At 34.6% G+C, this 60,948-nt stretch overlaps 1 protein-coding gene across 1 annotated transcript; it reads right to left on the bottom strand.

Moving 5' to 3' along the window:
* Positions 1 to 421: 421 nt before the first annotated feature.
* On the bottom strand, positions 422 to 41,574 carry LOC138691838 (UDP-glucosyltransferase 2-like). The gene is made up of 5 exons (XM_069814345.1): positions 41,411 to 41,574; positions 36,699 to 37,508; positions 16,016 to 16,232; positions 9,863 to 10,082; positions 422 to 1,807 (listed from the first exon to the last, which is right to left on the bottom strand). Exons 1-5 carry the CDS (start codon positions 41,420 to 41,422, stop codon positions 1,519 to 1,521), a joined length of 1,548 nt encoding a protein of 515 aa, XP_069670446.1. The 5' UTR covers positions 41,423 to 41,574; the 3' UTR covers positions 422 to 1,518.
* Positions 41,575 to 60,948: the final 19,374 nt, after the last annotated feature.

Here is a 60,948-nt window from a genome sequence, read left to right as displayed (position 1 = left end):
TATATGTAGTATGAGAATGGTATCATATATTTGATTTACTAACAGGTTGGATATTATAAGTAACAATGATGTGTAGTATGAAAATGGTATCATATATTTGATTTACTAATAGGTTGGATATTATAAGTTACAATTATGTGTAGTATGAAAGTGGTATCATATATTTGATTTACTAACAGGTTGGATATTATAAGTTACAATGATGTGTAGTATGAAAATGGTATCACATATTTGATTTACTAACAGGTTGGATATTATAAGTTACAATTATGAAAATGGTGTCATATATTTGATTTACTAACAGGTTAGATATTATAAGTTACAATGATGTGTAGTATGAAAATGGTATCATATATTTGATTTACTAACAGGTTGGATATTATAAGTTACAATTATGAAAATGGTGTCATATATTTGATTTACTAACAGGTTGGATATTATAAGTTACAATGATGTGTAGTATGAAAATGGTATCATATATTTGATTTATTAACAGGTTAGATATTATAAGTTACAATTATGTGTAGTATGAAAATGATATCATGTATTTTTTATGGAGTTACACATTTTATTTCATATTATGTGTCCATGTTTAATACTTTCAACATCCGTATAGTATTGTTTCCGAGACACTGTAATTTATTTGAATATAATGTGAAGAATGTAATTATAGCTCCTTTCTGTCGGTAATTGGTATAGTAAAAATCGTCATATATTTAAAAAAAATGTGATTTATGTATATGTGCGTATATTGCTGTCCATATTTTATGATAATTTTGTAATAAAAATTACTTGTCCTTACATCTAAATAAAACTTCCTAAGATTTGTTCTAAAATGCTTTCGCAACTAAAACCATGATGGGATGGGATGGGATGGGATGGGAGGGTAGGAGAGGCCAGCGAGCTTGAAGGGGTAGATTTCAGCGAGCTGGATAGATCCGCTTCTTCAAAGCAGACTTCGGTTCTTGTCACGCTCGACAAGCTTGAACCGAACATAGAACTTGAAATGCACGACACTAGTTCAGAGATATATTTCGTTCCTTACTCAATGCAAGTTATTCCAATTTATATAAATTAATGTTCTGTTCTTAAAATTATATAATAATATAATATTTTCATTGCCTTACTGGATTCACTAAGTCCCTGAAGAAGTAAGTAGAAATTCACTGAAAGGAAAACAGTTCTGGCTGGTGAAGAAAATATGCGCAGATATGCATAATATTACGTCAGCTCGATGAATGTAAGCCGTGCCGATAGTAGTAGATTACAAAAACAAAAATTGGACTTAAATAAAAAACTAAAGATAATATACAATAAAAAAGTAAAAGCTGGCCTTTTTTCATTTGTTAACTCGTGTAATATTTAAAGCATTATTGTTTATGTGTGCTGGTATAGTAATTCATGTTTAAACATAGCCCTAATAGCGAACCAAAATTTCATCATGTTCTGATATTAGATGGTGTTGGTAAATCAATTAGAGCATTATTGGCAATTTTAAATGAAGGATGTCTAATTCGTTTACGAATTCTTCTTGACTGCAGCATGTGACACATTACCGGTCACCAGTTTGAGCATTACCTTAAAACTGTAAAATACAAGAAATCCCAAGGCAATTATAAGGGCGATAATCACAAGTATGACATCCAGTAGCAGATATTGGTACCAAGTCAGATCTAGTGCTGCAGATCGCAGATGTGGCGCTCCACGATGTCTGATGACGTACTCTGTCCAGTAGATGGCAGTGTCCAGCGCCGATTGCGGACGATCTCTGAACAGCTGTGACAGACGCTTGGCGTTTGTATGGTAACTGAAAGAAGAGGTTAATAGCTCATTCCTTGTTATTTGGAGAACATTGTACGTTGAGTTTTAATTAAACGTAATGGCTATAGCAGGATATGTAAATAGTAAACGTTTTGCCTGTTCACTCATTGTAACAAAGTGAGTAATCTTGTACATAGGCCTATATATGCGTGTATTTTATTGCAATAAGTTATGACTTTTAGCACAGTCTAAGACATACAGTCACGAAACTTCAACACTTTCTCTGCCAACATTCGCGACACTAGCGCCCAAGCGGCAGGCAAGGCACTGGTCATAGTCTCGTTCAGCCAGCACGTGCTTTAAAGGGATGAGAGATGTTATAATAACGTTTTAATCATGCATCGGAATGAAGGCAATGTGTGCAATGACGAAAATTGCAGTAACAAGTTTAAATCTCCGAATTTGTCGTTCTTCAGATTCCCTAAAGACCAAGAGAAAATCATAACTTAGGAATAACCAATAATCCACGTTGTAGGTAGCCTACGTATTGTGTTCTACAAAACATTTATTAGTTATCAGTTACCTATTTGTATGTCAGGAAGGAGAGTTTAAATAAAAACAAAGTAAATACCTGTTACAGTAGTATATATATTTTTTTTCCAGAAATCATATGTATAAATGTGTAACCATTCCGATTTTGGACAATGTATCAACAGTTTTTAATGCAAGTAATTCCATACTTTTTGTATTCGTGTTTTTTTTCTATATATTTTTCAAAAGTTGAACGTTGTATTGCATTCAAGTAGGGATCATGGTATTAATTTTTCAAGAATTCATGGAGTATTGTAATCCTTTCAAAATATTCACTTCTTGAATAAATCCAGACTGTGTCGATAGATTTCTGATGTGTTGGTGTAGATTCATGTGGCAGACGTATTAAGTTCTCAAGAGCCTTTTTAAATTTAATATAAAAAGCAATCTTTTCAGTAATAATTTGCCTGACTGTTATTGGTGTTGATTTTACATTCCAAGTGATTATTTGAGCCGTTCAGAGCAGAAGTGGTGTAAGTCAAAATTAGGTAATGAGATTTAAAGTAAATATTCTGTAAAATACAGCGCAAAGTAGCAATTAATATATCCTTCGTGCTATTCACTGACTATTAATAGTTTAAATAAATTCAATATTAACTGCTACTTTGCGCTGTATTTTAAAGAATGTTTACTTTAACCCTCATTACCCATTTTGACTTACACCACTTCTGCTCTGAAAATAAAATTAGGCCTACATTTTCTGAGTTAATTGAAGTCACAATTTTTTCAACAAAATTGTGTGTTCATTTATTTGTTCTCACCTACGTCATATTAACAGTAAGGGCATGTAAATTACGTATTATATAGGTAGGATAAGTTAAAATTAAGCTTATGTGTGAAAACTGGAAATGTAATGTAAAATGCGGTGAACTTGCCATAAACATTTAAACCATAATATCAGCACTATTTGTCACTCAAAATAATAAAGGAAATACCGGTTCTTAAGAAATGAAAAATAATGAACTTCATAAATGAATGTTTGTCATATTAAGGTTTAAATCTTCCCCTTTTTTATTTTCAAGTTTATCTCAGCGGCCGAGTTTACCCCAATTTGCGATATGGAAAATAGTTAATTTCTCAGGAAATAGGGAGAGGAGTTCACCACGCAATGTACCCTACAATTTTGAAGCTACTAATTTTGACTCTTCTCACAGGAAATATAGAGTTCTAATGATTCATAAATATATTGAGGAATGAATTTAATTAACCATCCACGTACGAACAATTACATTATTTCAAACCATGATACGTGAACTGTTCCATGATTCAGTTGTAAGGAGCAGAAAGAATTACGTTTATTCTCAGCTTCTGAAACTTGTAGATTAACAGCGTGTGAAATTCTTCTAGGATTCTAAAGTAAAATTAATAAGAATCATATACACTTACTGTATAGCATAAAAATATAAAACAAATTACGCAAAACCCGTTTTCTGATGTGTTATCATATGTCGTGTGCACACTTTTAACTTGCCTGCCGCTAGAGGGCTACTGTCGCGCCAGCTGTCAAATGTTGGCATATTTTATACGTATGAGTTGCGTGACTGTAAGTATTAGACTGTGCTTTTAGCTTACAGTACTTGTACAACGACGGTGGAATTATGAATGGTAAACTCAAATGTTTATGTGAAAGGTAAACAAAATGATTCTGAGTTCTGTGTTAATGTTTGCAGTACAGTATGTTAATGTTAAAATAAACAAAATAATTTGACTTCTGGGTTTACACTATGTTAGATATAAAGAAAGAATTCAAAGAAAGCAAAAATGGCCTTAACTCTGCAGTTAAAAGAAAACATTACTACTACTACTACTACTACTACTACTACTACTACTACTACTACTACTACTACTACTACTACTACTACTACAACCTACCACTAATACCACTAGGGTGTTAGTTGGGAGACCGGAGGGAAAAATACCTTTGGGGAGGCCGAGACGTAGATGGGAAGATAATATTAAAATTAATTTGAGGGAGGTGAGATATGATGGTAGAGACTGGATTAGTCTTGCTCAGGATAGGGACCAATGGCGGGCTTATGTGAGGACGGCAATGAATCTCCGGGTTCCTTAAAAGCCAGTAAGTAAGTAACTACTACTACTACTACTACTACTACTACTACTACTACTACTACTACTACTACAGCTGCTGCTGCTATAGGATATGTGAAGGGTTCACAACCAGAGTGGACCAAGTCCATTTGGAATAGTTCTGAGATATAGAGTCGTAAAGTTCCTGGCTCACGCTTAGCAACCTTCACCTTCCATAGGAAATGCTGTCCTCTGCGGAGTAACAAATGAGTTATGGAATTTGTTTGTTATGACAATGAATAAATCTAAGTTTTCTTCATCCCAGATTGTATTAATCCACAAACTGATCACTGGTGGACTTGGTCCACTCTGGTTGTGAGCCCCTCATATGTGCCGATGGAAGTTTCTGGAACTAACTGGACTTGAACGTCGTGCATGACAGCAAACAAACACACTTCTGACGCCCTCAGAAAACTGCACTCATATATCAAATTACTAATACATTCTTTCTGGGTATTACCGTTACCAGATTTTTCAGTTTTTTAAATTATTTTATAAAAGTAAGGCTATGATGAAAAAAGCTTTTTTAGACTAAAAAATTTGTTTGATATCATACGTCAATTCAGAATTGATGAAAAACGTTGCTTCGCTTTAAAAAGAAAGATAATCGTAAAATGGCTTTGATAATCTTCATAAAATACAGTGCGCCAGGAAAGTCTCTCCGCACTGGAGACAGCGGAGTGTATGCGCTAGTAACTGCAGTCATGTTGGCAGCATCAGCCGGGCCGGGTCATTGTCACATTCTTGAGTGGGTGTTGTTTAGCTAACGGTACCAGTTGAGGGCAGACGGGGTGTATTGCAATCTAATTATGAGTGAGTGGTGGCTAAAGACTACTGGTGACAATGCTTTCTACTGAAGAAAAAGCGTTTTTGGTGGAATACGTTTTTCGCGAAGGTGATATGTTTACGGAAAATGTGAAACAGAAATTCCGTATGCATTTTCCTAATTCCAGGTGTCCAAATCGCGATACTGTACGTGATTTGAATTCCGGGAACCGGGTCAGTTCTCGATGCACCAAGGAGTGGCAGGCCTACAATTTTAACGACAGAAAAACTTGATGAAATCTCGGATATAATGTTGCGAAGTCCCACAAAATTAACGCGTAAATTAGCACAAAAGGCCGAAATCTCTAAGTGGACAGCACATAAGACTGTAAGAAGTGAACTTCGATTGTACCCCTATAAAATTACAGTGGTTCATGAATTAAAAGAAAGTGATTACGAAAAGGTATTGTGAATGGTTCCAGAGATTTATAAATCGGCATGAACTTGACGTTTTAAATGAAACTTTCTTTATGGACGAAGCATGGTTTAAGTTATCCGGCATTGTAAATGCTCAAAATTCACGGGTTTGGTCTAAAATCCCTAGGCAGTAAAGGCTGGTTCACAATAAACCGGGAACGAGAACCAGAATGAAAACGAGAAGCAGAGGACGTGAATATGAAAAATTTTGATTCACAATAAATCGAGAGCGTAGACGACTATGCATATCGACATGCAGGTCAATAACGATGTGTAAAGTCGATATTACGCATTCTGATGTTATTTGTGTATAATTGACCAATGGCGTTCTCTCATGAGTACAAGGCAGCCAACATAAACAAAGGTTAACCAACTTCCAAAATTTCAACTGAAACATTTCATTAGGTACGGTACTATAAATATGCCCATGCATCTTTATTATCACAACACAACCTATTTTAAGTGTATCATAACGTAAAATAATTAGAGAAGAAACATTTGTAATAGAACAAAAATGAACACAACAGTAGTTATTGAATTGAAGCATGAATATGTAATGTGTAATACAACCAATACAGTAATAAAATATGATTCACTAACGATTGGTGTTCAAAGCTGCAGCTATTGAAAGCTTATCGTAAACGTGAGGTTTTTCCTCAACGCTCAATATTAGAATCTCATCAAATAAAACTTGCTCCATGATGCACAGCACAGAATAAAATAATGCATAGGTTATGTCACAGTCTTCTTGCTACAAACTATATGACGACAAAATAGCCTTTAGATGGCAATAGAATGAATCTAGTGGGCTGTGATCGGAAACGTGAACGCCAAAGTTGAAACTTGGCCAACTCTCCGTTCCCGATCCTGAGCTCCGGCAAGCTTTTCGTTAATTGTGAATGCTCACATTTAAATGTACACATTTTAACAATTTTACCGTTTTCGTTTTCGTTCCGATTCTCGTTTCCGGTTTATTGTGAACCAGCCTTAATAGAGACAACGTTGAACTTAAGATGAATATAATTAATTATGTGCAGTCTATTAAGAAAGAAATATTAATAAAAGTGATTGCAAATAAGTGTAAAAGAGTCGAACTGTGCCTTCAAGAGCGAGGAAATCACTTCCAGCACCTGTTATGATTGTGGGGAGTACACAGTTTACGTTTTGTTCTTAGCGTTAGTTCCAGCTACTGCCAACATAACTGCACTTGCTAGCGCATACACTCCGCTGTCTCCAGTGCGGAGAGACTTCCCTGGCGCACTGTAGTTATTAATTCTGTTGTTTTTCGACCTGAAACGAAACGTGTATTCTAAACTGTTCTTTTGCAAACTAGTTGTTTTCGACGTAAGCAGCTGGAAATTCTAAAAAGAGACAGCCCATATTTTACTTCATCGCGATAATTAAATATTCATTCTGGAAATGAACTGTTAGGCCCAATTGTATAAAACTCCCTGACTAAAGATCAACTTTGATCGAAGATCGAAAAGTGAACCGAGTACAGACACATCTTCTATTGTATAAAACTTTTCTGCGATGAAATTACCTTGGTTCAAATGCAATCTAAGTTCACGTGAAAAGGATTTGGCAACATCGCATAAACAGGTGAAATACGTGATGCGCGGACCATGTTATACAGGTTTGTTCAGTGTTGCCAATCTAGCGACTTTAACTCTTTTTCAACAATAATTTCTTTTAACTTTTATATTGCTTAAATAGGGATTTAGTGACCTTTTTAGCACCCCATAGTGACAAAATGTAAGCTTTCTTTGTTGATAATGAGAAATCTAGCGACTTTACAACTACTTTTTGGCGACTTTCCGTACACTCTGTTGGAGACACTGGTTTTTTTTTTGTGCAATGTAAATAATGGCGGACAATAAGAAGAAGGCTGACTATTATCCAAGTTGTTGTCATGTTATGGTGTTTGATACTGCTAAACATAATAAAGCTTTATAAAACGACAATTTTCGTTTAGTAATACAGTTAATTGAACATTTATGGATGTACCTATCATATCCATTAATAATTAATGGTTGTTATAAACATAATATAATTATAGGTTATGTTATTTGATACTGCTGAACACGATAGAGCCTTATAAAATATAAGAATGTTTGTGTATTAAGGCAAGAAATTGAAAGAAATATATAAAAATGTACCTGACATATCTATTAATATTAATAATAATGGATATTTTATTTGCACAATCTGTCACTCGTATATTTCAAATAGAAAAGAAATAACTGAACTTGGATCATCTAACTTAATCGGAGAAAGTTGACTTTAGTTTGAGACAAATTAATCTCAGATTAGACTTTATACAACACAAAATTCCAAGTTCAGCTGAAACAAGGATCAATTTAACCTCTGATCTAAGATTAAATGGTTTATACAATCGGGCCTTAGTCTACGAAATTAAAAACATTAAATTTTATGCTAAAAATTTACCTGGTAAGGTTTATCTTGTCTCAGTAGCAATAAAACCAAGTCCCTTCAAATGAGGGTGGAGATTATTGGAAGGTTGTATATTTTCAGGATTCCTTTCAAAACATTGTTATTGTTATTGTACAGGCTACCGGAACTCAGTTTCTTGAAAGACAAGCTCAGTGACGAAACTATACAGTACGAAGAGAGATATTTTGTTACTTTATTTTGCGCTACAGAATGTATCAACTAGTCCCTTCCACCACTGGCATCGCTTCACTCCCCCTCATCGCAATAACAACACAGACGAGGTAAGACATATCTCCTTTCTCTCTCTTTTCACAGTGAGACAAGATTCATCACACAGGCTTATCTGCCAGGCTGAAAGTACTCTACTACAAAATCAAAGAACATGGTTTTCTTGTAAGACATGATATTCTGTATAATCAATTTGTTCACGGGTAAAGCATGGAGGGCACTTCACTTTATTATGAGAATCTGGAGAAAGGCTAGCCCCAAATCGAGGGAAATAGCATATCTAACGTTAGTGCGACCATTAATGGAATACGGAACTACATGTTGGGATCCCTGTAGAATATATCAGATAAATTCCTTAGAAAGAATCCAGTATAGGGCAGCTAAATTTGTTAAAGGTAAAAGAGAAGATGGAAACGATACGATAAAAGAACTTAAATGTGAAACTTTGAAAAACAGACGAAGGAAAACTAGAATAACATCATTGTATAGAGCACATCTAGGTCAGAAAGCATGGGTAGACATAACGGCTCGGTTAGAAAAGCCAACGTACTATGGTAGGAACGTTCATGATTTTAAAATCAAATGTAGGAAACAGAAAACGGATATAGGTAAATTCTCATTTTTAAATATAACTATAAATGATTGGAATGACCTACCTGCAGCGGTCTTTGAGGGCTATCCTTCCTTAAGGAGTTTCAAGAATAATTTAAAAAGTTGTGTATCAAGTGCAAATTAAAATTAAGGTGACATTTAACATTTAATTTTTTTAAGGCGACATGTATTTATTTAGCCTGACGAGTTACTTCCTTGGTTTGAATTGTAAATTATTTAAAAATAGCGTGTAAGAGGGCCTTAGACTAGAAATGTTTAGTTTAAATGTAGTTCTGTTTATAAGTACAGTATGCATAAGGGTGTAATTATTTGACTTATTTGAACTGTTGTATCAGTGAAGCGAGGTCAGTCAGTGGAGTTACGGTTTTACAGTGCAGTGAATAGTTCCGATCAGTGATAATTTATAGCGTCAATGAAATGTGTTCTGTAGTGTCAGTGAAATGTGTTATAGTGCCACTACAGTGAGTGAGATGAGAATAAAGTGAAAGACCATTGAAACTTATGTAGGGCCTATACATAATTATGTAGGTTGTAATGTAAAATTAGGTATTTTATTTATGTTTTATTATTATTGTGTTAAATTATATTGTGTATTCTTATTGTATTGTGTATAAAATTGTATTGTGTATTGTAAATTTATTGTGTATTGCTTATCATTTTTTTGTGTATTGTTTATATTGTGTATACCACTATCACCGGGTGCTTGCCCACTTGCAGTGTAAATAAATACATACATACATACAAAGCGTACAGTTGAAATCTTTGCCCAACGCCTCACCTCTACTTGTTTCCTATCTCTACGCTCCCCAGCTTGAAGGGTTGCAAAGTTGTGTCCCGAACAGTCCACATAATTCATTACATATTTTTTTGTGGATGACCAACTCACCTGGGATCATGCAGCACATTGTTCAGAGCCTTGAGGACGTTTTCTGTTGTGATGGAGTCGTAATCCAGCTGAACAGCCACTCCTTTGGACACGCAGTTCTTGACGTTGAATGGCTGATCAGCCATGATGGGTATGCCTACCATGGGTACGCCGGCATAAATCGCTTCTTGAATTCCTAGATTCCCGCCATGAGTTATGAAGACTCTGACGTTGGGATGCTCTGAAAGCGAAGAACAATCTGTTGATGCATAGCAAAATCAAATGTTTAAATTCGTTCAGACATAAGGAACTTAATGAGAGTATGAACACTTGTTTTGACATTATGAACATAGTGGAAGAAAAAAAACTTTTTTATCTGCCTCCATAAGAATGTTTGCTTGTAAGTTCTAGTATCTGAAATAAGGTGGGTGCTCCTGTTATGGCCATGTTCCTGATATGGCCACGCCCCTATTGTGAGTTAGTTAACAAAAAAATCCGCTAAATTGCAGCAGCATCCAGTGAAAGGGCATCCTGGTATGTCACTTGATCGTTTTCCATCCAGTCAGGTTGAGCAATATGGCGTCAGTTGCCTGTTTTGCGGTTTTCATGTGATCTCTTCTTATTTTTCTCTGGTAAGTCTCCTTTGTTTTATGCATGTTTTTCAAAGACTTGTTTCATGAAAACCAACGTACACCATTCAGTTTTTAATGTTCTGTTGATTGGTGTTGTAGTTGATGGCATATCTTTTACGAGTTGTTCATAATCAAACGATTTTCGTGAAAGCTTACCTGCTCCTGATATGGCCATATCAAATGCACCATGGCCATATCAAATGCACAATGGCCATATCAATTTCATTTCACTTTTATTTTTTCACCTGACAAATTTACATGCCTTATAGCTGGGATTACGCAAAAAATTTTGTATTTTAAGAAAAACAACTTAATTTTTTTAATGGAAAAACCTGTTTTGACTACACTTTTGAATTATAAAAAAAGATTGTGTCATTTTTATTCATTTTACACCAAAATTATTTAATTTTAGCACAACTGCGCTATCAAACTGAAAACAATCACGATTTGTAGAACGTGGAACAAGGAGGCCATATCATGTGCACATGTTCCTGACATGGCCACTAGGTAGACTTTTGGAATTTGGGACTTTTTGGACAATTAAAGCTATTTTTATGGGGAAAGGAAATTGTTTTATGAAAGTCCATTAGACTGAAAACAAGTAAACAAAAAGTGGTTTACATTTTTTTTTAAATGGCGGCTAGAAAAATTCTCAAACCTTAGCATAGCCATATCAGGGACACCTACCTTATTATACTTATGTAGAAAAATTGTAATTATTCGTAGTTTAATTCCGTACTTTAATTTTAACGTCACAACTCTCCAAATAAATTTAAAATTAATTTATAGTTAATAAAAACGGAGGATACGGACTGCGTGCAAGATAAATTTATACCTGTCTTAAAGCGCTCGACTGCGCGCGGCTGTCAATTTTTTCAGACTTAGAACTCTCTATGAATGGTAGCCTATTTGCCATTCATAGCTATGGTCAAAATGTAGTGTAATATGCATGCCGAAATTAGTAAAGGGCATTTGACAAGAAGTTAAAATATGCACTTAAATTATGTGACTTTCTTGTAATAATAACAAACATTCTTTAGGAAATGCAATCGTGAGATAATTCCATGCCTGTATTTTAAAATTAATTCCTCTATGTACTACCTACGATTTTCGTAGGCAGATTTAGATTTGTAAGTATAATTCATTTTGAGGTAAGTGCTTGTCTGCGTTTGAATGATAGCGTCAAGAAAGTTGTATATCTGTACACGTGCACTGGTAAAGTTAAGTCCGAAACCCCTGTAGAATGCATCACAAGCATTGGTTGTTCTTTTGATGTGATGATGTCAGAAGCCCAAATTTCTGGAGTAAACACAGAATAAGAATTTATGAATGTTATTAAATAATCTGTAAAAGTTGTAACATTCGGATTGTTGGGTTTTATGCATATTTTATCTCCTACAAAGTCGTCTCTTACTTCCTCGGGAGAAAGCAAACAAATGACGAACATTATTAACTACTACTGCTGCCAAACTTCTGTTACTTATATGAGGAAGACTCGCTAGCATTGATGTATTTATGGTACATCCGCTCGGGAGCAGTTGGCCTGTTTACACTTCAGTAGCTCGCGCGCAGTTGACCTGTTTACACTTCAGTAGCTCGCGCGCAGTTGGCCTGTTTACAATTCAGTAGCTCGCGCGCAGTTGACCTGTTTACAATTCAGTAGCTCGCGCGCAGTTGGCCTGTTTACAATTCAGTAGCTCGCGCGCAGTTGACCTGTTTACAATTCAGTAGCTCGCGCGCAGTTGGCCTGTTTACAATTCAGTAGCTCGCGCGCAGTTGACCTGTTTACAATTCAGTAGCTCGCGCGCAGTTGGCCTGTTTACACTTCAGTAGCTCGCGCGCAGTTGGCCTGTTTACAATTCAGTAGCTCGCGCGCAGTTGACCTGTTTACAATTCAGTAGCTCGCGCGCAGTTGGCCTGTTTACGCTTCAGTAGCTCGCGCGCAGTTGGCCTGTTTACAATTCAGTAGCTCGCGCGCAGTTGACCTGTTTACAATTCAGTAGCTCGCGCGCAGTTGACCTGTTTACACTTCAGTAGCTCGCGCGCAGTTGGCCTGTTTACAATTCAGTAGCTCGCGCGCAGTTGACCTGTTTACAATTCAGTAGCTCGCGCGCAGTTGGCCTGTTTACAATTCAGTAGCTCGCGCGCAGTTGACCTGTTTACACTTCAGTAGCTCGCGCGCAGTTGGCCTGTTTACAATTCAGTCACTCGCACGCAGTTGGACAAAATTGATCCTTTTGTGCGCAGTCGGTACCCACCCAATAAGAATAAGATATTAGGCAGTATAACAACAGATAGACATACCTATTAATTAGGATTGTCATACAGATATTCACTTATAATTTCCTCAGCGATCTTGTACATTGTTCTTTCCATACCAAGGGACTGCATTTCATTTTCTCTCATGTGTCTGCATCGAGAAACTCAGTCTCCAGATTTTTCAATTTCTTCGAACTGGTCATATACTAATTTTATTTTGTCATATAGACAAAACGTTACATTATGAATAGCGACATTATTTCTTACCTTGGTCCAAATGAATAATTATATAGGATTTAGATCCATATGGTAAGGAAGAAAGCGTAGAGTTGTGTTGCCACATTTTGAAAGCAGGGCGTTGATTTTGTAAGTGATAAATTTAGGCCTATTTTAACTTGGTATCATATATATAATATTAACAAAGGTGTGTATTTTTTACCTTTTACTTCTGTCGACTATATTCATGTTTTTATTGAATATCACTGGCTTCTGTCTGATTGTCAATTTATATTAAAATGTGTTTTTTCTCTCTTTTTCTCTTTCTACTTTTTTTTTTTTGCTATTGTGTGTTATTTATTGGTTTGAATTAAGTTACTGTATTTAGTAAACTGTCATTGTAAATTACTATTTAATACGAGAAAAATTCGTACCGGCACCGGGAATTGAACCCAGGACCTCTCAACTCTGCGCGCTGAGCGCTCTTTCCAACTGAGCTATGCCGGGACACGATCCACGCCGGCCGAACCCCTCTCGTAATGCTTTTACGGCCTTACTACCTGCATTTGAGACGATACAAGTCATTTGCAGGAGCGCATATTTAAATGACTTTGTGGCCATATTCAACATCAGTTCGTGACAACTGCTACAGTATAGGCTACATCACATATTCATTTTGTATGAGGTCTCGCCCACCTCATTGAATACTACACGGCTATTATGAAATAGCCAATATGTATTATTACTATTATGCGCAAAGTTCGTACAGTTTCCATAGCAACAACTATAAGTTCCGATTTTGTGGCGCGTATCTTGATCATTTTTATACTATCATTGGTCCTTGGTAAGTTGTTCGAAGTAATGGAGTGAACGAAATAAAATACATTAGAATAAAATTAATGCACTGATGGAAAGGCCTTGTTTGTGGGATGTGTCTGCAAAAGAATACACGAGCAAAATTAAGAAGGCCGACTGTTTTAGAGAACTGGAATTATTATTTAATTGTTCTCGAGAATACAATAGACAGTTTTCGCACTCGCTAAACGTTAATGCTATGTTGACATCAGTAATGGTCGTATTTGGTGATATATGTTAACGTTCGTAAAACTTCGGAAAGAATAATTATACGATATTACCCACTCCTTTAACATATATCATGTCGTAGGTCCTATAATAGTCAATCAATCGCGCTGTAATTTTTTTTTTTGAGATGAAATGGCTTCTCTTAAATTGTCTTTCTTTGATGTAAGAGAAAGTATTTTTGCAGCACTATATTAAAATCGTGTTCTGACATTCTCAGCAAGTTTTTGAATCCAAATCGATACTGTATTCAACTTTTAGCTCATTTAGAATGTATCCTGCACAGTGTCTTTTACTAAGATATTGCCGCATCCACATTCTCATTTTCTTCCTTTTCAAAGCCTTGTATTTATTTTATTGGGTAATTTTACGACGCTGTATCAACATCTTAGGTTATTTAGCGTCTGAATGATATGAAGGTGATAATGCCGGCGAAATGAGTCCGGGGTCCAGCACCGAAAGTTACCCAGCATTTGCTCATATTGGATTGAGGGAAAACCCCGGAAAAAACCTCAACCAGGTAACTTGCCCCAACCGGGATTCGAATCCGGGCCACCTGGTTTCGCAGCCAGACGCGCTGACCGTTACTCCACAGGTGTGGACTCAAAGCCTTGTAACAAGCAAGCAACAGCGAATAGGGATTATAAAGAATGGACACTTCGCGTCGGTACCTTTGATGTAGCCGGACTGATTTCAATGAACTTCAAGCCAGCTAGAGCGTGAGATTCTGCTTTTTCCCTAGAGTTGGCGCTGACATCACACCAGCTAGCAGTCGACACAGCGGAAATATAACACATACAATTAATACATCTAGGTACATTATGTACTCAAATAAAATAAATTTGATCCATAAAATAATAAATCCTTCATTAACTGCAATGTCTAGACTCTAGAGTTCCTTTATAATGAGAGTTGAGACGTTGACCCCAACAACAATTAAAATATGTAATGATTTGATAGCGCTGAAAATGGAAAAACAAAACTCTTACGAGAAGTAAAACCATATACCTATATTATATTATTATACAAATATTAAAAGAATTCGATACTTAATTTTATAATGTATTATGTTATTTTATAATATAATGTATTATATCTGAAATATAAAATATTATTATTACAAATTGTTTGTCACTTAGAAATAAGGAAAAGCTGTTAACTTGAATTTATTTGAAGCAAAGCGTTACTGGATTATGCAATAAGGTAGGCGATGTTTGGATCCTGTGCCTCAACTCTATTCTCAATTATTATCTTAGCGTATGCTCGATTACACTACCTCTAGCGCTTGAAAGTGGAACTAACCGCTGGCGCACAGAGAAACAAAACACAGGAAAATTCGCTCAGTGTCCATTCTTTTTAATCCCTATTCGCTGCAAGCAATAGAGGCAATTACAAAAGTCAGATCTTCATCTGAGTCCATTCTCCAAGGTTTGAAAATAAAACACTATCTATATTAAAATCTCATAGACTATTTATGATGGACTACGCAAAGAAAGTAAAGTTTAACATGTTTAGCAGTGTGGACAAAGTGTTAAATGAAATTAGCATTAACATGTTCAATCAACATGTTGGGATGTTAACGGTATACAACTTAACATTTAACATGTTGTTGTTAAATGTTTAATAGTGGAGACGCGCCTTTAGAGTAGTCAACCGATGTGGGTGTGCGCCTAGCTTGAAGGTTAGCGCAATAAATCGTAACAGGTAGCAGTGCTGGGCCATAACGCCCCTTTCTGTAAATTCCATTCCATTCCAACCCACACACTGTGAGCTACGTCGCACATATACGGTTCATTTGGTTTCACGAGATACCATGTACAATGATTTATTATTATGCACGAACGCCTGACATATGCACATATATGTATAATTAACTTTGCATATTCGTTATCACAGACCTTAAAAATATGTACAGAAATGTTTTTGCTTGGCTTTCAACTCGCCAGTAAATTACGCATTTGCATAGGAATCCTGATACGATACTTACTGAGTATCTCAAGCTGTGGTAGCCAGGCTGCAGTCTTGACATTTGTGGGAAGCCCGGAAATGTTCCCACTCTTCCACAGAACACGCTGTGGTAACTGTGAGAAAGCGTCGATGAATGCCCTCAGCTTGGTTTCTGTGAAGGTCTCACTACGAATAATTGAGCCCATAGAAAAGTAAACGACTCCCTCTTTGGCTTCATCGAGATACGTCTGCAAGTCCTGTAGATAAAGAACAGCTGATTGAATGCAGTTCACAGGTAGCAAGTTAGTGTCACAGTCTGTAATGCTGGACTTAGCGATTTTTAACTAATGTGATGTTTGAAATATAATTTAGAACAAAGCTAGGTAGAAGAGGTATGTTGTATGTATGTATGTATGTATGTATGTATGTATGTATGTATGTATGTATGTATGTATGTATGTATGTATGTATGTATGTATGTATGTATGTATGTATGCATGTATGTACAGAGGTGTGAAAATAATTAGAATAATCTTAATTTTAAAGGTTTTTTAATAGTTCCTTCACAAATATTCATTGAATTGATGAATATTGGTATATAATATTACTATACTGATGTAGGATATATTTAGTACTAACAATGCCGGAAAGCATTGTTGTACATTGGTATTTTTCTTATTTTACAATTTTTATGGGAATTCAGAAATTATTATATTATGTTGGAGGAATTGTAAACATCAAAAATTAATTAAGAAATGCTTTAAACAAATTGTTGTTTGCGTTTACATTGTTGTGAAGGTTCAAATGAACGTATACATATCGTATACATTATGTTTCCAATTCCGCCAACATAATAATAATTTCTGAATTCCCATAACAATTGTAAAATAAGAAAAATACCAATGTACAACAATGCTTTCCGGCATTGTTAGTAGTAAATATATCCTACATCAGTATAGTAATGTATACCAATATTCATCAATTCAATTAATATTTGTGAAGGAACTATTAAAAAACCTTTAAAATTAAGATTATTCTAATAATTTTCACACCTGTATCTATGTATGTATGTATGTATGTATGTATGTATGTATGTATGTATGTATGTATGTATGTATGTATGTATGTATGTATGTATTTTTTTCTTTATTTGGACAACATGCTCCATTACATAAGCAATACTACCTGTCTGGTTTATGCTTGCAAGATTACAATGTTCTTACAATTATATATGCGACAGAATTTGTTACTTACAGGGTAATGTAATTTATGCTATTGTGACTAGAATGAATATATCATATTATAAACGTAGAAATAATTTTGAATAGTGTATATTTACAGTATATGTTTCATTATTATTAAGTATTCTGCTATTGTATTTGAGATTTGTATCCTACATTATTATTTATATTAACTTAATACAATCATATTTTATTTTACTCTGTTTTGACACATTTAGTATGTTTGAATATAACCCCTCAACTAATGTGTTATTGCTTTTTATTACTTATTCTTAATCTATTTTGTGTACTCTTTTTCTGCATAAGTTTAAATTCCAATTTTATAGTTTTATTACCTTAACCTGTTTAACATTTCTTTATCTTAATGCTATACGTTTCCTCTACTTTCTAAATCTACTTCTCTTATGAATCTGCAATATTCCTTCAGGTATTTGACCATGAGATCGGTCCTCCTTTGAAATTTATGATCATTTTCAGTTTGTTTCGGGCCTTGTTGTATTTCGTGCACTCAAGTAAAATGTGATCAACTGTTTCTTCACCGTTATTGCAGCTACATGTTGGGTCTTGTATGATGCGGAATCTGTGGTAGTATGCGTTGATTCTTCCATGAACAGTTAGCATGGTTATCAGTCCAGCTGAAACAGGTATGTGCAGTGCTAGTCTCTGCGAGACTTGTGGAAAATATCTTCTTGTTTATGTATGCATGTATGTATGTATGTATGTATGTATGTGTATGTATGTATGAATAATAATAATAATAATAATAATAATAATAATAATAATAATAATAATAATAATAATAATAATTTATTTATTTAATCTGGCAGAGCTAAGGCCAGTAGGCCTTCTCTTCCGCCCAGCCAGACTCTAGTAGGCCTTCTCTTCCGCCCAGCCAGACTCTAATTCTAATTAAATACATTTGGTTACATAGTTATTACATTAATATCTAGATCATAAAACAACATGAAAGTAAATAATGAAAATTGGATAACTAATGTTAGTGTGACAATAATAAACACTGTTAAGAAATAGTTATAATAATAATGATAATAATAATAATGGTAATAATAATAGTAATAATAATAATAATAATGGTAATAATAATAGTAATAATAATAATAATGAGATAATTTAGATATTTATCTGTGATATATATAACCATTAAACATTGAGAAACCTGAAACAGCTATTATTGTTGACAATAATTGTTAGAAAAATATCTCGTTAGCCTATTCTTAAATTGATTTGATGTCTGACAGTCCCTGACATTACTCGGTAGGGAATTCCAAAGTCGAGGAACAGCCACAGTGAAAGAAGATGAATGGATGTTCGGTGGGAGGGAATTGATAATATTGAGGAGTGTTGTGATCGTGTGTCTAGGTTATGATGGGTGGATAAATTTTGAAAACGAGACGCAAGATAAACAGGAGTGGAGAAATGCAATATGTGAAAGAGAAGGGAAAGACAGTGGATTTTCCTACGATCTTCTAGACGGAGCCAGGACAACATTTCGAGGGATGGTGTTACGTGATCAGCCCGGCAAATATTGCAGACGAAACGGACGCACATATTATGAACACGTTGTAGTCTCTGCGCCGAAGTAACGCTTAGGTCAGTAAGCAGAATATCACATTAATCGAAGTGGGGCATCACGAGTGTTTCCATTAACATTTTTTTCATGGAAAAGGGTAGAAAATTCTTCAATCGTCTAAACGAGTGGATTAATGAAAATATCTTTTTGCAGGTTTCTGCAACTTGAATGTTCCAATTTAAACTTTTATCAACAGTAATCTCACTAGACGTTTTGATTTTATCGATAAATCTGCGAGTGGAACACGAGCAGATTTATCTAGAGAAAATCAAAACTCGAGTGGGATTTAATTGACTATTACACGATTAGAAGAAAGTATATAAAAATTAGAAGTAACGAAGTACTCCAATACAATAAAATATTGACTTACGAAAATACAACTGTCTTCAAATGTATTATTGTACCATCTCAACATTACAAATATTACCCTAGATGCATGCTAGATGGCAGTAGTGTCTTTATACAGACACTGTAATGATTACTATTCAATAAATCTTAATATTTAACAATCTCTGATACGTGACTATCCATAATATCATATAGCAGAAGTTCTTTTTATCCTCTCAGAGCAGAAGCTATAACATAACCTAACTAATATACACAAGTGTTAGAAAAGGTTTAATTAACGACGATGACATAAAAAATAAACATGAATAATTTTAAAAGGAATAATATAATTATTGAATGTACAATTTTCAAATTTGAATGTGGTTGGTGGTTCAATTGATGTTATATTGGACGTGTGCGTAATAGAAGTGGAACTCGTTGATTTAGGCCTAAATGGTGTATTCAACTTATTCAGGATTTCAGAACGAATAATTTTAAAAGGAATAATTATTAAATGTACAATTTTCAAATTGGAATGTGGTTGGTGGTTCACTTTGATGCTATATTGGACGTGTGCGTAATACAAGTGGAACTCGTTGATTTAGGCCTACATGGTGTATTCAACTTATTCAGGATTTCCGAATGGTGCTCTTCATTTATTTGTAAATCGGATTTCAGAAGATGCATAAGTATGATCAGTGATTTTTATTTAATTCTTGTTCTTGAATGCCAGTGAGAGTCATATTTGAAACTTCTGTGCATCGACTGGAGTGGTTTGTAATTATTTATATATTTTTGACGTCCAGACCAGCGCAGTTTCAAATGTTGGCAAACAAAGAAACAAATGCTAGGGACGCGATAAAATTAAACAAATGCTAGGGACGCGATAAAATTGTGCGATAAGCAGCCATGATTGGTTGAAATACGTCCTTTCGTACCGTTTTATTGGTCAAAAGTAGTATGACGTAGTAAGAGTGTAATAGTCAATATAAATACCTAGATTCTTTACTGATTCACTGAACGGAATTTCGGTGCCGTATATTTTAATCGGGGACAAATTTGGTATGGTAATAGTGCTTAACAAACGTGAATGGCCCACAATGATGGACTGTGATTTTTCTGGATTTAGTTTAAGTCGGAATTTCCGTGTGCATGTCCAGATTGAGTCCAGATCGTCATTAATTTTAGTTATTGCATCATTTATTTCGTCAGTGTGGAATTTTATGTATATTTGAAGGTCGTCTGCATAGAGATTATGTATGTATGTATATATGTATGTATGTATGTATGTAGGTATGTATTTATTCACACTGCAATTGGTATATACCCGGTGGCAGTGGTAACTAATTACACTCAATAATGACAATAATAAACTTATTAATTAAAAATACAATTAATAATAATACTAATAATTAATGCTAACAATAATTTATAATAATAATAATAATAATAATAATAATAATAATAACAACAACAGGGAATATCCTAAATTAAATGAAACGATCACTTAAAATAACATTTGAAATAAATCTAATTTGTATCTTAAACCTAAGATCGAACTAAAACCCACGAGTATGATACGTTCATATCTGCACAAGTACCTTTCAACATTACACTCATTTCGCTGTCAACTCATTCACTGCACTGGAACTACGACACATTTCACTGATTCTATCCTGATTTCACTAACACTTCAAAAACATTTCACTGTTCAAATATTTTGCACTGCCACTATAAACTATAAAGCTTCACTGACAGGAACACTTTTCACTTACACTACACACTTCACTGACACAACATAATTCTTCACTGATACATCACTTCAATAACAAAATATCATTTACATCCTTTAAATACTGTGTATAATTGCCGTCTAATAGTAAAGTCCTTAAGCCAATTTTTAAATACATTGACCAAATTTTCACAACAAATCCTGCTTCAATAGATAGGAAACGTAATGTGCAGTAAGTAATAGAACGTTGTTCTGTAATAATTAAAAAAAGAAAGAAACAGGAAAGTCACTGTGACAATAATGGCAGAATGTAGTGCTCCAACAGGGTAGTTTGGAAACTTCTTACCAACTTAGTGTTTTAAAATTGTTGATTATCAACTGTTGAGACAAATATAAGGGATTATTTAATAGCAGGTATATTTCGTTGTAAATTAAATACAATTGTAACAACTTTAACATATATTTTTTTGCTAATGGCGGGTAGGCTACTTGACTTACGTCATTCACCCATAAGAAGCCAGTTATGTAGACGAATTTACAGACACCAGTGTGCACCAGAGTAGACTGGTCTATCCTACACCGCAATGAGATGAGATAATGATGATGATGATGATGATGATGATGATTTGTGGAATGTTACAGGGAAACCGGAGCCTCGGAGAAAACCGGGACCACAGGATTTCCCAATATAAGTTATAAATCGGGGGGTGCAACATAAAGAGAACTTCTCCGCATATATAGACACGGGATTTTAGACCGCTATTAATAATAGTAATAATAATAATAATAATAATAATAATAATAATAGTAATAATAGTGACAGTAATAATAATAATAATAATAATAATAATAATAATAATAATAGTAAATTTATTTATCTATACTGGCAGAATTAAGGCAATAGGGCCTTCTCTTACACTCTACCAGGTCACAAAGTATACAAGCAGTGAAAATTTAACAGAAAGTTAAAGAACAGAATACTAACATATTAAAAAAATAGTAATAGCATACAAAAATCGACACTAAACAACATGAAAATAATACCATAATAGAAAAAAGAATGTAAAATATAGATCTAAAGATTGGAATATAATAAAAGCAACTCAGTTAGTACAAATAGTTAATAGGAAAAACGTAAGGAAGAGTACAACAAAATGGCATCTAATAAAATAATAATAAATAGAAGAAAAAAACAACAAAATTAAATAAAATCCAAAATAAAAAGTGTATGCTAATAAATTCATCTGGTGATGTTAAAAAAATGTTATGTTTTATTTAACGACGCTCGCAACTGCAGAGGTTATATCAGCGTCGCCGGATGTGCCGGAATTTTGTCCCGCAGGAGTTCTTTTACATGCCAGTAAATCTACTGACATGAGCCTGTCGCATTTAAGCACACTTAAATGCCATCGATCTGGCCCGGGATCGAACCCACAACCTTGGGCATAGAAGGCCAGCGCTATACCAACTTGCCAACCAGGTCGACTTTCATCTGGTGATGAAGAGAACAAAAAAAAAAAAAAGGGGGGTGGAAGGAAGAAAAAGAAATATAACATATATTTTTTACAAAACTATCGAAGAGAAAAGGGCTTTAATTGATATAACGATGTATTATAATAAAATCTTTGTGTAGTAAGAGCAAAATCATTTTATACTGCTCTATTATCACAAGTGCTAGGATAACGGTAAGTTTCTAAAATAATTTCTGTGGGTAGCTCCGAGGCCCAAAAATGTTGTATGTATTTTTCATTTTGAGGCGTATCTTCAGTTGAAAAGTAATTTCTAGAGTAATTAACTTTTTAATTTTTTATTTCAAGAGAACTAATGTTACATCAACTTTACAAAATAGTGTACCGTATAATATGCGTTCATACACATTTTATGAAATTTTCTTTCATTGACTTCGCGAAACAGTGTGGATACATTTGAAGTGGCTACTTAAAAAAAGAGACCAACTGGCAATTTAAAAAGTATATATTTTAAATTTTGTTGTACTTCTTTAGAAGGTGCATCTGACCAGTAGAAAAAGGGTCCAGTCATAATAATTGAATCAGTGGTTTTGAAAAGAGCTTCAGTCACTATTCTGCGTAAATTGACTTGTGCGTGGATCTGCATTCTAGGAGTCCACTGCTATCGTTTTGTATCAAAAGAACATTAATTAGTATATATATATATATATATAGTAACACTGAATATAACATGTGACTTGAAAAGGACATCAGCAATAGCGGCTCGTGATAAAATATTATGTGTGTTCACAATTTTGTGGTTCCAAAATCGAAGAGAATTTGAAATCGTACGTTTAGTCTAATATGAAATGTCATGATTCCAATGTTTCACTATCGAAAAAAAACCGTATATAAATTCAAAACAACATATAATAATAATAATAATAATAATAATAATAATAATAATAATAATGAAACTTAGTCTTTTTATTTCCAATTTTTCTTGGTAAGCCAGTTTACCCAGTTCTTTACTGTTCAAAATTACTTGAACAGAGTTCATTGTTTACTGTGATCCCACTCGCATAGATTACTATAAATATATGCCAGTAAATATTATTCTTAAATATTATACACTACCATACAGATACTTAAATTCATACCACCACCACAGTCAGCCAGCACGTGTTTGAAAGCCAAACTATGCTATTATGCCGACACTGAAGTATAGTAATTCACAAACTACACTCTCGTAGCAGCACTGTACACACATCCACGTAAGTAAACGTTCCTACAGTCAGATGCTAACATCTACAGGCTATTAAATTTCCTCCTCGAGATATAGCACGTGAACGATAGGCATCAATGGACCTGACATCTGTAGGATAGTTACTCATCATGTTCACTTAAAGCTTTGTGCTCTTGACGAGTCATAAGCGGCCAGCTAAAGACAATTTTCTCCCGCGCATGCGTGAAATTCCTATAACCAACTCGAAAAGGGCACGGCTTGTACATACGTGAACGGATGTTGCCAAGTTTACATAAGAAGTTTATGCAAGATGCGGGAAGTTTAAAATACTCGATTCTGATATTATACATCCCCACTACGTCAATACGGTATCAAATAATAAAACTAGTCGTGCATTAATGGAAACAAGGTGTTCACGTGCTCTTGTGCTCTTATTGACGTACCGCCACTGGACATCAGTCAGGGACGGATCCTTTTCAAAACAAATGCTCCCGTCGTATCCTAGCAGAAGTTTTGTGACACTCATCAAGTTTTACATGATTATTGTTTTTGGTTGAGGTTATTATTATTGTCGACATGGAAAATATCATTAAAGAAAGTGAGTCTTAGGTATTATCCAATCTGTGGGCATTCATTTCTTCCTTGCGACCACAATTTTGACCGCTGGGGTGGGATGAATTTGTATCATCTCGGGAGGTGCGGGTTGCGGCGGGGAGCTTGCTTATCCCCCTCTGGAATTAATCCCATCCGACCATTACCAGTCTTATTACGTACACAGAAGATCCTTTCTTGGAAATAAAGAAACCACGTTTTTTGCAGGCTCCTATGATTTTCACGTAACTGTGCTTGGCATCGGAAAGAGTCATGATGTATTCCTCCCAAAAAAAACTCGATTTCCTTGGGCGTTACTAAACAGTCTAGTATATACAGTCACTAAGCTCAATACTTAGTCAATAGATAGTTGCTAACCACTAGGATCGCTACTATCGCCTCATTACAGACAATGCGAAATAATACCTGCACAGTCTATTGTTCCTAGCACACTCACAACTCAAGCTTCGTGACTGTATATATATATATATATATATATATATATATATATATATATACACCATGTATTGTGGATCCCTATCACCACGGCATGGCGCGTCCTCAGGTTGTGAATAGAGGAGACGGCCTCCAGATATGGAGAGTAGCTGCGAATATATTGAATAAGCAGTCATGGACAGCCGATAAGGGGTGGTCCTCCAGCTTTGGGGTTGGGCGAAGGACTAACAACCCATCACCGTAAAAAACAGCTTGTTACGAAACCTAACAGTAAAACGCAGAGCTGCACACAAAGTATTCTTCACCTGACATAATTAGGAACATAAAATCCAGACGTTTCAGATGGCCAGGACATGTAGCACGTATGGGCGAATCCAGAAATGCATATAGAGTGTTAGTTGGGAGGCCGGAGGGAAAAAGACCTTTGGGGAGGCCGAGACGTAGATGGGAGGATAATATTAAAATGGATTTGAGGGAGGTAGGACATGTTGATTACATACTGGATTAATCTTTCACAGGATAGGGACCGATGGCGGGCTTATGTAAGGGCGGCAATGAACCTCCGGGTTCCTTAAAAGCCAGTACGTAAGTATATATAAGTTATACTCAGGGTGTTTCAAAAATACGGAACATAATTTCAGGTATGTATTTCCCACATGTAGACAATCAAAATAGTTAATTACAACATGTGTCCGGAAATGCTTCATTTCCGAGTTATGGCCTTCATAACATTGAAATTCACCGGAACGTTTTTCTTTCCGAAGGTCGTTGTCATTACAGAAGATGTTCAAAATGTCCACTTCCTGCTTGAATACAGACCTCACATCGATGTCTCATTGACCTGCGAACACGATCCCAAACTCCAGGAGTATTGCGTCTGTCCTCAGAACATGTCACAATTCGATTCCGAAGGGATTCCAAATCAGGCACCGGAGACGAATAAACCAATGATTTTAAATGGCCCCACAAGTAGAAATCGAGAGGGTTCAGATCAGGTGAGCGTGGAGGCCAAGCAATTGGGCCACCTCTACCTATCCATCGATCAGGATATCTTCGATCCAAGTACCGGCGAGCCGTACGACTGAAGTGTGCAGGAGCGCCATCATGCAAGAAGTGAATGTGTTGACGATTGATCAGTGGAGTGTCTTCTAAAACATGAGGTATGGTGTTTTCCCTGAAGTTTGTCTACGCCTGCCCCGTAAGTTTGTTTACAAGTACATGGGGTCCAACTAATCGATCACCAATGATACCGGCCCACATGTTGAGGGAGAACCGCACCTGGTGATGAGATGGAACAGTTGCACGTGGGTTTTCATACACCCATACATGCTGATTGTGGAAATTTGTTATGCCATCTCGTGTGAACTGTGCTTCATCTGTAAACAATACTAAGGCAGGAAAGTTCGGATTTACACCACACTGCTGCAAGAACCACTAACAGAACCTAACTCGTGCAGGGTAATCTGCTGGTGACAGGGCCTGTACACGTTGCAAATGATAAGGATACAATTGATACTCTTTCAACAGTCTCCAGACAGTCGTATGAGGAACATTGACTTGCAACGCTACCCTTCGTGTGCTGATAGAAGGAGTCATGTTCACAGCCTCCAGAATCTCCTCCTATACTTCTGGAGTTGTAGATCTTGGTCGTCCCCTTCCCAAACCAGGAGAGTTAAATTTTCCATACTCGCACAGACGGTAATGGAGACGTACAAATGTCTTCCGATCTGGACATTGTCGCTGTGGGTACCTCTCCTGGTACAAACGACGAGGCAGCGCAGCATTGCCGTCCGCCTTACCGTACATGAAGTGTATCTCTGCCAGCTCTTGATTTGAATACATGTCGCACAGTCTAACGCCTACACAACACTGAATGTAACCTTCGCCTCGGAATGAACTGTCAAAGTGCCCTCTTAATGTCTCCTTTGACGGCAACGACCGGCGGAAAGAAAAACGTTCCGGTGAATTTCAATGTTGTGAAGGCCATAACTCGGAAATAAAGCATTTCCGGACACATGTTGTAATGAAGTATTTTGATTGCCTACATGTGGGAAATACATACCTGAAATTATGCCCCGTATTTTTAAACACTCTGTATATATACAGGGTGTTTCAAAAAAATATATATACTGTGGTTACTGCTATGACTGCTGTCACCGTACGGGCGTACAATCTCACTGTGAGATCACTGGTCTGTCACCTCTCACCACCGTTCAGCTGTCATGTGACTGCTGACGCACTTGACGTATTCAAAGTCCTTTCCAGAGATGGGAAGCAACCCTCTGTATTCTTTTAGATTCGACAGCAAAGAGAGCCGCTTGTTTACAAAACATAACTCCTCTCCAGGGTCATGACCAGAGGTAAGAAGATCGTACCAAAACTGTTAAGTTGTGTGAGCTTGGACTATACAGGGTGATTCACGAGGATTTACCGTCTGTTATGGAGCTTATTTCCGAAGAAATTCTGAGCAAAAAATGCGTACACGTGTAGTTCCAATCTCAATATTTCCGGATTTACACTAATTTGACTTTTTTTTTTTTTAAATACCATTATTATTATTATTTTTATTATTTTATTGGGTTATTTTACGACGCGTATCAACATCTAGGTTATTTAGCGTCTGAATGAAATGAAGGTGATAATGCCGGTGAAATGAGTCCGGGGTCCAGCACCGAAAGTTACCCAGCATTTGCTCGTATTGGGTTGAGGAAAAACCCCGGAAAAAACCTCCACCAAGTAACTTGTCCCGACCGGGAATCGAACCCGGGCCACCTGGTTTCGCGGCCAGACGCGCTGACCGTTACTCCACAGGTGTGGACTCCATTATTATTTAGCTTTAACGTTAAAAAATATTATAAATAAAAATTTAACTATTCAGGAGTATAATTTCTTTAATTAGCTAGCATTTTCAAGCTAAAAATTTGTTATGAATTCCATAGTTGCTTCGTACAGATTTTTTTTTTTTAATTTCTAACTACATAATTACATTTTTCTTACTGTTTATCACAACAATTGTTACAAATCACACCACTCTTGTAAATTCTTTAAGACTGTACATTATGATACATAATTAGACTGTAAAGAATCAAGTTCCTAAAGTCGTATGATTTGTAACAATTTTTGTGATAAGTGCGTTAGAATGATGTAATTTTTAGTTAAAAGTTGAAAAACAAAATCTGTACAAAGCATTAGCTTCAGAACACTAGCTAATTAAAGAAATGATGCTTCTGAATAGTTCTTACTCTATTTGTAATATTCTTTTACTCTTAGAATTAAAGAAAAAAGTACATTACAAACAACTTCAAATTAGTTTAACTCTGAAAATATTGAGATTAGGACGCATGTTTGTATGAGAGCTTTTGTTCAGAATGTCTTCGGAAATAAGTTTCGTAAGTGGCGGTAAATCCTCGTGAATCACGAGTGAGCCATTGTAGTGAGTGGACGCATTGTTTTGCTGCTGAATCTATTTGAATTACAAGTAAGTAAACTAACTTTAACGAAATGAGTAAAAGAAAAAACTCAAGTAAAAGCAATAATGATAAACAATGTGAATCTAGAAATGACAAAAATAGTGAGGAATCAGTAATAAACGTAGAAAGTGCTGCTTCCTTTAACAAACAATTAAGTATTGTGTTTGAAAAGTTTGCCTCCAATATTCATCAGGACATTAATGATATAAAGAAATCTATCGAGTTCATGTCAACGAAGTTTGACTCTTTATTAAGTGAAATAAATAATGTAAAAGATGAGTTAAAAGAAGTGCGAAAAGAAAACGACTTCTTGAAACGTGAAATCAACGAACTAGGTGTTCGACTTCAGGATTTGGAACAGTACAACCGCAGGGACAATATTGTGTTATATGGTGTTCCCTCTGCTAATAATGAATCGGTGAATGAAATCGTAAAGACAGTTTCTACAATTATTGATGCAGATGGTTGTTTTGAAGACGTTAGTGTTACACACAGACTGCCGACACGCCCTGGGAAACCAAGACCAATTGTGCGGTTTGCTAAACGTTCAAGTCGCGATCTATGGCTAAGTCCTTTCCGAGAAGAGGCTAAAAATAACAAAGAAGGGTTCGGCCTTCCAGGTCAAACAATTTGTCTGCAATTCCAGCCTGGTTTGGTCACAGCTTCGGATCATCTTACGCCGTTCATGAAAAATCTGTTCAACAAGACAAAACTTACTGCCAGAGAAAAAGGTTACAAATTCACTTGGGTTAAAGACTGCAAAATTTTTGTTAGGAAAAATTAAAATTCCCAAGTGAATAGAGTGTTTGATTACTATGATCTTGAAAAATTGTAATTGTTAGGCAATTACACCTCTTGATTATTTTCATTGTATTATTTATATTTAACTGACATCATTGATAACAACAAGCTATATAACAATGTAGATATTTATTATTTCAAGTGTAACCCAACAAAAATATTTAATGACGTACTTAACTTTGATAATTATATTGCTAACTGTAAACATCTTAATTTAAAACTGATTCACTTAAACATTCGTAGTATAAAAAATAATTTCTCTGAATTTTGTGCCTTCTTACAATTCTTTTCTTTCAATTTTGACATAATAGTACTTACTGAAACTTGGCTTCGTTATGATATAGGTTTTGACATACCAAATTATAATAAGTTTATTAAACCTTATAAATACAATAAATGTGATGGCATTGTAGTGTATTTTAGAAATGGTATTGAAGTGTCAGCTTCAGATATTGAAATTTTAAATTCAAATTGCATACATTTTAAATTTAATTTCAACAATACTATTATTGAGTTAACGGCAATATATAGATCCCCCAATTTAAACAAAACTGAATTTATAAATGATGTGGAAAGCTTTCTAATAAACAAGAAAAATGTTAATAACCACATTATAGTTGGAGATATTAACATTCAAATTCTAGATGACTCTATGGATGAATTAGGGCATAGTTATATGAATATCATGTATGAATTTGGTTTTTACCAGTTATTAAAATCCGTAACTAGACCACAATCGAAAAATTGTCTTGATCATATTTTCTTTAAAACCAAGTGTTTATCATAGCAATATTACTTACCATTACACTACCACTGCTTTAATTACATTTATTAATAAAGTAGATTTTGAAGACTCTGAGACTTATAAATATAACAGTAATATCAATTATGATGACATATTGTTAGATATAAGTAATGAAACATGGGATACTGTAATGAGTTGTAATGATCCCGATAATGGTATCGAAATTTTTTATCAAATTTTAAATTCGAATACTATAAAGCACACAAATAAAACTTCTCAAAAAGTTTCTAGTAAGTTTGAAAAGATTAAACCATGGATTACAAATGGTATAGTTAAATCAGTCCGTACTAGAGACAAACTTGCAAGCAAATTAAGAAAAGAACCATTTAATATTATTTTAAAAAACAAGTTTAAAAAATTTCGTAACATATTATCTAACGTAATAAAGAGAACGAAAGCTAATTATTTCTGCATCAAATTAGAAAAATATAGCAATAATTGTAAAATGTTTTGGCAAACTGTGCGAGAAGCCGCAAATATTGAAGTAAATAAAAAAGAACAATTTAATGAGATTGTTTCTCGAAATGGTTAAATCTTAAGTGATAAAATACACATTACAACAGAATTTAACTCGTATTTTACAAACATTGGCATGGATATTGTATCGTCTATAAAGAATAACAATTTCCTTAGCAATGTAACTTCAGTAAATGCTTGCGTAACAGATGACGAAATAATCAATATAGCCAAAACTTTAAAAAACAATGTATCACCTGGTCCTGATAACATAAGTGCTAAAATACTTAAGATGGCTATAAATTATATTGCCAAACCTCTAACTCATATTTTTAATTTATATTTTCTAAATGGCAAATTCCCAAATAAATTTTAAAATGCAATTATGAAACCTATTTTTAAAACAGGAGATAAAAGAAATATGAACAATTATAGACCAATATCATTACTTTCATGTATTTCAAAATTACTAGAAAAATGTATTAAAGTTCGATTAATGAACTATCTTGATAAGCATAATATATTAAGTGACAATCAATTTGGTTTTCGAAAAAAATTCAGTACAGATAATGCAATATATCAAGTTACTAAAAAAATTGTTAGAGAATTTGATCAAGGTAACAATATGTATTGATATTTTCCTGGACATAAGAAAAGCATTTGATACAGTGAAACATGACATCTTAATTGAGAAATTAGACTTATTAGGAATCAAAGGTAATGCTTTAAATTTAATAAAATCGTATCTTAACGACACAATTCAAATAACGAAAATTGACAATTATTCAAGTGAACCTTTAATCATTAATATAGGTGTTCCCCAAGGCACAGTTCTAGGCCCTATTCTATTTTTAATATATATAAATGACTTATTAAAAATTGACTTACAACAATACAATGGTGTTCACTATTCTTATGCAGATGACACAGTTTTGCTTTTTGGTGGAAAAACCAGGCATGATGCATATAATAATTCAAATAATGGACTTAAATTAATAAAAAAATGGTTTGACATAAATTATCTTTCTATCAACGAAAATAAAACCATCATTATTCCATTCTCATTATCTGAAAAATGTAACAAACCTCCTACATCTATATTAAGTATTAAATTACATAATTCTGATTGTTGTCTTATACAGTGTAAATGTCCGATTATTAAAGAGTCCTCTGAAGTTAAGTAATTAGGCATAATTTTCGATAATCATTTAAAATGGAAACAACACATCAATTACCTTTGTAATAAATTACGTAAAATAGTATATTATTTTGTTTTATTGAGGAATTACTTGTCAATAAGTTCATTACGTACAATATATTTAACTTTATTTCAATCGGTAATTATGTATGGAATTATAGGATGGGGTAGCTCATTTAAATCCAATTTTAATCCACTTTATTTATTACAGAAAGAAATAATTAAAATATGTCTTCATAAACCTATTGATTTTCCATCTCAAAATTTGTTTATAGACTTTAATGTACTAAACGTAAGACAAATTTATTATATTGTATTAATAAAATTCATACATAAAAATCGAAATAATTTTGAATTGTATTATCATAGTTATGAAACAAAACGTATGAATTCTTTAAGATTGTTTGAACCAAAATGCAACACTGTTACAGTACGGTATATAATCATAGTAGTAATTTAGGCCCAAGAATATATAACAAATTTATATTTAAATATCCTAATCTTGTCAATTATAATAGTTCTAGTATTAAATTTAAAAAGTTATGTATGGAGTTTATAAAAATTGAAAAATTGTAAATTTAAATTTATATAGTATAATTGCAAATTGTATTGTATAATTATTAATTATAATTGTATTGTATAATTATTAATTTCAATTTAGGAATCTGCCCTTGAGCACGAGTTCTACTCTTTCAGGGGCGAGCTAAAGTTTCTCAGTATATTTTATAATTTATGTTACAATTATTAGCAAAATAAATAAATAAATAAATAAATAAATAAATAAATAAATAAATAAATAAATAAATACATAAATACATAAATACATAAATACATAAATAAATACATAAACAAATAAATACATAAATAAATAAATAAATAAATAAATAAATAAATAAATAAATAAATAAATAAATAAATAAATAAATAAATAAATAAATAAATAAATAAATAAATAAATAAATAAATAAATAAATAAATAAATAAATAAATAAATAAATAAATAAATAAATAAATAAAATAAATATCTACCAATTTAACTGTAGGGACGGAGCTCTCAACATCAACAAGCTAACAAAACGAACATGTACAATCGGGTGGTTACCAAACCTATTTTTGTGTCAATGATCCATGTCCTTAGAATCAGAAACAAAATGAAAAATTAATATTGTGTAAAAAAAATAACATTTTTCTTAATTTTCGATATAAAATAATTTACTCATACATAAGAATAACAAACAAAATACATAATATCTATCTAATCTTGTTAAAATTAATAATAATTTACATTTGCAGTATATAAAAAATTATACTTTTCTATGGTCAGAAAAATAATATTTGTACTCTGAAAATGTTCGTTCTACGTCACGAGACGTAACTGGAGCAAATCTGAAATATGGTATCGCGAAGTAAAAAACACCTTTGTGAATCTAGCAGTGCATTTCGTATATTATGCCACTTCACATTAAACCCGTAATTCGTTTCAAGAACACTTTTCATTTCTTACTTTAATGACTATTGGGACTTCTGCGAATTGGTATATAGGCCTAATCTTATATTTGAACAATAATTATTCTTCCACATCTCGCGGCGTCGGTCATTTCTACATGGGTTGGATAAAAAGTAATGGCAACAGTTCGATATTTCTGACCTGGCTTTATTCACAAGGGTACAACATTTACGTATCTTAAATATAGTCGCCTCCCTTAATTATCACCTTTTTCCAAATGTTTGGAAGGCGTCGTACACCATCAGCGCGTCCATCTTTGTTGATGTTCCGTATTGACCGCCCTAAAGCACGGATAAGTTCATCTCTGGTACTGTACCGGGTCCCTCGCAGTGGTTCTTTCACTTTGGTGAAAAGATCGTAATCGCATGGATCATATCGGGTGAGTCCGGAGGATGTTCCAGAACCTCCCATTGCCAGCGACGCAAGAGGTCCTTGACAGCAGCAGCGGTATGACTGTTTGCATTATCATGAAGAATGATGGGGTTCTGTACCCCCAAGTGTCGTCGTTTTCTCCTGAGGGCTGGACGAAGGTGGTGCTACAGGAACCTGCAGTAGTAGTCCGCGTTTACCGTCTGCCTTGGAGGTACAGCGTGGTGCAGTATTACCCCATCAATGTCATACACCACAATGAACATCACCTTCACAGCACTTCCAACAAGGCCTTCCCGAAACGCTTTAACCCATCGTGCTACTGTGCGATATGGCAAAACTGCACCGCCACATGCTTCACGCAGTCCCTGAAAACATTCTTGTGCACTACGACCTCGTGCCACTTCAATTTTGATCCAGGAACGTTGCTCTAGTTTTGTAAACATGATCTTAGGGCGCTCGCACTATCCCTATCAAAGTCAACATTCTACACACTGCAGTAGATTGACAGAGTACTGTCGCCGCTAGCTACACTAACTCATCTAACAGTCCTTGTTCATGTCCATACAGCTGGCAACTCTCGAACGCATCATCGTCACGTGACAGCAGTGTTGCCATTACTTTTTATCCAACCTATGTATATTTCTGGACTGTAGAAGGATGACTGCTACAGGCAATTGTTTGAAGGAATATTGAAACATACCAACATCATATATAGGTGGAGAAGGCAAAAAATTATGTCTATTTTGAGTCGAATTTTGAAGTAGAACGTTTCTCTTGATTGTTGTACCCCCAATGCAAAGAAAAGTATTCCATATAAATATTTTGTGGTACAGCGTCCCTCATATAATATTCCATCTTTACATTATGTTGTATACACATTACATTCTAAGTAGGTTATTTTACGACGCTTTATCAACATCTTAGGTTATTTACTGTCTGAATGAGATGAAGATGATAATGCCGGTGAAATGAGTCCGGGGTCCAGCACCGAAAGTTACCCAGCATTTTCTCATATTGGGTTTAGGGAAAACACCGGAAAAACCTCAACCAGGTAACTTATCCCGACCGGGAATCGAACCCGAGCCACCTGGTTTCGCGGCCAGACGCGCTAACCGTTACTCCACTGGTGTTGACTACACATTACATACTTTCCACATAATATGTAGGCGTATCTCCATTTGATGATAGCCAGTAAATCTTAAAGTATTGCATTCACTTCGTACGAATGGAAGATTTAAATTCTGCCATGTTAAAAACCGCTCACAAAACTGCACAACGCCGCTGGAAATGTTAGCACGTAATGAAACTGCTTCTTTATTGTACATATTGCTCTGATGTAATTAATTACCTAATTACGAAAGTCATCCATTCACAGTTGCGGATATGCTGTCAGTTGTTTATGTGAACAAAGTGCAGTACCACACAACAGACAACTATTGAAATGATCTATATATGTATGGCTGCACACAACCTGAAATCTATGTTGTGGTACGAACTTCCTACCTCTAGTCATGTCGTACGGACAGGTAGGCCTAATTAAAGGTTGTTATACACGACAATTACAGACATCGTATATTAAAATGAACTTATTTATTCCTGCAACTATTTTAAATAATGGAATTCTTTATTTAGTAGGCTTAACATTCTATATTCCAAATAACATCTTTCATGACCTAGTACTTCAAAAATACTTCTGTGCGAGATCGTGCGTATTTGCTTGTTTTCCGCACAGAACCAATACGCGGTAAGTGTGAAATACCACATTCAATATTCCCAACCTAACACACACAACAATTTCCCTCTTCTTAACGCTTAAGCGCAACATTCATTTTACTGCTTTAGGCTTTTAACATATTATTTTTAGAGACGTTTAACATAGTAATAATTATAAATTGGAAACTTACCACTGCAATTTTACATAAATTGCAATGTTAATTATTGTTTTTAAATATTTGCAAAAATTAAGTAAAGTCTACTACTCCACGAAACTTATTGCATTCCTGATACAAGTAACATTAAGGAAGCCGTGAAAAAATCAACAAGATTCCAGATGCCGCTCTTATTACTGCAATATGTTATATAAATAATATTGTTAAAATATTAAAATGAAAAATAAATCATTACATAACCATACCGTTTGTTTTAAGTTCGCATTACAGACTGGGGGGGAAAAAAAAGACAGACGTATATCACGGCCTGCTAGAGTATAGTAAACACAGAAAACATTTTATAGCAACAATGTTGAAGAAAGATATTTTGGTTTTCCGAAGTTGCCGTCATTAAACAGAAACCAACATGGAGATTTCATTGTAACTAATTAGAAATTCGTCTTTCAGGCATGTAATAAACGATCTTCGCACAAAATAATGTACGATACACGAGCGGTATGTTTGTTTTCATGTTCTCGGAAATTAAAAAAGCTCAACTACGTTTCGCTTTTTTAATCTTATCCTCGACCATGAAAACGTCAACATACCGCTCTTGTAACGTATATTACTATAATCACACGCTGTGTACAATAAAACTATTATAGTTTATGAAGTTTATGACTTACATTATTAATTGAAGATCTCCCCGGAAAAAGGATTGAAAATCAAATTATTGAAATATGTGAGTTATATGCGAAAATAATTTTGAAGTATTAATTTAATAACAAAAATGTAATGCATTCAATAGCTGAATAAACTTGTATCCTTATAGTAAAATGGTTCAGCTAGTAAATATAGACCTAACGAAATATGCTCCTGAAATTGTTTTCTTTTCTCATGAAACGTGAATTATAGTTTTGTTGGTTAGAACGTTATTCTGGAAAGTCTTCAATTGCAGAAACTCTAATATAGTATATACGAAGCCTATATTGAAGAGTTTATAAAAAATTGCTGTACAGGGATTTTTATCTACAACATAAATAAAATAATAATAATAATAATAATTTATTTAATCTGACAGGATTAAGGTCATAAGGCCTTCTCTTCCATCTTACCAGATAGCACATATAAATACAAAAAAGAAATACAAACACTGATGAAAATGATACAAATTAAGTTAAAGCCCTATAGAGGGTCAACAGAGTCAAAAGTACATTATAGTGCTCTCATCGAGCTGATACAACGAAAAGAAAGAAAACAGGGATTGCAATGATGATATTGATAACTGACAATAATAATAATAATAATAATAATAATAATAATAATAATAATAATAATAATAAATACATTACATATTAATTTTCAATTTTACAACAGTATAGTTACAATATTTACTATATGTCATGGGTTAAGGTGAAGTTGCGCAACCTGACATGTGTTCAACAAACAATTCCAAGAACTAGAATGTGATTTTTTAATTTAAATTTGAATTTTGATATTATCCGACAGTCTCGGACGCATTTCTGAAAAAATCCCGAAATAGTATTTTTTTTGGTAATCTAATATACAAAAAACCCACTGTGGACGTGAATCGTGTTTGGTTTGTACACTTACCTCTGGTAATTTTCCATCGCTGTTTATATGCAATCCACCTACTTCCACAAACGTCGGAACTGCAGGTCTGGGAGTATTGACTGAGAAGTGGCTGTTCACCAAGATGAGACTTACGCTTCGTTGCAGTTCGTCCAGCGATGGATAATCCTTTCCAAAATGATGTTTCAAGATTTCTTCTGCAGCCATATTAATTTCAATGTGATACCAAACTTTCGTAGCCCAGTCGAACATTGTGTTTACGAATCTTTCCCAGAAATTCATTTGATCTGTCAAAGACAGAAGTAAATTCGGAATGTACGCAGGGTTGTCAGGGTTACCAATCCGATAAGATAGCCACGGAAGGTTTGAAGTGACTGACAAACTGATGAGCGGGGCTTTGAAACGATGGGCAAATCCTATCAAACAGTCTGGTCCCGCAAGATACGTGATGACGACATCGTATGTTTTGTTGCTTTTCATGAGGTTGAGGATGTTTTGATTGTTTAGCGCAGAGCGGCAAGTGTCCAGCATGTTCTTGTTGTAATACATCAGCATTTGAAATATTCCCGTTCCCCTCAGCTGCTCTATGGAAACATTCTGTAACACTGCAGGAGCAGGCATGATGACGTCTGTATAGTTGGGCACAGGCTTCTCCAGCGGGTAGTGTCCGTAGACTTCCACTTGGTGGCCTCTGGCTGCCAGACCTTTGAAGAACGTATGAAACATGACGTAGTGACTGCGTGCTGAGTAGTTCATGATTGCCAGGATCCTCGCAGCTTCCGAGATGCAGATGGGCAGTGCACAAATGATGAGAATATACGAACATTTCATCTGCGAGCAAGTGAATCAGATAATAAAAAAGTTGAGAAATTGTTGTAAGATTTCAGTTTTCCAATTTGCTCTCTCCTAACCTATAGTATTAATAGAAAAACTCTTGTAAGGTTGTACACTTGCAAACTCTATATTGAAAGCGGTCCTGAGAATTTCGATCTACAATTTCCGGTTGCGAAAGAGCGATTTAACTTTATTTCGACTTACGCAATCTAAAATGGCTTAAATAAACACATGCAGAATATTCAATCGTTAATCTGTATTCATACAGTTGAACTTCGATATCTCGAAGTGCTTTGGGAAATGAAGGGTACACGGGAATAACGATCAAGGTCAGTTGTAGAAAGTTTAGAGAAAAACGAATTTTAAAGTTTAAGCACTTAATACTTAGTTATGTAATTGATAGAAATTGACGCAGTGAAATGTAAAGAACGATGATTTCTTATTAATTAAACAATGATATATTGTTCTAAATTTGGATATATTTCGGCCCTGATGTGTCGTTCATTTGGAAATATTTTTAGGTCTTTTTGTCTCCATGTATTAGCGTCTCTTACCAGATTATAGAAATTAATTATGAATACAGTCATCTCTGGATATAGTGAACACGGTTATAGTGAACATTCGGCTATAGTGAACCTAAATCGTTGGTCCCGACCCGCATTCATTATAAAGTGCATTAATATTTCCATTTATAATGAACCCTCTCTTCGGTTATAGTGAACCTTGTATCCTAACAAATTCTTATTTGAAGTCAGACCTTCTTGTATAAAATTGAAAGAATTTGTTGAGAACAATGTTCTAAGTTTCTTATTCCTCTAGCCAAAGGACAAAGGCAGGATTAGTGATTTGTAGAAATGAGCTGTACTGTAAATCCAGGCAACGCGTGACGACCTTGCCTCTCTCCACCGTCGAAGGGTTGACATTCTGTTCTCAGGCACACTACTCTACTGTTATTTCTAATCCTCCACCGTCTAAGGATTGCCTTTTGTTCTCAGAAACATTTCCATTATGACTGATAGCTTCGAAACAACGGAAAATGAAATTGCCTTCTTTTATTAAAAGCGGACGGAGATTATGTCCAGAGCATAAATGAAGGTAAGATTTCGAACTCCATCAACCCTCTCTGAGTTTTCATTAAGTGACCCGGGAAATTTCAATGCTCAGTACATAGTCACACCATAACAGCGTTTGTCATTTCTACTTGATCTAGTGTTCCAACTGTAAATGTACGGTATAAAAATGTCGAAGCGTTAAGTGTTTTCCTTGGAAGATAAGGTGAATATTATAGGTGACATTGCACGTTGTCTTTCGCAAGCGGACGTGGGTCGACAGCATAGTTTAAGGAAATCAACTGTGAGTAACAGTATACAGCGTAATCCATTCCACAAAAATGAAATATTTTATTTTCTTGTTCACAATTTCATTCAATTCTGTCATTTAAGGTTAGGGGAGAGACACTTCGGATATAGTGAACTTCAGATATAGGGAACGAAATATGCAAGTCTGCAGAGTTTTACTACATCCAGAGTTGACTGTATTTATTTTACGTGTGAACGTTGTAATTAGATATAGCATATGGGCTATTCCATCTCAAATCGACCGAAATATAGAGAAAATTGACCTTGCAATTTTTAAATACAATGAAACTTTTTCTGTCCGTAGACAACTGTGATACAATGCTTTGTGCAAAGTTTGAGGCATCAGAACTTCATAGTGTTTAAATTAAAAATATTTTAATTTATCGTATTTTCATAAAATTAGCAACTTTAAACTATTGTGGCTCCGAAACCCTTTCACCCAATGATTAAAATCATGGTTTATTTTGATGCTGAAAAGTTAAAGTTTATATTGACATGTAAACAGTTTTTCCTACTTTTCATGGAAATGGAGAAATTTAGATTTTTCTTCATTAAGACACCATTGCCCACGAAAAAATATTTTTAAAATATATGGTTAGATTCCGCATTGAAAGTACAAATAAACATATATTTTACTGGTGCAGCGTTGATAAGAAAGTATTGAAAAATCAAGTAAAGAAAATAAATAGTAAGCCTACGCGCTGAACTAACCAGCTGACTGTGAGGCGGGAGCTAGCCGAGCCAAGTAAGGCCAGGAACATAAACACGTGATGTGTCGTCTAGCAGTCACGGCTGTGCTAGCTTTATCACAGGTTTTCATAACCACAGGAGTAAAATGACGCCCAACGCTTGCTTATCTTCATCTCTCGGCAGTGCGTGCGGTACTGCGCCGTTCAAGTCTAGGCGTGTGAAAATAATTTATTTAATAGCTCCGAAACTTATTGCCGTGACACTAAGCGAACAATGCAGAATCCCTCTTAATAATGGAAGTTTTTTTCTCAATATTTTTTTACATTTTAAAAAATGGGAAAAAAGCCTAAAAGTAAGTAAAATCAGATTGTCTGTCTCTCTGTATACAATAAAAATAAGGATTACTTCTTATCATAACCTACCAAATGTCAGTTTCAAAATGAGCTCTCGTTCAATGTTCTGCAGTAAATGGTTCCAGAGTTCTGAGCGCTGAAAGAGGCTTGTTTTTCTAAAATACGCTAAATTTGTCGCTCAACAATACGAAAACCGTTTGACTTTTCTCAGCACCGTGTATAAATAGGGAAAAAATTAGAGTATAAAAAAGTACGAGGTGTTTTACTGATCTATTTCATAATATGAAGAGTTCGTGAGAAAAACGATGAATGTCACAGTTTTGTTAAGGTTGATGTCATTATCTAATTCATGGATCACTACGAAATTTAATGTTGTTCTTATGAAAAATGGTAAAAAGGAGAATTATCACCACGAATACAGTAATCCTTTCCTTTATTATCTATAGAAAAAGCACTACACCTTGCAGTTATAGACTCAATTAGATCATTATCTAATCCTTAACAGAAAAATGTGACATTCAACGTTGTTCCCGAAAACTCTTCATATGGAATAGCCCATATGTATGTACACATCCATAAATAAATAAATTAATACATAAGTAAATAAATTGTAGAAATTAAAATAATACAGTAAATCATATCAAAATAAAATTATTTACACTGACTAATTGCATTTTATTTTGTTTCGGCAAGTTGACTGCCGTATTCACTGAACAGCAGACCTGAACTGTATCTCTGAGGTTCAGTGTCAGTTACCTATACCCTACACGCAGCTACATTGTTGCGGGATACTTGGTGACTTCAGGTAACCAAACGCAGGACTCAATTTATAAGTACGAGGCGCGTCCATAAAGTAACTTTCCCCACCGTCCCACATATGTTGCGCGAAGCGACTGCGTGTACGTGATAGAGTAATGTCCTGGCATGGCGCATGCGCTAGCGGAACTTCCCGAGTGCTCTCAGTAGCTTCGTTGCATTGGTTGAAGATGGACGTTCCTATTCCAGCTCCCGCCGCGTGAAGTGCGGTCAGTGATAAAGTTTTTGAATGCACAGGGCATAGCGGCGATTGAAATTTATCGTCAGCTGTGCCAGGTCTATGGGCCTAACGTCATGAGCAAACAGATGGTGCGTTTTGTGGTGATTGTGCGATGGTGATTTGTTTATTCACTTTTCACGTAACTAATTACTTCAATCCCTTCCTGCACGATCAAACCTTGTAATGATATAGGGCTCTCTTGCTCTGAAAAGTAGTGTCGCAACCTATGGGTTTCTTAATAAAAACTGTTTGAAGGAATATTATCTATCCGAGCCCAAAGGTTGTCGGTCTAATTTAGAAACGCCCTGTATGTATACATAATATTAGAATTTTCTCATGACTTAAATTTTCATACAAATAATTTTGATAGTTCATTGCCTATGTAAATGGTTTCAGAGAATTTGTACTGAATACTCGACAGCTGTAACGGCCAGAGTTTTAACTGTTGTCACTATATATTACCTTCGTAAACATGTATGCTTCCAGATGTCTAAAAGAATGCAGTAGATTGCTGTGCTGGATTCTTCGTAAACTTTTATAATATGAGTGTACTGGTCATGCTGTTCTTTTGACAAACTTCACTTTCAACCTTTCGTTGTTCTTTTTAACTGATACTACTAAACGGAGTCTGAAACTCATTGTGGGTGAAGTATTGTCGTATGGTCGCTTTCAGAATTATCTTAAGTAAAACCTGTTCTTCCTTTATGAGTATCTTAATGTTATACATTTTAGTCAAAAAAAAAACACACATTTGCATATTTTATAGTTGTTGCACTCTTCTTTATCAACTACAGAATTGCACTGTATGTAGGCTACTAATGCCAAGTGAAGGATGAAATGCTTAACGTTGAGTGAAGAATAAAGTTTGCTGCTGTTTTAAAATTTCAGTTACGAAAATGCTTCTAAAAAGAACTACAATTTAGCCTGAGACAAAAATGTAACATAAGATAGGACTAGCGTTCTGTGGATAATATGAAAACCGTATTTTAAAATGTTAAACTATGTAAATTTTTGTGATATTTAGATTTGGAACATGACCGTGTTAGTAGTAGAATTTGTGTATTGCCCCGTTTCCGGAACTAGACATCTTCAGTGTCTCAGAATTAATACAGATTACGTCTTCAAGGCATATGATATGATATATGATACGATATGATATGATATATGATACGATATGATATGATTTATATGATATGATATATGACATGATAGTCGACCTGGTTGGCGAGTTGGTATAGCGCTGACCTTCTATGCCCAAGGTTGCGGCTTCGATCCCTGGCGGTCAGCGCGTCTGGCCGCGAAACTAGGTGGCCCGGGTTCGATTCCCGGTCGGGGCAAGTTACCTGGTTGAGGTTTTTTCCGGGGTTTTCCCTCAACCCAATATGAGCAAATGCTGGGTAACTTTCGGTGCTGGACCCCGGACTCATTTCACCGGCATTATCACCTTCATCTTATTCAGACGCTAAATAACCTAAGCTGTTGATAAAGCGTCGTAAAATAACTTACTAAAATAAAAAAAAATTAAAAATCGATCCCTGGCCAGGTCGGCGGCATTTAAGTGTGCTTAAATGCGACAGGCTCATGTCAGTAGATTTACTGGCATGTAAAAGAACTCCTGCGGGACAAAATTCCGGCACATCCGGCGACGCTGATATAACCTCTGCAGTTGTGAGCGTCGTTAAATAAAACATAACATATTTATATGACATGATATCGTCGCCTGAATGCAAGAACTAGGTAACTTGATTTTTCATATTTTGTGACATTGCCTATTTACTTTTTTATTGCACTAAGGAATACGTCTCGTTTTCTTTTACCTATTTGTTATATTGGAAAATAGATGTCGCTGGTGTCGTTCGATCAGTTACCTAGATCCTGGATTACATTTTGTGCGATTTTTGCTCTACTATAAAAGAGGTAACTAAAAAACGCAAATTTCGAGTTACCTAGTTCTTGCATTCAGGAGACGATATGATATGATATGATATATGATATGATACAGTAGCGTGCAAATTAATCCGAAAACGACATATTTTTACATTTTCTGTCATTGTTGACCTCACAGCTGCTCATACCGCTTTAATTGACATCTGTAGTACGTGTAATTCCATTGTTGAAGGTCTGTCATTTTTTTTATAATATGTGACATTTTGCCTGTCGTTTTGTACTTATAAGCATTTCAGTTGTGTTGAAGACAATACTGCAATCCTGTGTACATTCTGTCGTCTTCACAAATGGATACAACTCCACGAGAACGGTCTAAATTTATAACATTAGCAGATCATTCTTCTATGACACAGAGGCAAATTGCTGCAGAATGTCACATGGGTTTGGCTACTGTTAATTCGATCATAAAATGATACAGGGAGACTGGATCCATCACACCCCAGAAAAAAGGAAACTGTGGCCGGAAAAGGAAGACTTCACCTGGAGATGATCGTTTAATTGTCAGGAAAAGTAAATTAAATACTAGACTAACTGCTGTCGACTTAATCCGCGAGTTAATGGCTGCCACTGGGGCGAATATTCACGTCACAACAGTGCGGCGTAGGCTTTTGGAAGCTGGACGAAGGGCTCGTAAGCCTATTAAGAAGCAACTGCTAACCCCTGTTATGTGCAAAAAACCCTTAATATGGGCAAAATTACATCAACACTGGACAATGAATGACTGGAAGAATGTACTTTTTTCCGATGAGTCTCATTTCGAGGTCCACGGCCACCGTGTTTCTTACGTACGGAAAGGCTCTGAAAAAGTAACAGCAGCTCATCTCCAACAAGCACCCAAATACCCCCCTAAAGTAATGTTTTGGGGTTGTTTCACACATGAAGGGCCTGGGGCATTAATACCTATCAAGGGAATGATGAATTCTGACATATATTCACTTATTGGAAACCAGAATCGTACCCAGGTGCAAAAATCATTTCCGGATGGCAGAGGCGTGTTAAAACAAGACCTGACACCATGCCATACGTTTCGAAAAACTACAGAATTCTTCAACAGGAAGAATATTCAGGTACTCCCCTGGCCAGGCAACTCACCCGACATCAACCCCATTGAGAACTTGTGGTCAATTTGCAAAATAAGAATGCAAAAAATGGATTGTTCTACAAAGAAGAAGATGATTTCTGCCCTCATTGGTGTATGGTTTCGCGATGAAGAAATGAACATTTGTGGGAAATTGGTGGAATCCATACCAAATCGTCTCAGAGCTGTTATTAGGAACAATGGAGGCCACATAGATTACTGAGGTATGTCTTAGATCCTTTTCTTTTATCCTGTTTGAGTGTTTTTGCATAAGTAATTACGTTGTTCGGATTAATTTGCACGCTACTGTATGATATGATATGATATATGATATGATATATATGATACGATATGATATGATATATAATATATGATATATGATACGATATGATATTTGTCAGCCAACTTTACAATTCATAGTTATGGTGGACCATCACATTTCTGCTTTTTGATCCACCATGGCTTTAATACATACCACGTTTTTCTATTAATATATTCATTTGCCAAGTATTTTCTGATTACTTCCTATTCTTCTGTTTTAAATGAATTGCCATCCATTCTTCCCTATCTATCCTAATCTATTTTCTCTCTCAGACCTAGACTGTCTCCCTTCCATTTCTCGCTTTCCTATTAAATATTGCATATTCCGTTCTTAATTATATATAGGGGAGAGTTGGTTAATAGGCTATCTGACATCGGGTAATATCGGACAGTGCGTTTCTTTCATCTACCACCAGATAGTAGTACCTGAATAACATGGTTACGTTTCTGTGATGTCACATACTACCCGATGTCCGATACTACCCAACTCTCCCCTATTATTTATTTATTTCATTCTCTATTCTCAAATCTACCTGCTCTTAATCATTATTTTCCAGCTATATTCTCCGAAATTGTTTGTTTATATTTCTATTTTCTCTATTTTACAACACATCACTTACTATTTCCCTACTATTATATCCTCTGTTTATTTACGTATTTAATTTTCTCTTCATGTCACTCCTAAATTTCCTCTTTTATTACCTCTTTCCATAAATTTATATTTATAATACTCCTACAGTTATAGTGCCTGATACTAACTCCCAACCCACAACATTTAAAAACATGAAATATCTCATTCACTTAATTACACCTCCAATTTCTCTCTCTTCCACTTCACATTTGTTCAGATGTTCTTTCACTTTAATTTTTCTATTATTCATTATTTGTCTGTCTATCTTACTACACTCTTACACTATCTTCTTCACTTAACACTTTCTTCTCTATTTCTATTCTATCACTTTTGCCACCCCTAACTTTCTTGCACTCACTTTTTAGCACTCTTCTTCCTCGCCAGTACCATTCTCCTCACTATTCTGTCCTCAATTTCGCAATTTAATAACCTCTCAAAAGCCCTATCTATTTTCAAGGCATATAATCTGCAAGGGTCGCCAGCACAGAGCACGCTGGGGATAGCATCCCTTACCCGCGGAAAACGCAGAGCACTAGAGTGCACTCCGTAGCTGCTAGCGGGTATGCTCTCTATCTCTCCCTGTTGCACGACGGTGCACACGGGACAGCACCGCGTACCCTTTGCACATTTCAGCGAGTGCTGACGATCACTGCATTATACCCTGCTGCTACTATCAACTGGGTTGGAATACTCAAAAGTCTACTTCTGAACATATTCACAGTGAGAGCCTAAAAACCTGTATGAACGTCGCGTCGCAGGCATAGCCCCTCTCGTCGCAGAATCGACCGACTGGTCCCGACGTAATTTTCGGTGCATTAATGCTGTAGTCCAACTCGTTCCCACCTAATTCTCGGTACGTTACTCCTATAAACCAACTCGTCTCGGGTATATAAGAAAAGGTAAAATCTACACCTGTGGAGTAACGGTTAGCGCGTCTGATCGCGAAACCAGGTGGCCCGGGCTCGAATCCCTGTTACCTAGTTGAGGTTTTTCCGGGATTTTCCCTCAACCAAATATCAACAAATGCTGGATAACTATCGGTGCTGGACCCCGAACTCATTTCATCGGCATTATCACCTTTACTTCATTCAGAAGCTAAATAACCTGACATGTTGATATAGCGTCTTAAAATAACTCACTTTTAACCCATTTATGCCCACTGGGTCATTTTCGACCTACCCAGAAATTTTAGTTTAATTTCCATTATTAAAGGTCTTTTCTCTTTTATTGTTGATGAGATTGTTATTTACATTACTGCGTATCATTCTTTCTTCCCGCGCAATTTTCTCTTCAGATGAGCATTGTTGTGGCTGACATAATAATTATGTTCCTTTGCATTTAGAGCTACAGATGAACACAAATAATCCAAGATTAGTAATAAACCATTACACATTTTGTTGAAATTAGTACATACATTTTGAGCTGAGGCATGTAAGACTATAGCCTGTGTCCCGAGATTAGAAATAATTACACGGTGTTTTCTGCAATGCAGGGAGACTGATAACAGAAGTGGGTCGTTTTCGACCCAGTGGGCACAGTCATTGCCATGTTCCACTTTCTTCACATATATCTAAAATCTTATTTATTGTCTTTACTGTTTGGCCTGCGAGTGTAAATACGCACAAGATTTTGTATCTGGTAGGGGGTCACAGTAACTTGAGAAAATATTTCCATTATACCTACTTTCTCCAGTTTATAATACTGATGATCAGGGAAAGGATTTATATGTAAATACATATTTACTTATAAAGCTAATATAATTTATATTTTGCATTATCTTTATGTTTCACAATGTGTAGGGTTGAAAAATCCTACTTTTATTTTCCATATTTTTCCATATTTTAGAGTTTAGTACATATTTTCGTTAATTTCCATATATTTTCCATATTTCATATAAAACAGTCCATATTATATTAGGTTTAACAATAAAACAAAACAAAATTCCATTAACTTTTAAAAATACATTTCAACAATAGAGATTTAAACACATGTTCAGTAATCCCTTTAACATCAGAGTTATTTGAAAATTAGCAGTCCTATCAACAATGAGAAAGTAAGTTACAAAACTGTATTAATTAAATTTAAAATTTTTAACAGACTTCAGTTGTGCAGCTCAACAGTTAAATGCCAGTCAGAGTACACATAGGTTCAGTTTTGTAAATCATACTATAAAGACGGTAAATATGCCAAAAGTACGTCATTCAGTCAATTTAAAATCAAAACTAACAAGTTACATTTCAGAATTTAAAGAAGATGGTTTATCAACTGACAATAAAATATTATTTTGTAATTTGTGTCAGTGTGCAGTATCATCTACACAAAAGTTCCTGGTGCAACAACACATTACAACTAGTAAACATCAGGCCAACAAACAACTAAATTCCAAGCAGAGACAATTGTTTTTAATACAACCAACAACATCGAATGTAAGATCTGAGTTTAACATCGACCTGTGCCGTTCTCTCATCTCTGCTGATATTCCTCTCTACAAACTAAAGAATAAGGTCTTCAGGGAATTCCTTGAAAAATATACTCAACATACAATCCCGGATGAGTCAACACTTAGGAAGACGTATGCTCCATCCATCTACGATGAGACAATACAGAAGATAAGAGATGAAATTAAAGATAGTTCAATTTGGGTTTCCATTGATGAGACTCCCGACAAAGAAGGTAGACTTGTTGGTAATGTAGTTATCGGTTTGTTAAGTGAACAATATTCTGAACGAATTCTTTTACATTGTGATGTTCTAGAAAAGTGCAATAACAAAACTATAGTTAAACTGTTCAACGAAGCTATGGGTATCCTGTGGCCAAAGGGTATTATGTACGATAATGTGTTATTCTTTATTAGCGATGCTGCCCCTTATATGGTCAAAGCTGGACAAGCATTATCTGTTGTATATCCTAAATTGACTCATTTTACTTGTGTGGCGCATGCATTTCATCGTGTGGCAGAAGTGGTCAGAGACAATTTCCCTAAAGTAGATTTGTTGATTTCATCAGTGAAAAAAGTATTTCTCAAAGCTCCCAGTAGAGTTAACGTGTTGAAAGAAATGTACCCTGAAATTCCATTGCCACCAAAGCCAATTTTAACTAGATGGGGTACATGGCTAGAAGCAGTTGAATATTATGCCGAACATATAGACTCTATTAACAATGTTCTCCTTGCATTGGACTCTGAAGATGCAGTCTCAATTGATACTGCGAAAACAGTTACCTGTGACATAAGTGTGAAGAATGACTTAGCTCACATTCAGCATACATTTTCATGCATCATAAAAACGCTCAAAAGTCTCCAAAATAGGCACCTTTCACTATCTGAAAGTTTTGAAATTATAAATAGTACTGTGGAACAACTGAATCGTGGTAGAGGTAAAGTTGCAGATGCAGTAAGAGCTAAGGTGGACACTGTACTTTCAAAAAACCCTGGATATGAAGAACTACAAAAGGTTGTTGCTGTGATGAGTGGTGAATCAACAGTGAAGATTAACTTGGACTTATCCCCAGCAGACATTGTGAAATTGAATTATGTACCAGTTACTTCTTGTGACGTCGAACGCTCTTTTAGTCAGTATAAATCTATCCTCAGAGACAATAGAAGAAGATTCACTTTTCAGCACTTGAAAGAAATGTTTGTAACCTATTGTTATGGTAACAGACAATAAAAATTGTGTTTTGTTGAAACTACATTGGAAGATAAGGTACGTCCATTATATTTTTTGTTTAGTTTGATTAAAATGTACCAATATTTAACGTACATAGTCATTTTTTTATAATTTTAAGTCCATATTTAATTCCATATTTTGGTAAAAATCCATATTTAATTCCATATTTTGGTAAAAATAACTACATATATATTTACATATTTCATATATTTTTAGTCCATATAAATCCGTTCCCTGCTGATGATACTGCCCAGGACTCATTGAAAACGATAATAACTAGGGATCGGATTTTTATGTAATATCAAGGTGTGAAATATGTACATATTTATGTAAGAAAAATAAGCTGAATATGTACCAAAGTATGTAAAATCATGAAAATATTTAATATCAATATCTTGCAGGTATAAGATAGGTAAGACTCTCCAATTGAGATTTCTTAGAGCACCCGACTTTTTTTACTGCACACTTGATGCATTACTATTTTTCCATCTGTAGTGAAAGCTTCGTCCATCGCAAGCCATGATTTTATTTTTGTCGTTAGGGTTGAAGATACAGGGGCCATTTTAGTTAGTTAAAAGCAGTAGATAAACTCACTTGCACTTTATACTGTAAGTACTGAAACTAGAAAACTGAGTAAAATAAATGACACGACAGTACTGCAAGCACTGTTTCGCTTTACTGGATTAGGAGAAAATAAGAGGGAATGTGGGACACATGTATTTTAGCTGCTCCCTGTAAGAAACAAAGTACCTACTAAAACCTCAAACTATAGGTATTTATAAACTGTTGTTTTAAAAGTGACATTCCTGTCTCATTCAGAAGGGTAGGATTATTCCAGCCGAGAACCATACTTTCTAATTGCTCGGAGAATTCCCTTTCCGTATAGGTCTACTAAATTTAAAGTAAATAGGTCAAGCAATAACCTGAAAAGCTTTCAACATCTTTCCAGTTTGTTCCTTTACAGCTTCTTTTAAAAAATCGGCTACTTTATTGCGGATCATGTCAGATTTGATACGAGTTTTCCCTGGAAACAATAGGAAGAGGGTGGGTAAGGTTGCATATTGCATGGGAATGGCTAGAAGACGTGTACAGAACAATTATAGTTCGAGACAAATCATGTCGCCCTCGTCCCACTCCACCGCATGAAGACAATGCTAATTTCTGAGTGATTTTTACAGTACAAGATAGTTGTATAAGAAATGTTGCCTTTTGTTCACTCATTTACAGTGGGCGGTATGGGGTGAGTGCCTCTATTACTTCCTGGAACTAAGGACGTTATGTTTCGTCCCGAAATATATCTTTTCTCTGGTAGGTAAAAAGGCTTTTTAAATCTGTGTATTTCAAATTGTAGGCATAAACTTTCCAAGCAGAATTTTTTTTTTCCGTTTAGAGAAGTAAAACTACTAAATATGTAGAGTTATGTAATACCAAGCCATAATATGTAATGTGGGGTAAATATGTGAAAATATGTAGTATCAAATTTTAATATATTAATGGTAATTACAAGATTCTCAAAGATTTGTTACTTATATACGGTTAGGTTGAAAGGAATATAATCAAATACTCTATAACAATAATACTGGAAAGATTGCCTGTTTAGTATTGCAAGCGGCGGCGAAAAGTGACTGTGCTGCTATCTAGCGCAGGGACGTCGAACAGCTCTCTCCAGCTGTGAACTGCAGAGCCTTCACTCCTCCCTTACCGTGCAACGGTTGAACACAGGTAGCAGGCAGTCCGACCGAATGATCGTAAACAAAAGCGAAACTGCGGCGGCTGGTACTTTGATAACTTTTATACACCTTACCAACTCACTTTAGATTTGCACTTGATGAACTCTGATAAACAAAGAATGTAGCCTACATGAGGATGGATGATGATGATGATGATAATAATAATAATAATAATAATAATAATAATAATAATAATAATAATAGTAATGTTTTATCTATTGGGTCTTCCATGAATGTTGTTCGTTAGTGGCGGAATTAAATCATAATAATAATGTTGTTAATATCATGTTTAAAATATCAGCTTTGTGTGTATGTGTTGTAACAGTGCCACTTCAAATTCAGAAACATAAACTGTTTTGATGTATAAAATTAATTACTTTTAGCATGACTTGAAATTTGTTCATAGTTTTTGTTACAGATTCAAAAATATCTCCTCCTAGAGTTCGACCCTTTAGTGAAATGACATCTACAAGATCCCCATGAGCATTGAAATCTGAATCGACACTCCTTATGAGTATACTGTAGCTAGCTGCGCCGTATCTTTCCGGTCGGTACTTTCATCAAGAGCTATAGCGAATAACAGGTGAAAGTTTCATTCTTGCTATTAGTTCTTCCTCCAAGGTATCTCCCATTTATGATAACCGCTCTGCAAAAATATTACGAGACAAACATAATATAGATTTAAAATCATTAACGCATTCCGGACATATCCCTTTTGCAATAGCTATGAGACAGCCTTTCACAAATATTCTCTGTTAGTAAATAGCTTTGAAGCCGTTGCAATAATTTCACAAATTTTGTAGCTAGCACGAACCAAGCTTATTCTACTAACACCCGATGATGATGGAAGGTTTTCTGAATTCAATCTTGATTTTAATTCTTCTACAGCGTTTTCACGAGTGAAACCGGATAACTTTTCTGGTCCATAAGCTTCAGCATGACGTGTAGAATTAAAATGCCTTTTAATATTATGATGGCTAATGTATCCAAGTTCTTTTCTACATATTAAGCAATGTCCCTTTTCGTCCTTTAAGATAAATAAATATTTATCCGTCCACTCACTATTGAATCGTCGTTCCACATCCATACCAGCCGCCAGAGTTGATAAACACACTGCGTACAGAACACTGCTACAGCGAGCTGACTGACTGTCGTTTCAGCTCAGCTACTGTAGGAAACAGTATTAATCGTTTCACAGTTTGAGAGCGCTGTTCGACATCCCTGATCTAGCGGCTTGGATTGTTTATACACTCCTTGCGGCGTGCTAGGTCACGTGAGGAAAAACGGAGAGGTGTTCATTTGATGTCAATAAAAAAATGCAAATCAATAGTTTTATTTAGAGTCACAAGGTTCACAACATTTTAAATTAATAAGAAATTACAAAGTTATTGGAATAGAAATAAAATGACACAATTCTCGTATTTTCAAATGTAATTATGATTTAGTTGTGCATGACTTTAGAAACTTCATACATCGCGTATTTCGTTTCTTGGCTAATGGTTATCCATTTTATTTTTGATGTAACAATTTATTAGCACATTGAAATATTTGTCAGTGAAGATACTGGCACAGTCGCTGGTTTAGGGATGAAGCCTGTGTCTTGTATTTTATCTTTTAAATCGAACAGATGTGATTCTAAAATCTCAGCAGACCTGTATATTTTGATAGAAAATAACTTATAGTTTGTTTTAAAAATTTGCACATTCCTCGAATAATGAAAGTCATTGCTTGGTTTGCAAATGGCACTTCTGAAATTTTTACGTCAGTTGAAGTTTGTTGCTTAGGCCTGTCTATACATAATTCAGCGAATCCCTCAAAGTGTCTGTTTTAGCATTATAAGTTATATTTTCCTTCAAAAATATTTTATCTTCAAAAATAATAGTTACAACCTTTTCATTCATTGGTACAATATCGGATTTTATTTTTAATAATTAATTGTAGAATGGTGCGATTTATACCGAGCCTATACCAAATTCATGAAGTCAATTTTTTAGAGATCTAACTGTTGGTAAACATAATTTTCTTCTTAGAAATCTTTCGTCTTGATGTGAACATTAATGGAATGTTGCGTCAAAACTTTTATCATAACTGGAATATCGTTTCCCCATTTCCTTTTTTTTTTTTAGGCTCACTTGTGACTAATGAATACATCATCTTGAACAATTTTAATTAAATCGGCATTTGGACTTAATGTGTTTAGAGCTGTCATTTCCGCTTGAGCCAGTTTTTATCTTTTAGGATTTCTTGAATCGTAAAAAAATGATCTTAATTTAGTGAAATGTTAATAATGCCTTTAAAATATAGGACTAGGCAAATTATTTGTCCAAATAACTATCTGAATCACTTATTATGAAAAAACATGAGTCCACTTTCTTCACAAAATCAATTCACATTTTTATGTTACGCATCCCAAGACACACTATTTGGATAAAAAAGTAAAGATTTTCAATTTTTTATACGGATAAACTAGGCTATAAAGAAATTGTGTTTTATATGAACAATGTAAAGTAGATTTATGCAGTTTTAATAACTGTTTCAGTTAACACAGAGAATATGTCATTGCTAATGCACTATCTAATTACACGATGGAGTATGGTCTGTCGTTTCTAATATCAGAAAACCCGCAGCTTCCTCGATGCAAGATCTAATATGTTTATTTGAGACCTTCGCTATTCTTAAATTGTGCTTTGATTTTGACTCATATTTTCGGAAGAAGGAGCTGTTAAATTCAGTGAATGAATAACTATTATCTTCAGTCTGTTATTAAAAACAGAGTTGCTTATTTTTTTATTTTTTTTTATTGGGTTATTTTACGACGCTTTATCAACATCTTAGGTTATTTAGCGTCTGAATGAGATGAAGGTGATAATGCCGGTGAAATGGGTCCGGGGTCCAACACCGAAAATTACCCAGCATTTGTTCATATTGGGTTGAGGGAAAACTCCGGAAAAACCTCAACCAGGTAGCTTGCCCCGACCGGGAATCGAACCCGGGCCACCTGGTTTCGCGGCTAGACGCTCTAACTGTTAATCCACAGGTGTGGACGAGTAGCTTATTAAAAATTAACAGTCCTACGACTGATTTGAAACTTAGGTATACTTTTGCAATTTATTACACTCTATTTTTTCTTGCCCCTAATGTTTCGAATTATGGTTATTGAAGTCCGATAATCAAAAGTGATCTGAATATATTTTGTGATTTTTGTGCATATTTATATTCTAGCCCTCTAATTTTAAACGTTTCGTCTAGAACTGTTGACAGCGTTTTTAGTTAGTGCTCGCATTTTGGTTATGATATTGTTTGTGTTTTGTTTTTTAAAGAAGTTTAGATAAGTACGCAAATAGCGATAGTAGCTGACGCGCCCTATTAGATCTAATTAATTATCATCTGTCTGCGTTTAATTACCTGTATGAGCATGGCACACCTAAAAGACAAAAGCAAATAGGCCCTAACTGTAGTACCGGTAGTAGAAGCAGTATTGATATAATAATAATAATAATAATAATAATAATAATCACCATCATCATCATCATCTTGTAACAGAAAAGTAACATTCTACTGGTGTTTACATGACTACTCCCAGTCTCTATCTTTTGGAAATCTGAAGAAAGATCTAGCATATTTGGTAGGCATAGTTTTTACAAAACATAGAACAAACATTTCCACATTTAACTAACATTGTGTAGGCTACAGCTATAATGAGAATAATCCTTACGACATCATGTGTTTGTTGAAGAACAAAGCTCTTATCACAGTTCAACGCGCTATTCGTCACGTCATCCTCGCTGCCTACAATCCCTGCCGCTAAATTGCACTGGCGAGCCATTCGCCACTTTTTCCGTGAACTTTCCGGTATTATCATTGTAGAGTATTTGATATAATATGTAATTACATAAAAATCCGGTCCCTACTGATGACACTGCCCATGACTCATTGAAAACTGTAGATACCTCCTATCCATGCCAATACAATACTGGAACAGACTATCCTCAATTTCCTTCGACAGAATAGTGCTTCTTCCCAAGGTAGTTGCAACAGCCTCTTTGGGATCAAGAGAGATGTTATTCACATACCTTTGTAGTGTCGATCTCGGGACATTATGTGTTTTAGCTGCTTTTTTTAATCCCATTTCTTTCTTTCTCACTGCAGAAATGGCGCTGACCATAGCGTCCTCATTCCACTTTTTACGCTGTGGCTTCGACGCAGACATCTGCGAGATAGATATCGTTTAATGTAATATATTTCAAATAAAGCGTTATAGTTAAACTAAACCTATTTCATCTTTCACTTACACAGAATACAAGAGTTACGCAAAATAAGCCTTTAAATACTAAATATAATGTGCTTTCCTGTAGAACTTATCTATTATATAACTTCATAAAAGTTACATAAGTTGAATGTGGGTTGCGAACCACAGAGTGGTAATCCGACAGATATCATTCACAACGGTAATTGCGTGGATAAGCTTATTTCTTAACCACTAATATATTTACAGGCATAGGAGTTCACAATGAAGACCCTTCCTATTATGGGCCCCTCACTGCAGCAAGGGGCCCATAAAAGGTAGGTAGAACGTTCAAGATATCGCCATTTTTCTACGAGAATCATGCGTCTGAATTTCTTGTGAAATATGTAGGTTTTATTGTGCAAATACTGTACTATGAGAAATACTAAGTTATATATAAATATATCTTACCTCAAGATAGTTATGTGTAGTGAAGTCTAACACTGGAAAATGTTCCAAACGTACTAAATTTATAATTTATTGTAGAAGCCAGAACTGTTGGTTTCGCGCGCTCTCAGCATAGAATGACACTGTTTGCTTCTGGTTGAAGGAGTTCTGATGTGAACAAAAAGATGGCAGCACCAATCAAGTCGAATAAGATGGGGGCCCATATTAGGACGGGGCCCATATTTGGCTGGTTTACTCTAATAACAACTCTGATCATTTGTGCCGTAACCAACTAAATACAAGTGCTGAGCTTGGCATACAGGGTAACGAAGATGGGAAATCTGTTCTGTTTGGCTATAAAATTTGGGTTATGGCTCAACAGCTAGAGTATATGTATCTTTTGATATTCATCAAGGCCATGGTGAAAATACTAATAGCAATAAGCTCGGAGAATCTATCATTTATTACTTTGTGAGCCAACAAACAGAAATTACCCAAATCAACTCTTCTCTTTGTATTGGTATTTCGACAATTTTTTACGTCTGCTAAATTTGTCTGTGATGTAGGGAATGACAATTTCACTATTATCAGTACTATAGCCTAACGGAAAATAAGACTGATAATTCCTAATCGGCGATGTATGGAATGAAAAGGGAAAGGAACTAGTCATCTTATCCCATTATATCATGGTCTAGTTGCGTCGTAAGTTTTACGTTGGTTCGCAGAGTTTATGAATGCCTCTTATGCAAAGAGACTAACATTGCTGTCAAAGTCAAAGTGCAGTTGTACCTATTCGGAAAGCAAATATTTCCTTCGAAGAGAAAAAAAAGGGTAGAAATACCTCAGCCTAACATTATTTGCAACTACAACCGAAACTATTGAGGGAGTAGACATAATGGACAACAACATTTCAAATGAATTACATAATTTGGAATCCAGGGCAACAAATGGTACTGTACATGCCATTATTTTAGAGAAGCTGCGTTCCAGCACCACCCCAAATTACAATACAGCTTCCCTTCAAATAGGACCAACAGTACACAGACCAAATTTCGTGTGCAACGAATAAGGCATTGCAATACATAGACCTTTTAAAAATATTTTCATTTTTGTGTTAAGTACAACACTAGCATTTTGTTTAAAACTTTAAAGTTCTTTAAAATATGACGATCGAGTTATTGAATAGTGTAATCTAGTAAGTAAATGGGTCTAGTGCAAGGATTTTGTAATTGCCTTCTATTGCTTATTTTAGCCATTTTTAATGCCTTTTTGCCTGTCTATTTTAGCTATCTATGATGCCTTTTTTGCCTGCCGACATTTTGTGATTTAAGTAAGGATTTTGACTGTGTTTCGCATGATGTTATATTAGAAAAATTACAATATTATGGTGTTAGAGGTAATGAATTAAAATTATTTGTGTCTTATTTTAGTAACCGTCAGCAGTGTGTCTTCATTGATGGCGATAAATTTAAGCTCATGAATGTAAAATATGGTGTTCCTCAAGGATCAGTGTTGGGTCCTATCCTATTTTTAATAATGGTTAATGATTTGATGTGCAATGTCTCTGCTTATTCTGTGGTATTCGCTGATGACGCCACTTTCTTGACAAGTTATAGTGATATTAATGAATTGAAAACTCTTAGTAATTCCGTTTTTAATAAAGCCAAGAAATGGTTTAGTTCTAATAAATTTCTTTTAAATGAAAGTAAAACTGCATCTTTGTTGTTTAGTAGTACAGTCATGGAAAATAATAATTTTAAACTTCTTGGTATTACGGTGGACAGCACACTTACTTGGGCAGACCATGTTGAGTCTGTTTGTAAAAAATTGTCAAGAGTAATATTTCTTCTGCGAAATTTGGAAATGTATGTTCCGAAGAATTACATTAGAGTTGTCTATTTTTCTTATTTTCATAGTATACTTTCTTATTGACTATTTTTTCTGGGGTAATAGTTCTCATACTAATAAGGTACTTATGTTACAAAAAAAAGCTATTAGAATTATAACAAATTCATCAATGAAGGCACACTGCAGACCGTTATTTGTAAATGAAAAAATTATGACTGTAACATCACTGTATATTTATCAAGCCCTAAATTTCGTCAAAGAAAATTCATACACGTTGACACATAGGAATGATGTTCATATATACAACACTAGAAACCGTGACCTTTTTGACATACCTAGTGTAGGCTGACTAAAACAAAGAATAATTATTTTATTATGTCGTTAAAAATAGCAAATAAATTTCCGAGATATCTTTTTAATCTGGAAAGGAAGTCTTTTAACAGACTTGTCTCTGCTTGGTTAATCAACAAACAATTTTATGAAATTAATGAGTTTTTTAATGTCAACGTTGTTGAGAGTTTTTGAATTAATTTTATTGTTTTGTTGTCTACTTTTTATTACTGACTTTGTCAATTGCACAATGTTGTGTGCACTGACTGTACAATACTGAATATACTGAATATTTTAATGATTCATAATGCCTAAACTTCTCTGATTATGAGTAATAGTAGCAGAGTGAGCTTTATTAATATTTTTGGCACAGGTGGCAGCACTTTCCTCCTTGCAACATAAACGCGTTTTCTTATATTATTGATATCTTGTAAATGAAGAATATTTTGTGTTTCGTGAAGACAGGAGCGAATTAATTTTAGAGGTCTCTCGCTTATGTCTTCAGTAGATTTCCTTTTACCAGATGCTGTTATCTGAAGGGAACTATTGTGTTTTCTGAGTATTATTCATGGTTATGTACAGGGACATCATTTTATTTTTACTTGCATTTTTATTGTACCTGCATTTCTGAATGTACTTCACTCTCACCCCTTTACTAATGTCCTTGCTCCCGTCAGACACACAAACTTACGGCCGCTGTTGCATTCGAAGTCTTCAAGCAGTGCAGTGTATAGTGTGTTTCATAAATATGATTGCGTTTTCTATAGAAGAAAGAACCTACATATATTAATAATATCGTACTAAAAAATTATATTCAAGAAACGATAAATTCAATTTCAGAGAATATGCTACAAAATGTTTTTAATAATATGCGTACTGAATTGAAGCCTGCATTGTAATGAACGGCAACCATTTTTAGCAACTTGTTTAAAAATTCAGATTAGCTTTTTTTTGAATTGAGGTGGCTAGAAGCAAAGGAATGCTAGTGACATTTGAAATAACATGAGTTAAGTGCATCCAGTGTAAGCTAAAGTATCTAAAATTTTAGTGGCAAAGGGATATTTTAATCGCATCACACATTAAAATTTAAATAAAAAATTTCACCGATTTTACGAAAGCTTAAATATTTAAACCCCATTTTCTCAAAGTAACTTAAGTGCACTTACAGTCCTTTACTTATGACCCCTCAATTTAAATGCACTCTGTATATTGTATGTTAACATCAATAATTAATATGCTAAATAAAGTAGACATTACATAACGAACATAGCCGCCTGAAAAGTTGAGTTAAAAAAAATGTTACTACTCTACTGTATTTTGATAAATTCCGTAAAAGTGATTATCAAACTGAAAATCGTAATATCGTATTTCTCTACAACATAAATGGATACACTACTTTTCTCTCCTCCTATACCTAGTAAAATGATTCGTTTACATATTGCTCTAGTAACATCAAACTCCTATAATGGAAGGGGGCAACAGTGTTTCCGAGTATAGCCAGGTTAATGTTAAAAATGTTGGTAAAAATAAAGTGATTTCCCTGTACATTGCCGTCACAGTTCTCTCATTACGCTCTCCTATAAAAAAATAAAATGCATAAAAAACCTTACAAGCTATGTACTTACAATATGTAGGATTACATGAGAGCAGGAGCTGCATTATAGAGAACGATAGCTTTGGGGGGAAATAATATAAAAATTATGTAGCTTGAGAACTGTATTCCATTTATATTCCATTCATCTGCAAATACATTACAGAAGGATGGGACTTCCTATGCCATTAGACTTCAACCTGCAATTCATTACGTATACGAAGCAATTAAATCTTGAGGGTAATTCCTAGCATGTGATGTGAATTAAAGAATAGCCGCGGTGAAAAAAAATGACAAGCACGACGACGAATATTGACTAGTTCACGACATTTGTATTTAAAAATATTAAAGTCAAGTAACAGAATCCACACACGAAATGCAGTTTCAATGAGTTGAAAATGTTCCACTGTTTCTGCCTTGCTTGATGTCAAAATACATTATTCCTGTTCATAAACTTTGAAATTAGAGAAGTGAAAGCTACGAATTTTCACCTACAGTTAAGATTTTATTAATTAATTTATTTATTTTATTTATTTATTTAGTTATTTATGTATTTAGTTATTTATGTATTTAGTTATTTAGATATTTAGTTATTTAGTTATTTATTTAATTAATTTAGTTATTTATTTATTTATTTATTTATTTATTTCTTTATTTGTTTGTTTGTTTTTGTTTATTTATTTGTATATTTTTATTTCTTTATTTATTTGTTTATTTATTTATTTAACAGGACAAAGCCCCAATTACAATAGACAGTACAGATAAATGTTTAAAACATAGAATTGTAAATAACATGAAAAAAGAGATAAAACAGATACAAATGCAAGATACAAGTGTAATACAAATTAAAAATGAAAAATGAAAAAAGAAAAACAGACAGATACTACCTAAATAAAAGACACAGATATAGATATAAATGAAAAATACAAAATAAAAATAAATGGAAAAATAGATAAGTATAAATATCATAGCCAAAGATGTAAAATGTAGCTATAAATGGCAAATTACAGAGTAACAAATAGATAGCAATATTATTTAAAATCAACTACCTTCAGTATATTAATAAGAAAATGTTTATGTGTCATGTAAGAAATGCTGAAATCTAGATCCCATGTTTTACATATGTCATGCAAATCTGAACACATTTTTAACACTGGTGAATTTTTATGTGCTGAAGTGTTTGGTTTTTTATAATATAACAATTGACGATTTCTTAAATGTGATGTTCTAGCGTTAATCTGGATTTTGTTACCACATAGCCTGTATTCCGTTAGTGAATTCAGTAAAGTAGTGTATGACGTCAGTCAGGAGATGGCGGAGACTGTTCCATCCCTTCCCCAAGTTAGAAAGTGAGCGAGGAAGTATTTACATAGTGCAGGCCTGCAGAACTCGTAAGTAGGGGAAATATGACGTCAGCCTCACTCCACTTCTATTGGGGATGATCGACTTCCGCGTAGAGTTATTTACATTCGCTTGCCGTCATTGGCGGCATGTCATTTTCAAAAAAGGATTGTAATAAATTCATTGTTTTTATAATGCGTTATCTCGTTTCAAGGTTTACAATTATGCTAGATTTCCTGTCGGTAGTTTCTTTGAGATTTCTTTGCACCTAACCTGTTTTAGATTTTCGAAAACTTTCCTCCTATCATCACCTATGGAAACATAAATTTATAACATTTAAGTAATGAACCTTGAAAGTCACTATTAATTTCAATTCAAAATGAACACAACGAGTGACGTCCTTAATTTAACAGTATATAAATAAATAATCAATATGCAGTTCGTAATAATGAACTTACCCGAAAGTTTGTGCATTCCATAGTTCTTAATATGGACTTTGTTGAAATGTGGTTTAATATTGAAATGAGTAGAAATAAATTGGATGGGACACAGTGAACAAGCAATTCTTTCGTCTTCAACAACAAAATAATCATATTCCCATTTTCTTTGGAAGTAGTAGTCCTTCACGGGTTTAGATTTTGCCACGTTCCAGTTCTCTTTAAACTGCAGTACGCGTATTATTTGTTTGTTTGTTTATTTACTTATTTACTTACTTATTTTCTTATTTACTTATTTAGACTTACATATTTACGTAATTAATCACTTATTTATTTATTTACTTATTTATTTGTTTATTTATTTATTTATTTATTTATTTACTTTTTACTTATTTACTTATTTATT

The sequence above is a fragment of the Periplaneta americana genome, chromosome 2, assembly GCF_040183065.1.
Source record: "Periplaneta americana isolate PAMFEO1 chromosome 2, P.americana_PAMFEO1_priV1, whole genome shotgun sequence".
Lineage (NCBI taxonomy): Eukaryota > Metazoa > Arthropoda > Insecta > Blattodea > Blattidae > Periplaneta > Periplaneta americana.
The sequence above is the reverse complement of the archived record's forward strand: the minus strand, read 5'-3'. Positions and strand labels throughout refer to the sequence as shown.

What these genes read in the sequence shown, in the direction of transcription:
- LOC138691838 (XM_069814345.1), bottom strand. An exon ending in ACCACAGCTTGAGATACTCA is followed by an intron (nt 10,083 to 16,015) that starts GTAAGTATCGTA and finishes CTTCGCTTTCAG; the next exon opens with AGCATCCCAACGTCAGAGTC. An exon ending in AATGTGCTGCATGATCCCAG is followed by an intron (nt 1,808 to 9,862) that starts GTGAGTTGGTCA and finishes CTCTTCTTTCAG; the next exon opens with TTACCATACAAACGCCAAGC.